The sequence below is a fragment of the Lathamus discolor genome, chromosome 9 (genome assembly GCF_037157495.1).
Source record: "Lathamus discolor isolate bLatDis1 chromosome 9, bLatDis1.hap1, whole genome shotgun sequence".
In the NCBI taxonomy this organism is placed as follows: domain Eukaryota; kingdom Metazoa; phylum Chordata; class Aves; order Psittaciformes; family Psittacidae; genus Lathamus; species Lathamus discolor.
The window spans coordinates 12,742,162-12,813,411 of record NC_088892.1 but is presented as its reverse complement, the minus strand read 5'-3'; the positions used below and the strand labels follow the sequence as shown (position 1 = coordinate 12,813,411).

The following is a 71,250-nucleotide window of genomic DNA, read 5'->3' as shown; positions in this document are numbered from 1 at the left end:
TCATCAATGTTATATTTCGCTAGCAGAGCATGCTTTTACCCGCATTTGATGTACAGAATGGGATCTGTATTATAAGTTTAAAGATGTCACGGTTGCTTGATTGGGCAGACAGATAGCTTAGTTTTGCCACTCATTATTGTTCTTGCCACCAAAAATTTTTTTTTGATCTACAGTAATAACAGTACACCTGGATTTTTCTCCCACACCAGTTGCTTAAAGCAAGTTTCACTCCCAAGCACAAGAAGAAATATGTCAGGCTTGAGTTCCAGTACAATCCTCCTGTTGGACAGGAGATTTTCTCTCCTTTTTATTTGCTTACCTCCTTTAATATCAGGAATAGAAGCAGAGAAGAGCAAGAATTCTGGTTCCTGCTTCAGCTGTGATTCAGTTCTGCACAGACGACTCTGCTATAAAAATAAAAAAAAAAATAAAAAATACAGTGATTTGTATATGCAACATGAGTGGATTGAGAGATATCATTAATGTTGTGGAAAAAACTTACAGAAATAGTAAGTATTGCTTTCTAGAACCAGCATGCTAAATCTTGTATCCATCCCCCTATATGTGAAAAGAACTGTAGGTGAGGTTTACTCTTCTGAGGTGACCCTTTATTGTTTCCTGACTGTAGGTGCGCGCTACCTTGCCAAAGGTTCCTACCATGTTGTTGTGGTTTAACCAGGACACCTGAACAGTGAGAAGTGCTGATCTTCTTAAGAATCTGGTTTCCTCTTACTTACAATATTGTCAGATTTTTCAGAGTGGGCTGTAGTCTCTATCTTCTGTATCAACTAACACCAGTTCATTTTTTTCCCTCCCTTAACTTTGGCCAAGATGGCTCTGTATTTCCCAGGAAAAATGCTGGGGACAGTACTTGTCTGTGTTTGGGCTTGCAGAGAGTCAGGAACAAACTTCTCCCATTACAAAAACAAACAAACCCGAACAAAGCAAACAACCCCCCCCTAAAACAAACAAGTTTCAGGAACCTGAACATAACTGTTCACATAGGCCCTATACAACCCCTTATGAAAGAAATGTCAGGCGCCCATTTTTAGCATTGCATAGGCTAGTAAGGACAACCTTCTTGCTTACCGGCACTGACTGACATGCAGGTAAGCAGCACACCCGCTTCATCAGTGGTATGCCAGCAATCAATACTGTCATCCTTTCCTTAGATACAGGAATATTCTGTGGCAAATACTGACCACACAAAAGGCAAGCTGGGCCCAACTACAGCACTTATTGTGTGACTACTAAGTAAAATTCAACTTACAACAAAATAAAGTTAGTCTTTCTCTGATCATGCTTGCTCATGATCCTCTCCTGCTCCCCATCGCAAGTTGTTCAGTTAAAATAGTATTAAAACAGAAGGTTGCAATTTGCTAAAACTGAACCTACATGGAGACACATGAGCATGCATCCATATACTGATTCAGCTGGTACAGCTTCTAGCATACAAGCAAATAATGGAGAAGGTGCATACCAGACTCCAGGACAACTCTGACATCAGCAGGTAAGATGAGGCCTCAATTTGGCCTTTCTTAAGGTAGCAGCCAGGATCAAGCTAATATAATACATCCTTTACTCAGTCACCTCCTCCACCACACACATTCTTCATTCCAGCCCTATATACTTCCAAGTTTACTTCTTTATATTCTCTGAGGTGTTTCACAAAATCAGCCTATTAGTGCCAAAAGGCAACAGTGAAACGGGCACTGAATTTTACTCAACATCAGAAAGCAATGATGTTCTCTTTAAAATCTGTAAAGAAGCCAAACAAAGCCAGGAAAAGAAGGCATGATTTAGCAGGGACTAATAAGGAACATGTGAATTCCGCTCTCCCTGGCAGAAACTGCCCCACCTAAAGAACCCCTCAAAGTTACTCTGACTTGACAGTAGAATTGCTCTGATAAAGTTGTATTATCCATGTTGCACCAGAAGATAAAACAGTGTCCTGGGTTCAGCGAGTGGCTGTGCGGTTCTGAGTTACCGGCTGGGCTTAAACCATGACAAATGGTTTACATCTCACCGTCGCAAAACACACTCTTACAAATAAAACAATGCCAGTTCAAAGTGAAAGGATTTGGAGTTCTATCTCATAATAGGAAAAGCTATCTAATTTACAACTATTTGCCAATCAGTAGAGCCAGGCAGTTAAGATACACCTACACACACAATTCAAGTTATATAATATAATCAAACTGTAAATACCTCTGATTATCTATTGCTATTGCAGCTCAAACAAAATGGCAGTTTAATTTTAGCTTTATGTCTAAAAGTAGTTTGTTTCATGGTACAAAATTGCTCTAGAATGAAATTGCTTCTCCAAAGACCCACATAAAAGTGAACAACTGTGGTTTACAGTAAGCTTTATAATCTTGCACAAGTTAGTTTTTAAATCTATAGCATCACCCTTTATTCTCTTGTGCCTTTAATTTCTCCAAGATACCTTCAATGTAAAGTTTAACAGAATGTAGTAACATTCCCCTGTTCAGCATAGCCCATTCCTCACTGACATTGCTAGAGAGGCTTACTGCCATTTTTCTTAAGGTGGTGTACATAAAACCTGAGATACTTGGCTGCTAATTATGTCTGAGAATTTGAAATTGTACTGATTCACCCAAGACTGATACTGGTATGGTTCAGCATGTTTAGTTGTAGGTATACAAAAAAATCATGTTGTCTTCAATGAGTTTCTTATGTGCCTGATGGAACAGGCTCAAAACAACACACTGAGCCCTCGGGTTTTGTAATTCTAATACAGCCATCTGCTGATGGCTCCTCACCACACATTACTGATTCTCCAAGTGTTTCTGAATTTGCAGTTTCTAATACAATCACATCTGTCCCACTGGTAAGGTATGGCAGGGAAACCACACCCAGAGCAACTTACAGACATCACCAGTCAGTAAAACATGTCTTGTCTTGCACCAGCAAAACATTCATGCCATTCGTTTTGAAATGGGTGTGTTAGCTAGACCTCTGCTGGTGAGAAAGAAGGTAACAGAAGCAAGTTCCTAAGAGAGGGAACTACCCCATATCTAAAACTGCAACTCATATACATTTAAGCAAAATTGTAAAGTATTTATTAATTCTATCAGTCCATTATCACACCACAAAAGCTACAGCTCCATGGTTTTCATGACTGAAACCACAGTGACCTACAATAATAAAAGCTCTTGGCAACAGATATACAAGTAACAATTACCTCTGCTATAAATAAAATATCTTTCTTCTGCAAGTCCTGTCACAAGCACAAGACAAAAGTGGGGAGAAGCTGACAATATTCCACTGATTTCCTCACTACACCTACAGATTCATTTAACAGCTGGAAAAAAGTCTACACCACATCTCCACATGAGGCTGGTATGTGATGGGAAATCACATCCTGTGCAACCTCAATAAAAAGGTGTTTGCGTCATGTCTGGGTTTTTAAATCGTAAATGCCATTTTATCGGTACAGACAACAGGTCATGTGTTTACAGGGAAGAAAAGACTCCACACTGAAATGTTATTCAATATCTTGGCTTCAACATAAACATCAAGAATGACTGATGTGTTTTAAATTTCCTCACTACGGAATGCACTGTTACACTCACCATTCCTAGGGCAATCTAAAGGCCAGAAAAGGCTTAGGTTTTATAACCCCTTGTCCAGCTTTTCAGTCTGATTTAATTGGTTCAAGCAACAGGTTTTCCAGGTTCCCCAAGAGAAATACTCCATAGTGGCAAAGGCAGTAGACTAAGAATGGTATCATCCTCAAGCTGTGAGCTTGGAGAACTGCTTTCTGCTGGCCCAGTGTGTGAAGCAGCTCTGCCTAAGCTTTGGTCTTCTGGCTTTCCAAAGGCTATCTGTACCCAGTGACACTATAAATACTGAAAATTACTTCTCTTCTTCCTCTTCCTGCCTCTTTATCTTCAGACCTCTCTCCTCACTCTGTCCTGTTAATTTATAGCCTAACATTTCCTCCAGTAGACAAAAATACAGGTTGGAAAGGACCTCAAGGATCATCTGCTGCAACCTTTCTTGGCAAAGCATGACCTAGATTAGGTGTCCCAGCAGCCTGTCCAGCCAAATCTTAAAAGTGCCCACTGTTGGGGAACCCACCACTTCCCCAGGAAGATTATTACAACGACTGATTGCTCTCATTGTGAAAAATCTTCCTCTTGTGTCCAGTCAGAATCTCCCCAGGAGTAACTTATGCCCTTTACCCTTGTCTTTTCCATGCAACAACTTGTAAAAAGGAAATCTTCTTCTTTAAAGCCACCCTTTAAATAGTGGAAAGATGGTAATTAGGTCTCCCCTGAGCCTTTTTTTCTCTAGGCTGAACAAGCCCAGCTCCCTCAGCCTTTCTTCTAATAGGAGGCTCCCTAGTCCTTTGATCATGCATTTAGTAAATGCTAATAAAGTATCAACTACAAAGTTCTCAATCCCCTGAAGTTTCACTAATATAGTAAGTGATCATCATATCATAAGAATAATTAGATGATCTTGCTGGTAGCAGTGGGACGAGAATCAATAATGAAATTTAAAAGCGAGGTCACACACTTAGGGACCACTTGTAATAATTTCTAATAGGCAGAAACGCAATCATTGCTGTTGGAAACAACAGAGAAAGACCCAGGAGATGTTTTCAATAGCAGGATGATTATGATTAACACCACCCTGCAAGCATAAAAGGGGTAAATACGATTTTAGGAGCTAGCGTGAGACACTTTTAGTGCAATCAGGAACGTGAGGTCAAAGCAATAATGCTCAATTATGAGTGTTATGCACCCGCTTAAAGCGGTACCAGGCACAGGTGCACACAAAGCCCGGCACGCATCGCAGCGCACGTACGAACAGCCCTCCCCTGCCGCGGCCCCGGCTCCGTTTCCAAGGACCGACGGGTGGCAGCCAACGGGAAGGAGCGGGGGCCGCCGCAGAATCCCCTTCTCGCTGCGGCGCCCGCGCAGCCACCGCCGGCTCCGCGCTTCCTCCCTCACACCCCCGCCCGGCCCGGGCCCGCTGGCTCCTCCCTTCCCCCCCCACGACCGTTGGGAGGTTTGAATGGCTCTCGGCGCGCGCGCGCGCACCAGCCCCACCCCGCGCGCACGATGGCGGCGCTCCGGCTGGGCCCGTGACGGCGGGAGGCTCAGGCCGCCGCCGCCGCCGCCCTCCCCAGCAGCGGGCCCGGGCCCCGGCCCCGGCTGTCGGTGGCGCGGCGCGGGGGAGGGGCTGCGCGAAGCTGTTATGCAGGACCCTACCCCGGAGAGCGGCGGGAGCGCCCGCCCTGGCGAGGAGAGGGCTGCGCCGGTGCCGGTGCCGGTGAGCGGCGGTGCCTCCTGGCTTCGGAGGCTCTTTGCGGAAGCGCGGGGCGACTCGCAGCTGAGCGCGGTCCCCGCTGCGCCGCCGCTCGTGGCGGTCGTGGCGGTGGAGCGGTACCTGGCCGAGGCGCAGCCCGCCGCGGCCGCGCGCTACTGGTACGACGTGACGGTGGCGGACGGCGCGAGCCAGGAGCGCTGCTACCTGGCGCCGCACCTCAACGGCCTGGTGCAGCGCGCGCACCTGCACGCCGGCGTGCGCCTGCGCCTCACGCGCTGCTCCTACCGGTACGAGGAGAGGCGCCTCAACTACGGGTTCCCCTGCTTGGAAGAGCTGGAGCTGGCCTGCGGCGCCGGGCCCACCCCCGCCGCCCTGCCCCGCGGCCGCCCGCCGCCCCTTCGCGGCGACAAGAAGCACTACCTGCCGCTATGGAACAACGAGGATCCGTACGGAGACGTGTGGGTGGCAGACAAGCCCCGGGCGCAGGTGGACGTCGACGGTAAGCGGCGAGGAGGCGGCTTCAGGGGAAGGGGGTGTAGGTGGGAACGCGAGGCAGCGCAGGGGTGAGGAGGTCCGGTCGTTGCCTTGCTTGTGCGCCGGGCTGAGCTTCCTGGTGAGAAGTGACCCTCTGGTTGCGATAGGCACCCATATGAATGGGATATGTGTCACAGCTTAGATGTTCATGTTACTTGGAGAGGGGTTTTTAAACTTTCCAAAACTTTGACTGAAAATACGGTGCTTGCACCCAGGCTCCTGAGGTGTCACAAACATCCTTTCCTGTAGTAATCTCTTGGCTAGTCAGTGGGACTGGTGCTTGTGCCTGCAAGCTACCACCCAAAATGTGGTCAATGTTAAGGGACTGAGGCCAGTCCATGAAGTGAAGTGAGGAGGGAGGTATACATGGGACTTTTGCATGAGTGTGATGCTCTTGTGGGCTAACGTCTATATAGAATCATAGAATAGTTAGGGTTGGAAAGGACGTTAAGATCATCTAGTTCCAACCCCCCTGCCATGGGCAGGGACACCTCACTAAACCATGCCACCCAAGGCTCTGCCCAGCCTGGCCTTGAGCACTGCCAGGGATGGAGCATTCACAACTTCCTTGGGCAACCCATTCCAGTGCCTCACCACCCTTACAGTAAAGAACTTCTTCCTTATATCCAGTCTAAACTTCCCCTGTTTCAGTTTGAACCCATTACCCCTTGTGCTATCACTACAGTCCCTCGTGAAGAGTCCCTCCCCAGCATCCTTGTAGGCCCCCTTCAGATACTGGAAGGCTGCTCTGAGGCCTCCATGCAGCCTTCTCCAGGCTGATCAACCCCAACTTTCTCAGCCTATCTTCATACTGGAGGTCTTTTGCATTAGCTCTTCTGCTCCTCTGATGACGCTTCCTTGTCATTTAAAATGTGTCACAGTGCTCTCTTTCAGTTAAAAACAAAACTGAAAAAAACCCAAGCCAAATCAAAATAATGCTGTTTGCAGCTAGCTCAGAACAGGATCTCATGGTGAGCAATATCAAAAAATAACCCTTTTTAAATGTTACAAACATTAAGAAAATACATGTGACGTCCTCATCTGTGCACTTTACTTCTGAAAACTTAAATGTTCAATCATAAATACTACTTTGGTCTTTTTCTCTTTCTTTCTTTCCCCCCGTTAACCTTAGTCTCCAAGCTGACTTCTCTTGGTCAGCTAGAAATGACCTGGAGAAGCAGAGTTCACTACCATCCACTTCTTGTGAGAATCCTGCACAAATCTAGACTAAGGTACTACGGGAAACCAGAGAAAAAAATGGATATGCCTTATCAGGTAAAGAGAGATAAATGCATCAGTTAACATTTGAACAAATAGCTGTAGGATACTTGGAAATCATTATTCCCATGTAGCAAGTACATAAAGTTAAGAATGATGTTGTAGCTACTTTATATTAAACTTGCTACCTTTATTAAAATGCTGAGCCCTTTCAAGTAGACCAATGCCCAGCCAGTCTCTGAACAATGTGTACTCTGGGAAGACTAGCAGCCTGTTTTATATCTGAGCGTAATGTTACATGGCATGGAATATCCCCTAGGTCAGTTCAGGTCACCTATCTCGGCTATGTCACCTCCCAGCGTCTTGCCCATCTATAGCTTACTTGTTGGGGTGGCAGTGAGAAACAAAGACTTTGACACTGTATAAGCACTGTTCAGCAACACGTATGACATTGGTGTGTTATCAACACTGTTATAGTCATGGATCTAAAACATGGCACCATGCAGGCTGATGCAAAGAAAGTCAACTCCATCCCAGCCAGTCCCTGTACAGGAGGGCAGCACATTACAAAGAGCTCCAGTAACTCATATGATTCTTCCATGGGGGGAGAGAGGTATGAAGCATCTTAAGGGCTGTGGTGTTCTGTTATTCCAAGTTTCCATTCCCTGTGCACTTGAAGGTAAATCTGGATCTTTTTATTGGATGTACTTTTCAGGAGAGTCCAGATGATACTCAAACTTCCTTGGCAGTTCATCAGTCATATTTACTGGTGTTAGGTGTAGAATCAACACCCAGAGCTGGGTTAGTTCAAGAACTTAGGAGACAGATTTTACATGCTCTTTGCTTTATGTATTCCTTCCTTAAATAGTGTTGTGTGCTGAATTATCATTGTTAGATAAAAAAAACAATAGGTAACAAAAGATTCAGTGTTATAATGGTTTACTTTCAAGGATGAATGGTTCATGACTAATCAGGAATATTAGAATGAACTAACAAGTGTTGATTTATATAGTCTCTGTATTGAACTTGGAATAAGGAAAAGAGGGCTTTGGAAGCAGCAAGGGGAAAAGACACATAAGGTGATAGATATGTTCAAGAATGGTGATATATTAAAGATGATTGAGGCTGATGGATGGATAAAATGAAGTATTTTTATAAGGCTGAGATCTTTTTTCAGTGGATTACTATCTTTTAAGTCCATTATAAAAGTATTTAAAAATCTTTTTTGCTGTTTAGTGAGCTACTCAGTTATGGATTCAAAGTTCACCCAGTAAAAAAAATAAAAAATAAAAAATAGCAACAACTGGTATAAATCTTTGTCATGAGAAACACTTCAATGAAAATGTAGTGGTTTACGATGCAGATTATTTTAGGAGCTTGTGTTTTGGTAGGTTGTGGGTTTTTTTGTCAAAGTCAGACTTGTATAGTGTTTTGATCAGGAATGCTTAGCAAATAATCCTGCAACATCTCAACTTCCTTCATGGATATTTTGAAATATTACTCCAAATACAGCATTCTCTTTGACAAAAAAGAATCTTTACAGTATTGTTTCTTGTATATGCTATTGCCGCAACCTTCTCCAAAAAACCACAAAGTGAAACTGGTGTCTCCTACCATTATTGAGCACTGGAAAGAGAAGAGTTTGGGCTGGAATAGTTGTAGAAGAATTCTTTTGTGGAAATTAGAGATTTCTTCAACTCTAGTATTCAATACAAGTTTTGGAACATACTCTGTATCCATCTGTAATCATCAGAGAAGTTGTTCATAAGTCAAGTAGCTGATGCATTATATAAAATAAATATGTACCAGAATGATATATAAGATATGAATGTATTTTTCTCTCTTTTCTTTAGGCTTACTTTGAAGTTGCTGATGGTTCAGGCATGATGTCAATGGTTTTGTGGAACTCACTGTGTCCTGAATGGTATAACAGTATGAAGGTTGGCACAGTATTACTTCTTGAGCAGTACGCTGTCAAAACCAGTTACCCATTTAAAACAAAGCCAACCCCAGGGGATTCACAGATGAAGAGATTTGCTACAATTGGTTAAGTATCAGAGAAACCTGTTTTGATTCAGTTAAGTATAGCAGTAAAAAGGTAGCTCTGCACAGAAATAAAAGTGATCCAAAGGTAGCTCTGCACAGAAATAAAGTGATCCATTGCTGAGATGAATTGATAAGGTATATATCCTTAAATATTAGCTCTGAAAGGTCTTTTGGTATCCAAGTTCTTATTGTTCCTTGGTTCATATTTGGATCATGTATACAAAGTTTATTGTCACAGTTAGTTAAAACTTCTATTTAAAAATAAATAAAAAACTAATCCCTGATGTCAGGTATTGGCATCATAAAGACAGGCCTCTGACACTGAGTTTTAATGTGATTCTACTTCCTGTTTAATAATGCAGATATTTGTGCATGGCTCACACATTCTTCCACATCACTGATCTGACTTTAGATTTTAGTGTATATGTTCAAGGCCCAGAGTGTCTGCTAAGCCCCACTAGATAAAAAGTTGCATTGATGACTGCTGTCTGTGCTGAACCAGCAGCGCCGTGGCAGTGCAATTATGACAAATATTCCTCAGCTATGAGAAGGTATTTTCTTGCTTGCAGTTGTTTAATGTGACAGATAACAAAGGAGCTATGCTACAGAAGTGAAATTGCTTCAATATAACAATATGCCATGATTTAAGCCCAGCCGGCAACCCAGAAACCACGCAACTGTTCACTCACTCGACCCCCTTCCTCCCCCTGCTTCTGGAGGGATGGGGAGGAGAACCGAAAGAGTGTAACTCTCACGGGCTGAGATAAGAACAGTCCAGTAACTAAGGTATAACACAAACCACTACTGCTACCACCAATAATAATAATGATAAGGGAAATAACAAGGGAAGAGAATACAACTGCTCACCACCCACCGACTGATACCCAGCTCAACCTGAGCAGTGATCTAGCCCGTCCGGGTAACTGCCCCCATATATGCATATACTGGGCATGATGTACTGTGGTATGGAATACCTCTCTGGCTAGTTTGGGTCAGGTGTCCTGTCTGCTTCCTCCCGGCTTCACCTCCTCCCTGGCAGAGCATGAGACTCAGAAAGACCTTGGTCAGACTAAACATTACTGAGCAGCAACTAAAAACATCAGTGTTATCAGCACTGTTCCCAGGCTGAAAGTCAAAAACACAGCACTGCACCAGCTACTAAGAAGGAGAAAAATGACTGCTACTTCCAAAACCAGGACACAATAATAGCCTTTTCAAAAGGGATTTGGTCAACTTTTTTGTTTTTTCCTTCAGCGAGCATGAGTTCTTCTACCTTTTTTGCTTTCAAACTTGGAAAAAAATGACAGGCAACATTCAGAAAATTCAGGCAACTTCTTTTAAATAAGCAAATATATATGCATGTTAGTGAAGTATATATATGTATACATAACTTATGAATAATGACAGTTTCCTAATGCAGTTGCTACAGTACACAAAACCAAACTATTTTCCCCTTTTAGAGGCACTGTATTCTCAATCTAATGTGTCTTTGCCTTAAAACCAGATCTTAATGTCTGAAGTGTTTATGATGAGTTGGCAGAAGAAAAATGTTTAGCCAGGAATGTAAGTTTGTGAGGGAAACTGTTGATGATTATAAACCATCCCTGAAAATAATTACAATTGCCACAAAACCTTTCTATGGAGAAAGGACAGAATAAAATGTTATGAGGTGACTTTCTGTATGGGCAAATACCACTTCGTTTTAATGGCTGGGATTTCTGCAAGCATTATTGGGGTAGAAATGCTAACAAGAGATCACAATGGAAAAGTAGGCCAGTGGGCTGTAAATGGTAACAGATGTGTAATGGAAGAACCGGAAGACTATAGTAAAGTGCCATGGTGTATTTTAAGACCATGAAGAAACTGTAAAATCACTAATCCTTGATTCATATCAATGTATGTACAGTATCTTATTTCTTTTCTCAGCACAAAGCTCAGAATTTTGTCTTATTGTAAGCTTAGAAAAGCACATAACATCATGCATTGATGGATCTTATGCCTTTATACTGTAAGAGGAGGATCTAAAGAGAACAGAATATCCATAAAAAACTTCTAGAGAAGTTCTAAAATTGATTTTAGGCAACTCCTGGTGGTGGGTTTGGGGTTTTTTTGTTCATGTGAAGTGCAATTTAATGCCTCGCTAATTACTCCATTAATAGAAGGATCTCTGTATATGCCCAATATGGGGCAATGTTTCAGGCTTTTTTAAACGTACACAATAAGTGCTCCTAAAGTTCTTCAGCTAGCTAGTTAAGGCAGTAAGTTACATAAGTAACATTTTTCATTATCTGTTTCCAATTTGTGATTCCACCATATTCCAGTATTCACCTGTAAATGTTGTAAAATATATCTGTAGGGTTGACAAGGCCACAACGGAAAGGACTTTCCAAATCAAGAGTTGTTGCAAGATTTCTTTGAATCAAATTCTGCATTGCTTGCTTCTGTTTGCAGCTGCAGCATTATATGACATGCTGAAAAGTGCTGTTTCAGGACCTAAAATATTTGGAGCTTAAATAGGTAGTCCCAACACCATGAATTTCACTGCTAGGCAATGTGTGCATTTCACAAATCACTGAATTCATGTGGTACTGATGAAAACTACTGTTTTGAATAGCCTGGGCTGACCTTAGCTTCTGAATCATCGCAGGGTATAGTCTTGAGTGTATGGCTTTTGTCTAATCTCAAAATGACAAAACAATTGGTAAATAGTTTTGATGCATGGGGAAGTTTTGTTTTCAGAAATAATCTCTAAGATACTGTCTTAAAACACCATATGCAAAACCACGATTGTTCTCCAAACACATTGCTAGAAAGCAATAGCCAAAAGAAAATTTTTAAGCAAAGGGTCTGATTTCAAGTCTGACGCCTTCCTAATATTGCATTGCTAGTGTGAAACATGGGTATAATTATATATTGTATGCATATTTTATACATATTTAATTACTTTTCCAGGTACATTATTTAAATAACCCTTTACCCAAACCAAATCACCTTGTAGAAGCTTCATCAGAATCTGTATTTTTCATACCAGCAATATTGTTATGAGAGAGACAGTAGAGAGCCACCTTGTGTATTCTAGATGCTGAAGCCATTCTTCCTGTATTTTTTATCTGGTTACAGAACCCCTTGCTTCATCCAGTGCTCCACCATTTTGTTATTAAATGTCTAAATAGTTTGCTTAATAAATCAAAATCTTCAGGTGCTGTAGAGAGACAGACCTTGAAAGACATGAAGGATTTTTTGTTCTCTATGGTCATGGTATATTTCTATCATATTAAGAACTACCTGAACTGGTGTCAGATGTGGAAGTTTGTATCTCCGAGTGCTATCTTCTGTTTTATTTCATTGTCTCCAAGTCAAGTTTAAATCTTGGTGATGTTTGAGAATGAAGCTTGCATAAAAAGTACTTCGTATCTAACAAGTATTGTAGTGTTAGTTTCTCTTGCTGGTCTTTTAAATATCTGACTGGATCAGACTCATGGGTTCATGTAGGGAATTGAAAAGTTTAATATTGCTCAGATTATAAAATTGCACTCTTGGATGCTGTACCTGAATGCCTTGCTTTATGTTGATGAAAACATAAAATTAGAGGAATTGATTCGTAATTTCACAAACAGTGAGACACAGTTGGAATACTTCATTTAAGAAACTTGAACCCTGTTTTTTTGCAGGTTTTGTTTGTTTGTTTTAATTTCCATTCATGCCTTGAATGTTACTGACTTTTTTTTTTTTTTAATTCTCAGAAATCAGCCTTAATGTTCGAGATCCTCCTACTAAAATAACTATTATTCCAGAAGAAATGGTTAAGCCAGAGTGGGGATTACCTGAAGTTAAATATCGTTTTATCACAAGGTAAAATACAGTTTTGTTGTCTGTCAAGCTGGAACTTTAGTTTTACTACATTACACTGAATGTTAGTTAGAAATGTTTTTTGATAAGTGCTTGAGAAAGCTTTATGGTTTGTTATTAACAAGTACATGTGGTTTTGTTCTATTTTGGTTTTAGGTCAGAACTGGATGGCTTACCAAACAATCATTCCTGTGATGTTATTGGTCTTGTGACATTCGTAGGAAGGGCTGAACGAGCAAGAAAGAAAGGTTTTTCTATGAATATAACTTCTGGAATTTATCAAACAATATTTAACTTCGTGAATAAATGTTTATGCAATTTTCTTAATATTTGTTTATATAGAACATGGCGAAGACTTCTGGCTCTATCGTTGGGCACATGCCATTGACGGGACCTCAGACCAACCGTTCATACTGGAATTATTTGCAACTTCTCAACCAGAAGTGTTTGAGCGTATTCATCCAAGTATTCATCTCTATAATGCTTATTAATAATTGTTTATAGTGTTTTTCTACTGGGTTGCTAATTTCATATTCTGAGTATAATTGCCACTGAATACAAAAATGCCATGGTTTAGCTCTTAAAGGGAAAATAGCTAATCAGAAATAAAAATTTAAAGATAAAGTAAGTATCTGAAACCCTTATCATATTGCAATCTGCCAGTTACTCTAAACAAATAGATGGCCAGCTGGGCTTGGGGTTCATATGATCTCATTAATTTCAAACAGAAACTTAAATGAACCACCTGGGGCAACATCTCTTGCATCAGAGGCAAATAAAGCAGGCAGATGGTCAAATCTTTGCTCCTTTTGCCCTGTAAATAAGTAATTTTTTAATAGACAGGAATAATTTAAGAGGTTTGGCAGAGAAGAGAGAGGGGAAGTGGAAAAGCTAAATTTCTTTGAATAAATACTTTTTTCCCAAAAAGCAGTCATTGCCCAGCTGTGTTAGTTATTACATGTGAGCTAATAATGATGTATTTCAAACTGGGGAATCCTTAAGTATCTTAAAGGAACCTTTAAGTATTTCTTCTTGCCATCTTTCTCTTCTTCTCCAAGTGCTCATCCTTCCATTGACACTGGTTGATGTCATGTGCATTTTTATGTCATATAATGCAGGACCAGCTGCAGGACCTTGTTAAGATTAGGGCTTTATTAATCTTGAGTGTTCTGGGGAAATGGCAAAGAATGACATTCCAGTGATAAAGTGAGTTATTAACAAAAGAGTGAGTTTGTACTCTATGCTGAAGTTTTGCAGTGGCATGTCATGATTTCTTGTGCTTTCCATGGTTTTATGCTTTTTATTATTAAGAAAAACAGCCATTTAATATCCATATTGACTACTTCTTTCATGGATATCCTACCTGATTGATGAAGTATCTCATGTTTTAGTCCTAATATGTATGCTGAAATTTCCTTACACAGTTATTAAACTGGCAATTTAATTACATCTGCATATTGTAATTCATAACAGAAGCTCAATTTGTGCTGAAGCATTTATTGGCTCAGAAAGTAAAATGTCTTGTTTAGAGCACTTAACAAAATTAATCTAGTGTGTATCAGTCTGAACGTTCTGAAATCAATGGAATACCAGGAAAAAAACTGAAAGGCTTTTTTGGTTTTCTTGTTTTTTTGTTCCAGTGACATATTTGGTGTGTACACAGATGAGAGTGGTACGGGACCTCACTGAGAATCTTTCCAGCACAGTTTACCTTACAACTTCAAATGAAAGTCAAATATTCATTACAGGTAATTTAAACTAGTTTTAGTTTGATGTAGTTCTCATCTTATTTCTTTGAAAAGGATATTTTAATTTTACAACAAAATAATCAATGCATAGCATTGGCTTCACTGTCAGCAATGATGAAATACCACTATAAACAGAAAAAAGAAAATTGCATTCTCGTGAGGCATTAATGGGTATATCTTATAAAAAGTACCAAAGTATTACTGGGTTAAGTCATATGTTTACTGATTCTTTCAGACAATTTTAATCCTTTGATAATGTAGCAATGCAGATTACCGCTTCCTTAAAAACATCAACACTTGCAGCTTTTCTGGCTTATACATTTCCTTACTAGAAAAATAAACAAACAAAAAAAGGATATAGTTGTCCTAAATTTATCTTAGCTAATCTTTTTCACCAAGTATTTGGAGGGCTATTATGTTTCGTCCTTCGCAGTGGAAAAATGATGTGGTGCTGGGTGGCACTGAAGGAGCATTCTTTCCGGCAGTCTGTTTTGAATACTGCTGTCTGCAGTTAATGTAGTCTTTATGGTATTGTGATACTGTATGCTAGATACTGCTTGTCAATGTCACAGGCAATGTCACAGACACCGTTAATTTGATACAACACTGTTAATTGGTAGAAAGATGTCTTTTGTATTCTGTAGTCCAGATTTTCTTAATCTGTTTTTTTTTTTCTACGTAGTGGTCAGGATAGTTTCAGGATGAGAAACAGATGACAATAACCTGCTTTGGTTTTGATACTGCATTATTTTTGTTTTAAAAGGGTGGCACAGGGGCCAGCCATACACCAAGGATACCAAAGTAAGAAACTTCATTCAGTGGATTAAAACACAAAACGAAGTTGATCAAATGGAGAAAGCTGTTATTGGTGGCTATTATCCTTTTCCACGACCTCCAAATAACTTTTTGAAATACTGTAAAAACAATAAAGGTATCATACCCTCAAATATCTTTAAAGATTTAAAATTATTAAGAAACATGAATTTTTAAAATCAATTTAGTATTTAGTAACAAATTTTCTTTTGAGTCTTGCATTCAGACATTTTGATACAGTATTTCTTCAAAAAAATTTTTTTTTCCAGTTGAATCTGTTTTGAAAGCTATAGGTGAAACAGGGAAAGAGATTGAAGACTTGCACTACAGAGAACACAAGCGCATCGCTGTTCAGGGAATAATTAGTGCCATAAGATACGTCAGCTGTATCAATGTGGCTGAAGAAGCCTCAGGAGTGGAACTTTCTCAGGTACAGTGTTTGGATTAATACTATAGCACTTAAGCAGCTATGATCATAACTAGAGTGGAGAATCTTGCATTTGAGTTTGGGAACCTCTTTACATTGTTTCTTGATTAGCATTATTTGCTATTTTGAGAGCAACATTCTCGAAAGTAATAACTTGGAACTTTATAAAAAGCAATGACTGGTGTTTTTCTGAAAGTGTTATGGCTTTCCTCCACAGTTCAGACTCAGAACTGTGTAACTAGAAGTTTCTAGTTTAACTGACTGGATAACCTAATGTAAATTAGAATGTGGAAGAGACAACAACTGTAACATGCTCACTATCAACTTTTTAGACAGAATTTATCTTATTAATATGATTAGAAGATAATTTCTGCTAGATATAACATGACTTTCACAAAGCAGAGTAAAATGTTCCTTTAAAAGTTATTTTGAAACATGCGGGTTTGTTAGTTAGAAGCAAAACTTTAAGTGCTTTGAAACCTGAACAGTTAACTGTTGTTGCAGAAAGATAATTCTCAGTCCCTTGAAAGTTCTGCTGCATCCAAAGAGGACTCTGTTCACAAGGAAAAAGGCACCAACCTTCAGAATAAAGAAGTTAAGTCTTTTCTGGAGTCACAGTACACTCCTGGTGAAAAACATCATCACCAATCTCTGTCACAAAAGAGTTCAGTCAAGAGAAAGATGCCGTGCAGGTTAAATACAGATGCACAACAGTAAGCTCTCTTCATAAATATCTAGTAATAATATCTTCTAAAAAGTGTTTACAGAAGTTAATTCAGAGCACAGGCCACAGAAAAATATATAAGAAAGCTCTGAAAGCATAAACAGTTCAAAGGGCAGTTAGGTACTTTTCCTAGCATCAGGTGATGGCAATTGCACTGTTAGGGCTATTGAAGGCTTGATTAAAGTAGGTGTTTGGGCTGCACAGCTCACTTCTGATTAACGTGTGCTACTTTGTTAATCTCACAGACTTGAAATAAAAGTAGTTAATACTTGAACCCTGTGTAGTTTAGTAACAGCCTTGGAGCAAGCGACAGTTTAAGTGGTGTGAGGAAGTAAGATTCCATCACTGATAAGGCAAAATCAGGATCCTTAGTTTCAGGCATAACTTACTCTTTTCTATGCTGCATGTAGCTGTTACTTGCTGTCAGAAAGGCAAATAGATGGTGGTCATGTGCTAAGGTACCTAACAGCTCAAAATAACTTGTAATACTATGGCTCTGCTTGTGATGGGATTTAATGAAACTGTATTCATTCTAGTCAGACATAGACAAAGGATACCATTCCAATATAAGGAAACAGAATAAGACAAAGTAATTTGCCTGATGCAACAATATTAGACTCAAGTAGAATACCTGCTTGTGTAAGATTGCTCTTTGTTGCAATGTTTGTGCAAAATCTGAGTATTAAAAGCCTGGTGTATCTTTGACAGATTTAATGCTGCAAAAATCTAGCCAGTCACATTTCAATTTTTATTTATTTTTATTGTAGTGGATTTCTTATGCTATAAAGGGGTATTTTTCTTGAATTTTCACATCCAACAGTCATAATGTGGGAAGATGGTGGGTGTTGAGAATATTTTGAGAGAAAAAGAGATGAATTATAAATAGGATTGAATGAAAACTTAAGGAAACCCTGATGAACGGAAGTCCTGTCTTGTCAGTGTTACAGCAAACTTGTTAGTCGATTTCCATTGTGTAAGAAAAATTCCAGTATTTGAGTGCCTTAGGTTAGTTCTGCCTGGACGAAGAACATACGTATTCTTTGTTTGGTGTATTTCCATTTAAATAAACACTGTAAAATAATGGTGGATTTCCTACTTTAAGGAGAAGTGCATCCGTTACTCCTGTATCATCTCACCACTATTTCACACGATCTGCAAGAAGAAAACTTGGGTAAGTCATATGAAATTAGTTATATTAAGTAATTGCAATGATGAACAGATACTTGAAGTCAAACTTTAACAGGTCAGGAACCGGTATGGAAGTGAAACGAAAGAACAGATATGGGGACTTTCATATTTTCTGTTCACTTCCTTTGCACTGATTCTCATTCAAATATATTGGATATTCTGAAATGCTGAGTTGTTTTTTTTTTTTTCTGAGTTTATTCAGACATCGTGGTGGGTTTATAACAACAGGAGTGCAGCAAAGAGAAAGGAATAGGTGGGTTTAAGAGCTTATTTTACCATGATCTGGCTGCAGAGTATCTCTTACATTTTTCTCCTGCATGATATCCTAGGTAATTAGTTAGAGATGGTTAGAGACAAATTGCTTACCATTAATTCAAAATTTTGTGATTCAAAAAACATACTATAACAAAAATCTAGTTTGCTTGATTTAACTGATTGTTGTTACAACAGGGTCATATGTCCAAAGGAAAATACATATTTGGAATTTCTATATCTTTTTGGATTCCAGAGTGGTGGCATGGCTCCATTCATGCTTTAGTTTTGACTACTGAAAGGTTCTATGAAAGTGCAGCAGTGTCCTGTGCGTCTGTGTTTTAGAATCAAATCATAAAGCTGTTGGCTATCTGTGATGCTCAGATTTTAGTGAAACATGCTCTTTCCAGGAGGTGCCCAGTAGAGGGCAACAAACACTGTTTTTTTTGAGTGTAAACGCTGGGTGTAAATCTGTGATGATTCATTGAATCATCATAGAATGATGTAAAATACATACTTATCTGCTTCATAAAGAAAAGAAATAAGTAGTTCTTGTCCTAAGCTCTTCCAAACTGGTTTACTGAGTGTGGTAGGTTTCATGTTAAGCTGCTGTATTACATGTCTCTTAATATGAAACCAGGTACTACTGCTCACTCATCCAAGCTTGTATCATTTATCACTAGAAATTTGCCAAGGTTTGAACTTATGCTGCATAGTGTTTGAGGTTAAATAGGTTTTAAATACATATGCTGTAACTTTCTTTTTATAGCTTGGATGAGTTTCAACATGAAGATATTGTGAAAGATAAAAGTAGCCAGACTCTGTCAGACAGTTCACAGCACTCCACAGGTATGTTGCAAATAGTTGTTATATTAACCTTAGGAGGTTTAAGCTTACTTCTTCTCTATAGGTCCAAAACAGGCAACAGAGATACCCATATAACTTTTGTTTGTCGAGACAGTTCTTCTGTACATCTGGCTGCATCAACCTCTAGGGAGCCACTATAGCAAAGTATTGTTAATGCTTTTCTGCTCAGTCATGTCCCTGATTTGTTCTAAAGGATGGCTGGAGGGACAGCATGGGCTTTATACAAGTTTCAAGTTAGTTTTATACCTTTGAAGCACTTGGTAGCATCAGACCTTATATTTTCTGTTCAGTTTTCTTGCTGTAGTGATCTACATACAATAAAATTGTCCCTCTTGGGGAAGGTAGCCCCAGAGCTTTGTGAGCACCTGATTTAAAAGGATAAATACAAGATGTGGGAAAGAAATAGATGAAACATTCTTACTACAAGCCAGTAATAAGAATGGCATTTGGTTTATGGAGTTTTCTAAGTTAATATTTTTAATTTTTTCTCTCTTCCTCTGCAGTTGAAAAATAAACTTGTGTTCTATGCAGTTAATTTCTTCATATCTATTTTGGATGAAGAAAAAGTCTTCATTTGTCAGTTGTCATTATGTGCAGCTTGGTCTGGTTTTTATTTCATGCAAATATTTTGACATGTTTTCCTCTTTTCAAAGCTGACTGAATATACTCTGAGTCATGTAATTTCATCTAAAAGTTTGTCTGCTCCTTGCATCTGTCCCAACATTAACATCTGCCAATTTATTTCTGTGTATCACTACATTATGTGTAATGTTGTCCATCCTTTTATTTTTGGCAAGGCAGAGTTCATTTATTAATGACCACAGTAGGTTGTCCTTGTAGCCTTTTGATGATGATCTACTCCATTGTGCTGGTTTAAAGCAGTAGAGATTAGTTAATTTTCCTAAATGTTTAATATATTCAGAGACTGAAGTGATGAGGAAACTTCCAAATTGGAGAAAAAATTGTACAAGTAACTGTTTAAAGTGAAGATTTATTCCAGAGAAAGAGCAGCCTCAGGTGTTATGTTGAGATCTGTTCTTCAGAATTAAGGGATCTGTAAGAAACTTTGATAATTAATTGTTTTATTAGTTGTTAGTATTCAGTGAAATTTCTTATTGCTTTTAAAACCATGAAATCAGATTGAGTGTTTTCACCTGAAAGGATTTTTAGAGGAATTTCTGGTACCTGTAGTGTTTATTTTAGTATGCTGTTACTCTCTCTAGAATTGTTGTGGTACCATCGAGATTTAATAAAATGAATGCATGTATACTGTTTATTTTAAAAGGCTGGTTTTCAACAACAATTATTACCAGTGAAATACATGCTTCATTTTTTATGTGTCGTAAAGAAATCTTGCATTAGATACTTACATTTAGATTCCTTTATTTAGATACCTGTATCTAAAATACAGATATCTTTAGATAGTTTTATTCTTAAACTTTTCCACTGATATTCCCTCACTGCATGTGAAACCCTATATAACTTCGGTTGGCTGATATTTTGAGTGTAGACCAAAATAAATTAATCAGTCTCTCATCTAATGTAAGTATGCAATAATTATATGAATATGTTAGTAAATGTGGCTGCTAAACATATGCACATATTTTTCTCACATAACGTCAGTCCTCCTGGCAGTATTTATTAGTCTTATAAAAAACTGTGTTTATCTGATGCTAGTTTTATCTAAATAACGGTATGTTTATATTTTGCTTAACAAGCCTATTAAGTATGGCATATGTATCAAAGTCAGCAGTTTTCTATGGAATCATAGAATTAACTGGGTTGGAAAAGACCTTTGTGATCATCAAGTCCAACCACTACCTCAGGACTGCCAAGATCATATCACCAAGGGCCTCATCTACACAATTTTTGAATGCTTCCATGCTGTGTTCTCTCAGATTTTGGAAGTTCAGGTCATAGGTGCTATATAAAATGGGGAAGTTTTACTTTGAGCTTCGTAGCATTGTTACCATGGTCCCAGGTAGAGCCCTGGTTTTTTTTAAATACCAGCAAAGGAAACTGCCTTTAGAAGCTATTTATGGGAACATGAAATTTCCCTCCTTCCTCCCTTTATAGCTATGTATCGCAGTGCTGATACTTTGCTCTCCATGTCATAGCAGCCTGCATCAGAGCAACACTTGTTTAGCAGTCATTGGATTGGGTAGATATGCAAAAGGAGCTAATGGAGATATCTGAAACAAATTACTAGTATCTTTTTAAACACTGAAATATCTTGAGGCAGGAAGCAGTATAGGAATATGGTTCATTCACTGGAATTCCGTTTACTCCAGGTGCTATTTTTTGCAAGAGGTACAAAAAAGAAGTAAGAGTGCAGTCTGTGCTGTAAGATAGCATGAGTAACTGAAGTAGAAATGCACTGACTCAGGTTTACTAGCAAAAGTGTTTGCAAGAAAGGAACTTTATAGTAATGGTGTAGGCTGACAACCAAATTAACTTCTAGTTTTTTATAAGAAGAAACATCTACTGTATACTATAAACATACAGTAGGTTTAAAAAAAATCCTTCTGCTAATTGAACTGAGATGAACATAGGGTTCATCTCAGTTGCTTTTTGTGGGAAATCATGTGTTTCAATGTTAACCATCGCCATTTTTATGTTTTTAATTGGTTTAAAGCAGAAAGTAGTCTTTGCTGCCAAGAGGCTAAACTGCAGTCAGCTTGCTAAAGATTTCAGCATCATATTGTTTCGATAACCAGTGGTGGGTTTTTTTATGGTGCTCTCCTAATTACACATGTTTATGCTAAGTTAATGAGTGTACAAGCAGGACACAGATTATGGTGCCAGTTATATATTGAGGGAGAAAAGTAAAGTTATGATTGAAGTTTTAGAAAGAGAAGGGTTTTTTTTTTAATCCTCCTAATTATATTCTGAAACTTTTTTTTGTATTTTATTTGCCTAATGTATAATATTACTTCTTCATGCTTGTAGAGAATACTGTAATTCTCCAAGTAAAATGGTGATTAAAATGTTTCTTCATGTAGCAGCTTTCACGTGCCACTCTATGTTATATGATGAATTCCAGTTTTGTGAAAAAAAAAAAAAAAAATACTGCTTTATGCAATCCGGAACACACTTTCCATTTCAGTAGCAGTGTCATTTTTCTTTAACTTCATGGTCCTTTGTTGTCTAATTGAATGCAGCAAGACTTGTTCGTTGTTGAATATTCTTGTGTATGTTGTATCAAGTTTGTGTACTACATTCTGGTTTCTTCCTTTTTGAACATCATAGCAATTATGACACTTAAAGGAAGTAAAAATGCCAATGTTCTTAGGAAAGGCTATGTGATGAGAAGTTGTTTCACAGAAGATGGAGGAGGTGCAAGGCTTTCTGATAAAAAGCGGGGTTTAACACTTGTCTTCAGACTGGAAGTGATGGTTATATTAACACAGTTGCCATTAACAATCCCCATGTTGCATGTAATAGGAAAAAAGAGTGAAGCTATTGTTGCCTGTATATATAGCAAGAAATTGTATAGCATAATCTCAATGTAAACATATAGTTACTGTGCAAGGGATGGAAAAGTTTACCTTCATTTGCACGCATTTTAAACTTGTTTTCATGGTGTTCATTAAACAAGTTTTGTGCTTGCCAAAAACAAGCCACGGTGATGCTCTTCATGTGATGAAATGCATTTTTGCTGCTGGTCTAGCCTCTAAGGTTACCAGTTTGTCCATGTTCCAAACCTAGTTTAATTCGTTGTGTTGTATGTTTTGAACATTCTGCCATGTCTTCATAATTGAAAACTTCTAATGAAAATATTTCACATCTAGCAGAGAAGCAATACGATTCTATGCACCTATAGGCAACTAAATATTTTCTCTGTTTTTAATAGACCAAGAAGGAATGAGTGATACACTTGAAACTGAAGAGACTGAAAGAGCTTGTGGTTTGTGGCAGAGTGACCTGTGGGCACAAGTGAAAGACAAGTTAATGAAGTATTTGCATCACAGCACAATTTTCCCAGAAAGCATCCCACGTAAATTTGATTATGTGCACAGAGACTTGCTTATGCAGCAGTACAACCTTCATGCAGCAGTGCACCAGCCAAAAGAAACCAGAACACATAAAAATATCAGTGACTTTCAAAGTGCTAGTGGCCTTGGCTATTATGAAGTGACAGTCCTGGGTAAGTATTTGGTAGGTCAGCCTCTAAAAATGGTTAGGCAAAAGTAGTATAAGCTCTTAACTCTTTGCTTCACTCATTTCAGAATGACTTGAAGGTTTGTCAGAAACCGAAAGGATTTCTCAAAATTAATCAGTTGATTCTGAGTATTTCTTGAAGTTTGAAAAGATGATTGACATTTTAGATTTCCATTAGAGTCATGACTTAGTATATTTTTTTACCAGAAAGCCGTAATTCTCATTAAAAATACCTTTAAATGAAATTACTGAATATCTTATTTCTAGTATCTGTTTTCATATAGTTTATATTTCTGATGGTTTATATGTATCACTTGAAGAATGTGTGTAGTCCTTAAACTATTATTACAGTTAGAGGTAGGTCCTGCTCACTAGTTCAACCAGTCTGATATAATCAGGTAAATTATTCAATTGTACTTGATTGTCAGCTGACTTTCCTGCTGGAGAGGTATTCAACAGAAGCAAGTTAGTGTTCTTAAAGGGAGAAGGACAACTGTGAATGCTTCTTTTGAGCCTTATTCTCATTGAGTTGTTTTTTGAGTTGGGTTTTTTTTGAGTACTGTTGCTCCTAAAGTGGCTTTATTTCATGCTAGGAAATAAATGGCTGTATTTCAGCTGTATTCACCAGCTGCTCTCAGGAGCTTCTGTTTAGCACAGTGTCAGTTGACTGATCTTTGTTTGTTAAAATATAAATATGCAAGTTGATGGGTAGCTGTTAACATTACTGTGGGATATTAATCTGTTTGATATTTTTTTCACATTAAGAGAAAGAAATTGCCTAGCATAACAATGCTCATGTGAAGTTCCCATAATTTAGAAGTTTCCATTATTTGCTAAGGGAGATTTGCAGAGAAGGTGTTTGAATATTTACAGTCATTAGAATCCTGAGGCTTGCAATTTGCAATATAATATTCAAGATGAAAGTAGCACAAGTACTGCCCCACATACTGCATAGATACACTGGTTGGAAAATTAATTTCCCTACCCTTGTAGCAGTGATAAAGTTAAAAGGGCGTGTGAAATGGCTTCCAGTGTTGGTTTAATGTCTTCTAAGCTAACAACAGTTAGCCTTAAATCACAGTAAGTTATAACATCATATCAATTTGAATGTGCTTCTGTATAAATATATATACGCATGTATTTTCAGATGTCAGTTATCACTTAATGGTAAAAGAACAAAGTGCATGAAGTTGCTAATGTGCTGAAGAACTCAATTTTTTTTTCAACAGGTATAAACCACGATGTAGCAATAGATGTTGCATTTCTTCCACTGTTTTGTCCTGATGATCCCCACTTATTTCAACTAGAAGACATTCAAAATGATACATTACTGTCTTGTATGAGCTGCATCTCTGCAAGTCAGCAGACAGCCAGTAGCAGTGGAAGACTTCCTGACGTGTTTCCACTTTCAGGTGAGTCTGGCTTTCACTGATGTTACTCGTGTTTCTTGGTTTATCTTTGAATACAAGAGTTAATCCGCTATAGAAATCTCTGCTGTAAGTCAGGCATGTTCATGTCTTCAGTGGAAGATGCATGAATTCTATGTGGCCACCTTCAGTAAATAGACGTAATACCGAACTTCCAAGGCAGTTTTTACCAGAGCTGTTCTCATACTCTGCAGATAGTATTTTACTACTCCTAAGTGACCTAGATAGTATTTGCAGTTACTTGTTGATGCAAAATTATACTGACATAAAAGCCAGGATGTGTGGCTGAGCATGTGAATATTTGGCTTGATCTGCTTTGAAATGGAGTGGAGTAACAGGCACTCAGCCAATCCATTTCACCGATGTCACTTTGAACAGTTGCTTTAACACAACCTAAAGCCACCTGTAAATGGAATTGTTTGCCTGCTATTGAATTATTTTCCTTCAGATTATGTTTCTCATTACTAGCACCTCACAACAAATATGGTGAATGCTGTTAATGTGTATCATACTGTAAAATGCTGTTTAATTATAATATTTTCCTGCATGGTTATATAGACAGACTTGATTTTATTTAAATGCATTTTTACCTTTCCTTGACTAATACCATGGGACCTGAGAATCACTAATGGTTAAGGAATGTATGTTTCAGCCTTTCTGTATCCAAGTTCTGGAGCCCTGTCATTTCTAGGAATTAAATTTACTAGTAAAATTCTACAAAAAACCAAAACCCAAACCCCACTAAGCCAGCATTTAATAGTTAGAGTGAGGTTTTTCACTGAAAGAAGGTTGAACATACACACATTACTGCATGGAAAACAATGTCAATCCACTATACCTTTTTACTGTATGTATATTAAAACACCTTTTCTTAACTTCTAGATGAAATTGTAAAAGCAGCGATGGATCTAGATGGCAAACATGTTGTCTGCATCCTGGACATCTGTCATTTGGGTGGTGATAAGGTGGAAGTCTTTCTAAGCAAAATCTACAAGACAGTGGAACCCAATGTGCTGGATGTAGTGTAATTTAATAACTTATTTTTCAAATTTATCTTGCTCAAAAAGAGGGAAATAAAATTGCTGTAACTTGAATACACCCTCTATATATTGCACTTTTCTAGAACTAGCAGACACAAAGTAAAATTATGTTTCTTACAGCAGTTGTAATGGACATCTGTGTAGCTGAGAAGGAGAGCTGTTGCTTTTATTTACAGTCTTGAAACAGACTACACAATGTCTTGGTCACTTATGTTCAAGAAGGGTGAATGGACAATACAGTGAACTTATCTTTTGATAGGATGCCATGATATGGTATGATTGCCATCTCTCTTTCTCTGCCTGTGCACATACATACACAGGAAATGTATGTATCAGGTTGAGAACTGAAAAGAGAGGCAGGCTTTCCCAATATTAAAGGCAATGTTTGCAAAAGAATTAGCAGGCTGTGATAAAAATTCAGGCTGGAAATTAGAATAATTTTGAGGATTAGAGCTGTTATGTTCTGTAGTGATCTTTTAGTGGCAGTGTTGAGGCTTACTGTGTTTTGAGAAAGCGATTAAATACCATGGTGCCTTCACTACTTGGCTCTGGGCTTTTGGTGATCCAAAAACCATTTTCAGTTCTTCTTACCTGAACAAGGTCAACTGCTGTTTTTTTTATATAGCTGCTTTTGTATATACCTTTTTGGGTAGTAAGTGTAAAAAACCAAAGTGTTCTAACATATTTTATTTATTAATTAAAAAATTATTAATTATTTAAAAAAAAAGAAACTTTATTAGTGGAAGTTGCTTCTAGCTTTGCAAGAACAAAACTGACTTTAAGGAGTGCTTAGCATGGCAGGATCCTGTTTGTCACACCATTAGGGATTTTTCTGGTGATCAGTACTATCATCTTTCTTTGTAGTAATAGCTGTATTCTGAACACATGAAGGAGCTCAGCAGCTGTGAGAAGCTGCTACTGCTGCAAAAGCAAAAGGCTGTAAAATTCTGACAACTTTCTGCCTGTATGCTAAGTAGCAGCTGGCTCCTGCTGAGTTCAAAACCCAGTCCCCCTTTTTCCTCCCATGTGAAACAGCCTCAAATCATTTATACAACTGAATCCCTAAGAACTTAAGCAGGAGCTAAAACACACTGCTATTTGACAACTTGTCCATGTGAAATGCTGGTCTCAGTTCCATTCTTTGAGAAGAAATGATTGCATTATGGAAGCTAGACAATTAAATTTTAGCATTATTGACCAAACCCCACAGTGTTGATTTATAGGAACAGATTTATTATTTTGTGGGAAACTTCTAGGCATATGTTAGCAGCCTGTTGGTAATTGAGGAATATCTCTTTCAAGTAGTTCACTTGTCTGCCCTGGGGACAGTGGACTTTGTCTTCAAGTACTTAAATTCTGTACCCTGACTTCTGTTAATGGTAATTGAAGGAGAAACATTTCTGCTTATTATAGTACAAGTTCGTATCTTCAGATAAGAAGGGAAAGTCGTAACATTCTAAAGAAATATATAAAGTTATCCTGTCTCTCTATTGTGGTTTACAGTTTAAAAATGTATTGATGGAAAAAGTTTAACTTGAGTTGTACAGGGTCTAAAAGTTAAATGTGACTATGTATTGTATGTTTATATTTTGTATGGATCATACAGTATTAGTTCTAGAGCAATGTTTGTCAACCCATGCCTTTCGGAGTACCTTGTAACCTTGCCACAGGAGGCAAAGTGAAAATATACCAACACAAGAAGAGCAGGATGGATGGTGCTTGCATCACGTTATTGTGTATTTTTGTGTCTTGGGGTATGTGACAGACGCCATTGCTCTAGAGTGAGAGGGATTAGCACCAGCACTTCGTGTACCAAACTGAGCCAAGCTGACTGTGTCAGCAAGTATTTTTTTATCTAGATATACTTCAGGTCGAAGTCTGATTTTAATGAAACCATTCTTTCTAGAAGCAATTTTTAAAATATTTATCTTTGTATGAAAGGACAGATGTGGCTGGCACTGTCACAGAGTGCCACTTTATTATCTTGTCTTAGCCACTCCACCACATGCGGTAGAAATGCATCAAAGGGTGTTTGCCACCTTGCACTGCTTACTACATTTTAAACGTATAGCATTAATCGTTTCATCCTACATGTTAGGACTTCCTAACTCTAAAAGAAATACCAGAATGGTGTGGAGTGTGTGTAATGCACACATAAATCTTTAAAGAATATAATTTTATTTTACGGAAGTGTTATTTGAAATTTTTCACAGCAAAAGCTGGGAAGGAGAGAGATTTAATCTTGCAGAATGAAGTGCAAATGTTAAATACACAGGCTCTCTGTGTCTAGCTAGAGAATATTCAATGCCTGTAATAGACCCAGAATTTCAATACTCTAGGTCATTCTACAGCAGCACTTCCCGCACCCCTTAAGTTACACCGAACTCACTATGCCGAGTTCAGTTTCTGAAGTCTTGTGTTTAATACATGGCTCCACCGCTCTCCCTCTTCCCTGCCACCAGCACTGTAGCACTGGGGCAAAGGTCCCATCTGCAAAGAAAGTACTTGCTGTTTTCTTTCAGGTGCTGTTTATTGACACAAGTACAAAACCAAAGTATTTTTCATGCTGGGTCTGTCAAAGCATGTTGGTTTTGCCGTGTTAAGCCAAAATACAGATTCTTACTCCTGCAGAATGCCATACAAATCATCCTTCTTGTTGTGTATTGCCACTGCTGAGGGTAAAATACAAGAGCACATTCCCTAACTGTAGAATTCATACCCAGCCGAAGAACTGTATTGTAAAATCTTAAATTAGCATGTTTCGTATGTTTCCAGCACTAATTTCAAGCAAAAACAGGGGAAGGTGAACTCTGTAGCTGATGGTACTTTTTGTGTGTATAAAACTTGCCAAGTCTTAGAGGTAAGATCATTTTTTAATTAATGTGATGTAGAACTAGTGCAACATTGAAAACTTGGAGAATATAAATAAATAAATATATGTAAACAACTTGGGTTATTTATTTTGATTTGTTTTCATTTTCTTTTCACTTCTGAAAGCTGTTTCAGTTTCCCAAAAATCCTTGCCACAATCATTCATGTTCACTCTTCTAAAGAATCTTTACAGGAGAACTAGGTTGAGCTTCCATCAAATTATCTGTCCCCAGTTGCAGCTTCTCTTGGCTTTCATCACTGCATGCAGCATGACTTTTGTATAAAAACAGAAAAAGTTCTCTAACATTATGATTTGTGGACTACAGAGTTCTGACATTAGTACAGTTTTCATTTTTCTATTCAAATGTAAGAAAACAATAGTTGATATTTGTAATTGTTACAGAATACAACAGTCTGAGTTCAGAGAAAGAATACTTCCAGAAAAGCCTACTTCCAGAAACTGAGAGTTATGTGATAATCATTTGAACATCTTGGTGTAAATTGTGAACTACAGTGTGAAAATGGGCTGGAAGTGGTAGTTTGTGATCAGTTTTGGTGATTTTACATCTCATGCTTTAATCAATATTAAAATCAGTTCATTATAAACACCAGAACAAGCTGGACCTGGCAGAATTGATGACTGAAAGAAGCTAAAAGGAGAAATGCAGAGAGCAACTTGGTTGTGTTAGCCTATAAGATGGGTAAAATTCTTTTTGTATTTCCCTCCCTCTGCTTTGGACCTTTCTAACAAGGCCATTTGCATAACAGATGCATTGTGAAGTGAGAGCCCTGAGCTTACGTCGTTGAATGAAAGATGACCTGCTCCTCCAAGGTGACGTTAGTGTTGAAACAGGAGCAGGGGGCTCAAGCTGTCGCTTAGGAAGCATCATCAGAGCTAGAATTTGTGCAGAGTGGCAGGGAAGGGTGTGGAGAATGATTCTTCATGAGAAAGGAGCAGGAAGTCAGAGCTGAACGTCCTTCAGCCTGTTTCTGGACTTCACAACACGCAGGTGTGTCACTTGTGTCTGCTCCCAGCCTCCACTCCAGATAAGTTCACTGACACCTTGAGGACTCACCTGGGTGGTGTCGAGTTCCTGTTGGAACAGAAACGTCAATCCCTTGGCAGACTGAGCCGGGGACGGTCGCCACCAGAAGCAAGTATCTGTAGACGTCTGCATTTTGTGAATCAGCAATGAAGCAAGTGGAGAAGTTCATTTTTTTCTGCCACCTGATGGTTGTCAGTATTCTATTCAAGACTACAGAAACGTTTTCTGTGCGTGCTTCTCTAAGTTTATTCTATTTTGACACCACTAGCAACAAGTCTGTGTCCGACCACTGCATATGTGGACTGTATGGATTAAATTCTCCTCTACTTAGTGCTCAGGGGCTTGTGGGCATTCCTGTGTCTGATAATCTTGAAGCCTGTGATGCAAATACCCGCTTCACCATCACAAAACCACCGTGGATAGCACTGATTGAAAGAGGCAATTGCAGTTTTGCTGAAAAAATTAAAGTGGCAACCAGAAGGGGTGCGGCAGCAGCTGTGATCTACAACAAGCTGGGCAAAGGCAACAGCACCGTCCTGATGTCGCATCCTGGTGAGTATCGCAGCATGAAGCGCTGAAGCATGATTATTTCTCCAAAGTTTGGTCCAGAACAGCACAGGCTATGAGGAAGCATTTGTGTTTGGGGATGATTGTTGCTTTAATCAAGGAATTCAAAGAGGGAGGGAAAGTATTGTGCAATTTGAGTCTTAAGTGCTTAGTAAGAAATATTCTGCTGATGTGTTCAGAGCTTGGTACAGTGTAGCCGAACTGGTGAGTCTTGGAGTTAGTACCAGTTTTTTACTTGTACAGCACATAAATTGTTTTATACGGTGATGTAGAGAGACCCACAGTGTCTGCTTTGAAGGCAGACAATGTTAGAGGACACAAATGAAGCTACAGGTGCCTGCAGCATAGGTATATGCTTTGCAGGTTGAAAGCCAGATCTTGAGGGGTTTGGGGTTTTTTTGATTGGCTGGAGGTTTTTCCTAAATTGTCCTAGTCCTTTCTGAATTGTGGCCGACCTCCACCTCTTACTGGGATCCTGAGTTCCTTCAATAAAAGGTTAGCCAAAATGATTGTAATTGGCTGTTTGGCCCTCAAAGCTATGGATCTGTCATTAGGGAAGAACCAAGAAGTAAAGTGTGGTACTGTATTGCTTGGCTTTTATTTCTGTTTGTGTTCCTCTAGGTCAACCCATCTAATAAGCATTTTAGTACCAAGCATACATGTATGTAGCTAATTCCTTGAAATATACTTTGGTGGAGCTGCACTAGAAATCCTTTGGCTTACGTCTTTCTTGTCTGATTCTGTGAGCAAACAGCGATTCCTCATGTGGTCATGAACCAGCGTTTTACTGGCCACAGCCCTACGCTGGTTTGGGTTCTCCCTTCAGGGGCTTTGTGGCTGTGTACCCCACACTGGGGCAGTGGACAGGAGTCTGCTGACACAGGGGCAGCCAGGCTCAGGGTCTCTGTTATGCATCTGTAGGAGCATCACAGGTGCTTTACAAAGTGTGAGGCTCAGCTCAAAACAAAAAGGCATTCTAAACAAGGTAAAGATCCTAAACACAATAAAAACTGCGCTGTACAGCACTGACAGTGCAGCAGCTTGTTGTACTACACAGCCAGCTTTGACTCTCCTGATAGTGGTAGTGTTTGCAAGTGTTTGCAAGGAGCTAGTGTTTGCAAATGGAGCTTACACACACTGAAAATGCGTGGCCAATAATCCAGAGCTTTTGTACTACCTCTTGAGTGGTGGTGGCCCCACATGGCTCAGGGAAGCCTGTTCCTCCAGAGGGCCACAGAATGGGATGGAACCTTGTTCAGATATGCCAGGTGACTGGAATGTCACTAACACAACACCTAGACTAGGGTCCAGAAACAAAGTGATAGTTTAGGATGAGCTCTGAAAGCAGACCCTAATTTTTCAGATACATTATTTTTCTAAAACTTAAAATATTTTTAAAATCTTGAAAGCAACAGACGCATCACCCAAGAGTGTATTTCATGAGACATGAAGCCCCATCTTTCTTAATTTAATTCATGGAATCATAGAATCATAGAATAGTTAGGGTTGGAAAGGACCTCAAGATCATCCAGTTCCAACCCCCCTGCCGTGGGCAGGGACACCTCACACTAAACCATCCCACACAAGGCTTCATCCAACCTGGCCTTGAACACCGCCAGGGATGGAGCACTCACAACCTCCCTGGGCAACCCATTCCAGTGTCTCACCACCCGAACAGGAAAGAATTTCCTCCTTATATCCAATCTAAACTTCCCCTGTTTAAGTTTTAACCCATTACCCCTTGTCCTGTCACTACAGTCCCTGACAAAGAGTCCCTCCCCAGCATCCCTATAGGCCCCCTTCAGGTACTGGAAGGCTGCTATGAGGTCCCCACGCAGCCTTCTCTTCTCCAGGCTGAACAGCCCCAACTTTCTCAGCCTATCTTCATACAGGAGGTGCTCCAGTCCCCTGATCATCCTCCTGGCCTCCTCTGGACTTGTTCCAGCAATTCCATGTCCTTTTTATGTTGAGGACACCAGAACTGCACACAATGCTCCAGGTGAGGTCTCACAAGAGCAGAGCAGAGGGGCAGGATCACCTCCTTGGACCTGCTGGTCATGCTCCTTTTGATGCAGCCCAGGATACGGTTGGTTTCTGGGCTGCAAGCGCACACTGCCGGCTCATGTTCATTTTCTCATCGACCAGCACCCCCAGGTCCTTCTCTGCAGGGCCGCTCTGAATCTCTTCTTTGCCCAGTCTGTAGCTGTGCCTGGGATTGCTCTGACCCAGGTGTTAATTCCTTTAGTTTACTCAAAATGAGTGATTTTTATAGGACTGCTTCCTTTAATCATCCTATCAGACTAAAGTAGCTATGACAATCTGTTTAGTTGCAAAGAGGGTTTGTAAATCAGTGCAGTAGTCGTGTGTCAAACACAGTGAGGGCAAAATACTTCATTGAGAGGAGCTCTTCATCTAACCAGTGCAGGAAATGCATCTTCTCCTTTTGTTTTCCTCAGCGCAAAGTGTGGAACTGTACGTTCCTTAGGTACAACAGAAGCACCCTGGGAGAGGGGTGGTCACTGCAGCAGCGCTCAGAGGAAGGTGGTGCTTGGAGATGACCTATGCTTTTACAGCAGAGCTGTTCACAGGGCTGGGGAAGGAAATCTGGTTGGAATCTGCCAACGGTGGCATCGCCCAGAGAGGTGTGAGGAGACGTGGTGATGAATCCTCTCTGACGTTTGGGTGCGGGACCTTTGGAGATGAGATGCCCTGTTGGCAGGGCAGTGAGGGAAAAATCTGCCCTGCTGCTGGCAGCAATCCGCCAGCTCCTGATTCAACAAGGGGCAGTGGTCTCCAGGCCTATCACCTGGCTCCCTGTTGGGGCCAGCCCTGGCATCTTCAGCCACCCGTCTGTATGGCTCTACTGTACAGGGCTATAGGAATCCCATCACCTTGGTTATTTATTAGGCCTTGGGGCCTTGGCTGCATTTCTCGCCATCCTCCTCGCTTCCTGCTGACTTTAACACAAAATCAATAGAGCTTTCCAGCCAACCTTATTTTCTGTTACAACAGTACAATATTATGTGCGTGTTTCACGTTGTAAAATGCCTGCTTAGTCTTACAGCAATGGGCAAAGTCCAGGTGTGCAGGAAACACTGGTGATTTAAAGTTGCTGGGAAGGAACAAAGAGAAAACAGGCCCCTCTTGGTGACTCCTTCCTCATCCTCTGCCACAGTTCCTTTTACCTATCACCTGTTTTATCTGTTACAGGGAATTAGTTTGTTGTTTCATACACAGACGTAAGATAAAGCTGATACATTGAAAGCTTTTACTATGGAAAATTCTAGAGGCCAAGTTACCAGTGACAACTTTCCCATTCCTTTCCGGTTACACACATCGCTGGGGGGAAAATGCTTTACTATAATCTGAAAGATTTTCTGTAGGTGTTTGTGTCTTATTTGCATGAAGTAAGACTGATCCAGTGGTTCAGGGACTAAGCTTTTACTACGAGAAAAAATGTCTCTTTTAGTAGTTCAGCACGCACTTGATCTTCTTTGGAAATGGCATCTGCTTCTGTAACAACAGATTGCCAGCACCCCTCCTTGAAACTTTAATGGAAATCCCAGGAATCACCAAGTTTTTGAAAACCAGACGAATTTCAACAAGTTATTTTGGGGCTCCTTGTTTAGTAACAAACACCTGACCACAGATGGTAGCAGAACAGTGGCGCTCTGTGGGGTCACAAAGCAGCTTGGTTTGGGCCCGTGCTTTGTAGATGGTTCCGGTGCAGGCTGGTAGAGGGCTGTATCCTCCTGTCACTGTGATTTCTTTCCCCTTATTTCCTGTTTGTTTACGAGAGAAAACAGGAGAGCGGAGATGGTGTATTAAAGTAAAAATCGACACGCCAGTATTGCTGCCATTTGGATACTGGCCCCATAGAACAGCTGAGCTAAAATACCAAAATATAAAATGTCTCCAAGGGATTTACTAAGACCCAGTGAAAGGAAACTAACTCTCTTACTGGTTAAAGCCTCCAAGAACAGTCCTCCGGCAGCAAGCAGGTATCTCAGTTTGTCTGTACAATAGAAATAATTGGCAATCCTGACAATAGTTGAAAAATGTTGTGGATTTGCATTTCCTTCCAACTTGCCTCCAGGATATTCTGTAGCCTCAAAGTCTAACTTTTGTTATCTCAGAAGTATTTTGAGACAGGATCTTCTTAGCTGTGGGTGCAATACCTGTTATAAACTAGTGAGCTAAATGCGTGACAGTGGAGTTTGGTTTTATCTTTTGATTTGAAAGCTGGTATAAAATCCTGCTTGGGTTCACCATCTTAACTCTCTACAATATCATTGCTTATTTATCTTCAGAGTCATTTCTGTTTTACAGCACATTTTGCATCATCACCTTTGTTTACTATAGAAAAAGGCAGGGTCTCTGTCTTAGCTTTGAACAGCCTCTAGGACCTGGACATAAAACCAAATGAGCTTCCAAGAACATCAATGCAAAGCCCATGCCATGAACTTTCCTCTTCACTTATTCCTCGTGAAGTCAGTGGCTCTGCTAACAGCAGTCCTGGTGCCTCCATGAAGTCCGTGGTCTCATAGCACAGACAAATTCCTCCATTTACTGGCTGAGAAGATTGTCCGAGAGGTTCCGTGTCTTTGATGCAGTGAGAGGTGCAGGCGCAGGGAGGGCAGCAGCAGGAAGGAAGCACATGGCCCTTCACCAGTGGGAGCCGTCACTGCAAGGAGAGGCTGGGAGAGCTGGGGCGGGTCCATCTGGAGAAGGCTCGAGGGGTTCTCATCCCTGTGTACAAATTCCTGGTGGGGCCAGGGATGGTAAACACGGAGGAGCCAGCCTGCCCTCAGTGGTGCCCAGTGAAAGAAACAGGCGCAATGGGCACAAACAAGAAATTACATGAGAAAAACTTCCGTGAGGGTGGCCCTTTGGAGCTCAGGCAGCCCTGTTAACCCCACCAGCTGCAGCTGGGTCCAAGCAGCAAACCCCTAAATCTCACACACCTTCCCAGAGAGGATTTTCTCCTTCCTGTTTTAGCATTTCAATGCTTTGCTCTGATGCTTGTTTCCCCCTTTCAGGGGCTGTCTCTACTGGGGTGGCAGGTGCCTCTTGCAGCTTGTCAGCAGTTCTTGGGGCTGGAAGAAGGAAGGAGTGAGCCTGGCAAGTCTTTGGCCTCCGGAGGCCGTTGGCAAAGCTCCCACTGACATTACTGGGGTCACTGAAGTTTGTCACAACTTACATCCTAATTGAGCTGTAAAAGCTGAGCTGTTACACTTGTGTGATTTTAAAGGTCCCTATTCAGTGTGTTTCTGCCTTTGGCTCTTGGCCCCATAAACAAGGTTTTCAGGACAAGCTGGAGACACTGCAAATCTTTCCCTCTTGGATGTAGTGAGCTTTTCACAGAGGTCTGTGCAGATTTGATGGAGATAAAGTCAGAACTGAAACTAGGCACACTTGTACCTTGGATGACAAAGCTCCTCAGGGGTATGCTACTGATTCCTGCGAGTAGCTGCAATGTGTGGTCCTTTAGTTTGTGGATATGCACAAACTCAGAAAGGGCAAGCATTTTGACTTGGACTCATTCCTTCCTCGAAGGGCTAAGTGTCAGTTCTGCTCTTGAGGATGTGTTCAGACTTCCAGCCACCCGATGCTCCTCAGTTGGTCAACTGCATTACATGCATTATATGGAAAATCTTGGTTCCCAGTCTGGATGGAGATTGCCCAACACTCTGCAGAGGACGAAACCACTGATTCAGTCCCCTGCTTGGAAACTCCACTGTCACTGAATAAAGACCACCACTGAATCAACATGCCTGAGTAGCATCACGCTTCAGCTCCATGTGAAACCAAAGCAGACCAAAAGTACATGTTGTCTGGCAAGTTCTGGCCTTTTCTTGTACTTTTTTTTTTTTTTTTTGTAGTTTCAATTTTACAGAGGAATTGTAGATGCTTTTTTTTTTTTTTTTGGATTTGCTCAAGGCTCCTTGAATCACCTGTGGAGAATGCTTTTATCTTCACTTTCATTTGCTTGCATCTCCCAGATATGGCTTATTTCTATTTATCAACCAGCTCCCTTTGAAATGAGAGCTGGAATAACTTAATGAAATTGCAAGTCTCTATGATGAGAGGAGGAGTGCATGCAAACCAGTGTATGAGCATCCATTCCTTTTGTCTCTTCTGCCTTTGCTGACAGTGTTTCGCCCATATTCTCTGAGCACAGAGGGCACATGTACTGCTGTCACATCAATTGGTCCCACTATGCCAGGAGCAGGAGGAACAGTGTTTGCTTCCCTGGCACTGGGGACTCTTGCACACATCTGGCTAGCTGAGGGAAAGCGTTCGGTGCCAGCACGCAGGGCAATCCGATGCACTGGGGTTTTTCCATGGTCAGTGAACACAGTCATAGGCTGGAGTTTCCACGTTGTGTTACAGCCAAACAAGCTCCCAGATTCATAGTGAAACTTAGCTGGAACTGGCAACCTCCGTGTGTCTTCTTCACCAAGCCACAGCGATCACCTCAGCTTCTCCTGGAAGCTCCTAAGCCCACAGGCAGGAGGTGGGCAGGTTTCCAGTCTCAACACCTCCTCCAGCGCGATCCTGTTGTCTTCGTAAAGCAGCAAAGGACCACAAGCTCTATTCTCACACCTTAATTCTTTTCCCAGCAAGCTTAAAAGCTTGGGACACTTTAGCCCACACTGTTACTTGCTCTGGAGCACCAAGACCTCTGCCCAAGCCCTTTCTATTGTTGGTCATGGACATGAGCTGGTTTGGGATAAGGAAATGCAACATCTGTTGTATTTAACTTGTGATTCAGGGTAACGTTTGTTCATGGATTTTTGCGTCCCATGACATTCAGTGCTGGGTTCCATTTTAGGGTGCTGCTTTTGATTGTTTTTTCCATTTTTATAAGTGCTTCTCCTTTCCACTTCACTGTTCAGTAGAGAAGGTCCAGAGACATGGTTCAGATCCATGTGCAGCACTTAGAGGGTTCAGTGCTGGCTCCTGTCATGTTTTGGCCTAACAGAGATTTCTTGTGTCCTTGTAAGCTTTCCTCCAAAGACAGAGATCCTGAGCTGGGTACTTGAATAAGAAACAGATGCAGTTTTGAAGGACATGAACATACAGGTGTCTCATCAGCAAGATGCCCTGAGTGACTTGGCTTGACATCAAAAAGCGATATTTAGCATACACATTTTTTTTATCTTGAAAAACAAAGATGTTTAAATATTTACTCAAGTAAGATAAAGCCCCAGATAATGATAGGGTCCATCCCTGCAGAAGGCAGTGACAGCATTCCCAAGATTTCACTTGGTTTATCTGAAAGGCATGCCCTACTTTCTGAACTTCTCCAAGTCTCCACCAGTAGCCACGGGGCAAAAATGGAAGCCAGAATTTTACAGCATAAATTTTTAAATAATAAAAATCTTTAAAGGTTAAAAAAAAATCGTCATCAGATCTGTGCCAGAAATGCTGCACCTACTTCAGATGTAATTCTGCTTCTGATTTTGTGGGCGTCCATTAAAGCTACTTACCCTGTCATTCTTGCATCTGACATGATAGTCATCATGCGCCACAGTGCTTTCAATTTCAGGAACTATTAGAAAGCTCTCATAAACAAATAAGCAGAAGTTGCACTACTGGTTAATAATATGTTGTGCTATGTGCCACAGCCCTGCAATGTCTGGCTTCTTTCTCCAAACTGAATGTGCTTTCTCCAAACTATGAAATCTCAGCTTTTTATGTAAAGGAAGGAAAAGAAACCCAAAACAAAACAGTAAAAAATCCCCTATCAGCGCTGCTCTTGCCTGACCCCTCCAAGCTTCCTGGCAGCAATGACTATTTTTAATTGCTGCTCAACATGCTTCTGCTGGGAGCTGCTTCTGCAGTTACAGGTAACTGAGCTGGAAACCATCAGACAAACCACATTTGCAAACACAAGGGAAGGATGTTCTTCAGTAAGGCTGCAGGTCTGTTTATTAATTATCACTATGGACGAAGATTTAATGAATGAGAGCCCAGAAAGCTCTCAGTGTCAGATAAGCAGTGCAAAATTGGTACGTTAGGAATGCTGTTTTCAAAACATACCGGTTTAACTCTGCTGGGGTTCCTGTGTGCTCTGACACTGTCCCAGCCACCTCACCTGGCTCCCCTTGGCTGGACTGGCCGCCACCAGCGCACGCATCCGCTTTTTCCCCCAGTACGAACACTTGACTTCCTTTGCTCTGCTAAACCTGAGCAATGCCTCAGCCAGGGTGAACAAGCTGTTTGTGCCTGTTGTTTGCTCGCTCCATTACTTGCAAGTGGGTGGAAACATTGCCTGAGCAAGGAGTCAGAAACCTGTTACCAGAATAATGCCAGGGCAGCAAAACGTCCACAGTCACATTTAGAGCAATTCTGTTTCTCGTTGCTGCGCTCTGTGCTGTAAGGTGTGAAGTTCAGGTTCAGGCTCTGTGTTTGCTTTGGTCAGATTGCCGTGGCCATTCTGCCACCAGGCAGGAGCCTGGGCAGCCTGCACCTTCCCCAGCAGTGGCTGAGGAGAGGTGTAGTTACTACACCCAGAGCTGATGAGCAGCCATGCTCATACACCGGGCACTGAGCCACCGCCGTGCCTTGTTGGTCCATACTCTGCAGCTGCACCAGCAGCATATGGAAGTGTGAGAGACCATGGCTAAGCCACATACCCCAAACCCCCAGGACTATAGGTAGTTTTGTATCCCGAGGGGCTTCCAGTCTTTGTCTTCAGTCCAATTTTATCTCAGTGAAAACAGAGCTAAACACGCCTAAAACTTGGGAGGCATCTGAAGCGCTTTGGCTACTGTTGATTGCATAAAGCTTGGATATATTCTCAGAGTGTTGTTAAGTCATTCCCTGCACCCATGTGGAACAGGTTTCAAAACAAAACCACATCTCTCTGATGGCTTACAGATAGACTTCTTATTATAGCTAGAGATCTTACTGTTGAAATAAGTTGTCTGCTTAGATGTGGAATGAGAAAATGAGAGGTTTGTTTAGGTTAGGACAAAAGGGTTCGCTTGGTAAGCTGTGTGTGTTTAGCAATATTGATCTTTGGTAAATTGCTTCACCTGCTCTTCATTATCTGTTCCACACGCTGCAAGAATGAACACTGATCTCCCTGTGCTACTGAGCCACAAAAACATGTGGATGCTCTGCTAACAGGGGTAGACACTAGTGGAGTGGGTTGGTTCTGGAGCCCCTGCTCCAGGCAGTCACTCAAACTGGAACTGGATTTGATATGTGCTTAGTACAGGCACAAGCAAAGGAAAATATGTGCCACAGATCAGCACTGAATTCCTGGTTATCAGCCCCATGGATTCAGAATCGGCCCAAAGCCTTCATTAAAAACTAAGTGGTGCCGACTCGTATCAGGGTTTAACTCTGTGTTTACACTAATTTTGTTGATGATTGCACAGGCAGATCCTATGACATGTAATCACTGCACAGGAATAATCCTTTCTGAATGATGGGCTCCTATCCAGAAACCCAGCCTATGCGTAGTGACACGTGGCTTTTGGGGGATGTGTTTGAGCAGCTCCTGGTGTGGGGGCAATTCCTGCAGAGCGACAGGTAGGAGCAGAGCCTCAGTCAGAGGAGCAGCTCTGCAGAGAAGAGGAGCTCAAAGTGTTCTTGTTTCTCCTGTTGTCCTTTCTTGCCGCATATTCCCTGGCAGGGCTCTACACCATGTCATGCTCATGTCTGCAGCCGTTCTGTTAACACAGCTAACCTAGTATTCTATAAACCAATTTTAGGCAGGACTGATACCGCACGTTGCTGAGTGTTCAGCAAATATTAACTCAGCGGTGTGGAGCAGGCTGGGTCATGCCTGGGCACCACCTGCTGCTGCTGCTGTGCTTGGGGGCTGCTGAGGGGGGCAGCCCCTTGAGCGCGTCCCCACAGGCCCACTGTTTCCCCGCTGGTGCTCTTCTCGCTGCTGGGTGCGAGGCAGGCAGCCTGGAGGGGTGTCACCCACCGTGCCGGGAGGTGATGGAGGGGAACGATCCGGGGGGACACTCATCGCCCCTGAGCGATGATGTTACGGGGAGCCATCACTTCCGAGACGTGACCTGGGTGGGGGACCCACCGCGTTCCCCCCGGGAGGCGACCCGGAGGGGGGACTCCGGTGCTCCGCATCCCCCGCCGCGGCTCACCCATGGCCGCCGCGCTCGGCACTGGCCGCGGGGGTGCGGCGGGGCCGGGAACTCCCGGTGGGGTTCCCGCAGCGGGCGGGAGGTGGGGGGGGCGTGCCGGGGGGGCGGCCCCGCTCCTCCCCCGTGAGCTGCCGCGGCGATTTTAGGAGGAGGCGGGCGCGGCGGCGCAGCTGGGCCGAGCCGAACCGTGCTGGGATGTGTCCGCGGGCCGCGCTGCTGGCGCTGGCAGCGCTGCTCTGCGCAGCCCCGCCGCCCGGTCCCCGCGGGGCAGCGGCGGTGGCGGCGTGGACCGCCTGGCTGAACGTGTCGTGGGAGGACGGCTCTGACCGCAACCGGAGCGGCTGGGAGGCGAGCGAGAGCGGCCTGTACGGGCAGGACTCGCCGCTGCAGGCGGCCGCGGGGCTGCTGGTGCTGCCCGACGGCCGCGACTCCTTCAACGCCTGCAACGCCCGCACCAACTTCAGCAGCGCCCCCGCGCCCGGCGGCAGCGGCTCCCCCCAGGGCTGGCTCGCCCTTATCCAGCGTGGCGGCGGCTGCTCTTTCGCCGACAAGATCCGTCTGGCCGCGGATCGCGGAGCCGCCGCCGCCGTCATCTACAACTACCGCGGCACCGGCAACGAGGTGCTGCCCATGTCCCACCACGGTGAGCAGCCGGGCCGCGGAGGGGAGGGGAGGACCAGGCTGGGGAAGAGTGGGGGGCCCTGCGCTGGGATCTGCCTCTCCCCTCTCCTCCGCGGGGTGCGAGGACAAGTCTCGGGTTCACCCCCAGCTGGCTCAGCCCTCGCTAAACGTGCCCAGCTGGGATGCTCGGTAAGAGCCTGGAATTTCCTCCTGGCGCTCCCGCACAAGGAGGAGTTTCTGCCTGGACTGGTCGGTGCCGTGCACGGCGCTGCTGTTGTTGAATTTGCTCTGATTAATGAGTAACGATGTCTGATAGTGCAGGCTGCTATTGTGGGCCGAGGGCGAGCAGAGCTCTCTGGCCCGGGTGGGCTGGGTGCTGGCTGCAGGTGTACCAGGTGAAGGTGGGACTCACCTCTCCACCTTGTTTGGGTTTCGAGTCTGGACAAGGAGCTGCTCGGAGCCGACAGATGCTGAGTTTTGTAAAGCCTGTTGTAGTTTAAGCCCAAGCGGCAACTAAGTACCACGGAGCTGCTTGGTCACCCACTCTACAGCGCAGAACTGGGGAGGAGAACTAGAAAAATGTAAGAAACAGTGGGTTGAGATAAGAACAGTTTAATAATTGAAATAAAAGTGAAATATTATAACTAAAAATAGGAAACAGAGAGAGGAAGGACTAATGCCAAAGCACAGCACTGTACCAGCTAGTAGAAGGAAAATTAACTCTATCCCAGCCTAAACCAGGACACCTGTAAAGTCTGTGGAGTAGATTTGGGCCCTGAAATAGGCTGGGTTTCCACACCCAGACACTGTTTACTTCCATGTCCTGCACACTAACCAGCTCAGAAATAGGCAGACTATGAGACTCCTTCATAGGCAACTTTTCATCAGCAAGTGGCTAAAACCCTTTAAAGCTTGTTTCCGTTTTGCAGTGGCTGATGACAGAGCCTCTCTTCTCTTGCTATGGAAAGCCTCCTACTTGCCAGCAGTGGGTTTTTGTGGTGGTATTTTATGTTCTGAACTGCCCATTTTTCTTATGAAGAATGAGATTTGTATTTCCTAAGAAGCAACCCTGGGCTGAAAGCTGTGCAAGTACCCTCTGGGAGCAGCCAGAGCAGGGGCCCTGCAGGCACAGGTGAGCTGGCTTTGGTGGCTCTGACCAGCCCCTAGCTCTTGCATTGATGCACACACACCTCACGGATGTGTTGGTATTCTGCTTTGAGAAGCCACGTTGTCTGGGGAGAAAAACAACAGTGAAAATGAATAGTGAGTCTTAAAGCTTTGACTGGTTTGCAAAATAATTGCATCCTTGCAGCACTCTTCTTAGAAGAGAATTTGTTAGTGGTGGACGTAGGTGTTCTGGTGGGACAAGGAAACAGAAGCTGCCTCTGGAAGTTAGTAGTGTGCCATTTTAATGAGCCACATGACTGTCTGTATTCTGGTTTAAGAATTCAAAACATACAATCTGGATGGGCTCTGTCCGTTCTGAGAAAGAGCTTTCTTGTGTAATCAAATTGTCTGCTGACAAATGCTATCAAGATCTGGCTGCTGCTGGGTCAGTTGCTCCTGCAGAACCGACAGCAGCATCCCTGCCCCGAGTACTGTTCACAGTGTGCCTGCCTAGTCCTGCTGCTCCTTTGGCACTGCTGACCCCGGGAGGTCACTGCTGAACCTTGAGGGGAAGGTACCTGTGCTCCTGCCCCCTCCTCCATGCTGGCTGCTGGCGATCTACAGCATCGTAATCTTAATGCTAGGAGCCATCTCTTGAAATGAGCCATCTGCTCTCTGCAGGGTCTGCTCCCGCTTTTCCCATGCTGTCTTAAGCTTTCTGCTGAGGGATTTATGTCAGAGTGGCTCTGACATAATCGGCTGTCCTGATTATCCTCTGTGCTGGGTTATGGGCTTGAGGGCATGTTGAAGCATCCCAGCAGAACCGTAGACAAATAGCACAGGGATTTTTTGGAGAAGACAGCTTCTGTCAAACTGCTTGTTTCATCTGCATGACTCCTTCTTGCTGTGTCCTAGCACAATTACTGAGCTAAGCTTGTTGCTGCTGTTGCTTTTAGTCTCTCGTTCCACCTTCTCTTGTCTTCCTCTCTGGACTTGACTTTTCCTATTGTCATGGTTGCCTGCAAGTCCCTGTTTTCACCTCTTCCCACAGCGATGCTCTTCCATCTGCTCTCTGGGCTTTGGTGGCACACTGTGCTTGGGCCACCATTGCCCTGTGCTGCTGCTGAGAGCCAATGTTCTCCAGTCAAATATGAGAAACATTTCAGGCTTTCAGCACAGCATGGCAAAGAGGAAGCAAGCTACAAGCAATCAACCTCATTCATCCTGCTAAGTCAGGATGTTCCTTCTACAAAGCCGATGTAGTGTAGTGCTGCAGGCTGAGCTCAAACTTAAGAGGTGAGAGCTGGTCATGTGGTCTTTGCTGAACTGCATTTTGGCTTGGGTTTTCCTGTTCTGGCCTCCAAAAGTGGCACTGGATGCTCCAGCTCTTCTGGAGGCAGTGGTGTAGGTAGCCCTGCTCGTTGGAGAACGTGTTTTGTGCAACTCCTGCCACTGCTGTAATGGCTGTGGCTGAGGGTGACTTCACAGTCTGGGTTTCCTAACTGGCTTTGTTTCTGCTTTAACTGGGCCATCATTTGCCATCAAGTGAAACCAAGCCAGGCTGAGCACTTCCTCCAGGCTGAGGCAGTGGGAAGCACCAGGAGGTGGCTTTACCATCTCCTGAGGTGTCCTGGTGGCATCTTCTCCTGTGTGCTCTGCAGTGGTGCCCAGGGCTCTCCTCCATGCCAGGCATGGAAGCTGTCATCTGCTTGGCAGAGAAGCAAGATCCCCCTGGGTGGGCTTTGACAAAGCATATGGTACAGCATGCGTTTTGCAGAACTTTGGTAGCAGCAGAACATGAAGTTATTAACAGAAACTTATATAAAAGTACAGTGTGCCTTTTTCTGGGGCTGTCAAGCTCGGCTTTTGAAGCAGTTTTCTGGTTTAGCGACTTAAATGTGCCTGTACTTGACAGCAGTGTTTTTTCTGGTCATCCTCCTTCCAGAGACAACTTGTCTTACAATCATCATGTTTAGTCTGAATCCTTTACTGCTTGTATCAGTGCTCTGTATGGAGACGTTTTGGTGCGCCAACTTTTAAAAAAGTTAAAAGAAACCCCACCAAACAAATCACCCAGGCAATAGAAACAACCGAATGCAATAAATAGCCAGATCAGATATGATAAAATCCTATCTAATCTTCTCTAACACATAGAATGTCAAGGATTTAATGGAGTCCAAAGTAATATTTACTTTGTACTTTTATAAGCACAAAACGTATCAACTGGCAAACTTCAGCTTGAATTGTGCTCTTTTTAAGAAGATGGTGCCGCTCTGTGGCAGGTTGAGCAGGGTTTCAAAGTACAGTTTTGTGTGCTTATAACTGCACCTTTCTGTAATCTATATTGACCTGCTGAAAAATGACATTTGATTCAAGGGAAAACGGTAGCATGTGGGGGAAAAGTGCACAAGAGGTGGTTTGTTTTAAAGGTGGACCTTGCTTTAAGGTAGAGCCAGGCTGTTAGATGGTGTCAGGGTATGGTGGTAACCGTAGGAAGTATTTTTTGGTGTCAGGTATTTCCCTAGTAAAGAAGGATTCTTCGCATGTCAGAAAGCAATTGTGATGATTCTCTTTGGTTCCTCTCTTCTCGCATAACTCTACCCTTGAGAAGCACATCACCTGATCTGCAGAGGGCTTATGCTGGGGGAGCAAGCTAAATAATTCTGGCTAAAGCAGTAACAACGTGTCTCGGGCTAACAAGATCTGGTTCAAGTATAAACTTGCATCAATAGGTGAAAGGAGAAGGAAAGGTTAAATATGTAGCACTGCTGCTTAACTTGTTCTGCAGGAATTTCACCGAGATGAAGGCTGATCTCCGTATGCTTAGAGGAAATAGAGTGTGGCAAAAGTGTATCACTGTGATTCTGCTCCAACTCTGTGTGAGGCACGATCTTTACAAACAAGCTAGAGCTTTGCCATGGTGTCAAAAAGCTGCTGTGCCCTGTGAAACTGTTCCTGTTAGCCTGAGGCAGACTGTCCCAAGGCAGGCTGTGCTGAGGCCTCATAAATGTTGGGTAAATAAATAGTGCACCTCTTCAGGGAGTGCGGACTTGGGCTGAGCACATCCAGGTGAGGAGTGAGGATGCAAGGTCTAATTAATGGCACTTGCTCTCCCATGTGCCCTGGCCACTGCCTGCAGATTACTTTGCCCTTCCTATCACCAGCTCCTTACGGAGGAGAAACTTGATGGATCCACCATGCCTAAATCATATTTGCAGCCCGTAGTTCCAGAAGTCTGTAGCTCTTTGAGTCCAAGAACAGCCATTTGATGCACATAAGCTGCAACTTTGTCTTTATGTGCTCAATTCAGCTCTGCTGGCTGCCTGGTGTGGAATAAACTCATTTCACAGCTATAGTGGCATTCAGATGACTGACCATGGTACACAGCGTCTGACCCTGATATCCCACCTGCAGGGGTGTTGAAGATGCAACTGTGAGCACAGAGGTCTGTGAGCAAGCATGACGGGCACCGAGAAGCAGGGTAGACTAACTGGTGCTACTAACAGCTTATGATCCCTACCCTTGCTCTTCTTGGTCTAATTTAGATACCTTGGTGCCACAGAAAACTGTAGGGTAGGCACCAACCCTGAGATAGGCTGGAACTGGTCTGTGAAGTGCCCTTGCTCTCTGGGTGTACTGGGCTGCTGAAATGTGAAAGGATGAATTAAAATCCTGAGTGACAGCTGTGGTAGGAGAGGCTTCATTGTGTGGGACATATGGCCCTAAAACAACGATTGTGCTTGTTTGCCTCCAGTCTTGAATGTGCCAGTGGGCAGACAGCGGTCAGGCTAAGCACTGCTCCCTGCTGCATCAAATGTGACCTGGCATCTTTCTGTAGACAGATGCCTTCTGGCTTATACTATGTTGACTTGCATTATTTCATCATTGGCTTTCTCAAACTTACTTTTTCCAGTGAGCACTTGGCTGCTACCAGTATGTTGGTGCCAGGTAATGTTTGGGGTGGAGAGCATGAAGAGCAGGAGGAGGGGGAGGGACAAACCTACCTACAGCTTATCCAGGTTTAAATTGCTGCTGGTACTATGAGTTCAGTCACCTTCCCCTCTTCAAAGTGGGGAGCTTATTGAAAGGCAATAAAGGTTTGAGGGTGGCTTCCGCTGACAGTGTTGAGGACGAGTGCTGCGTTCGGTGCTGCTCAGTCAGTTCTGCATTCCTGATAAAAGCTGGCCTTGTGCATGTGGATGAGAGCAATCTTTACTTTCTGTCAACATTGTACTCTTGATGAAAGCAGAGCTAGCTGTCCTGGTTTCATAGTACTTCTATGAGGCTGGTTATTTTCTTTGCACTCATGGTGTGGTATGATGCTGAGATGCAATGGCTTTGTGTGCAGCACTGGCCTTTCATCCAAGGTGAATGATGTCATGTCTGCAGTATCAGTTCAGTTTCTGTATGCTGTTAGCATATTTTCATAGAATCATAGCATGTTTTGCATTGGAAGGGGCCTTAAAGCTTACCCCCACCCCCCCAGTTCCAACCTCTGCCATGGGCAAGGGCACCTTCCACTAGACCACATTGCTCTGAGCCCCGTCCAACCTGGCCTTGAACACTGCCAGGGATGGGGCAGCCACAGCTTCTCTGGGCACCCTGTGCCAGCTCCTCAGCACCCTCACAGTGAAGAACTTCTTCCTAATATCTAAATCAACCCTCTTTTAGTTTAAAGTCACTCTCCCTTGTTCTGCCACTACAGGCCCTTGTAAAAAGTCCCCCTCTAGATCTCTTGTTTGCCCCTTTAGGCACTGGAAGCTGCTCTAAAGTCTCCCTGGATCCTTCTCTTACTGTAACAGATAACAGAAAACTTGTACCAGCCTGTTTGGTAACCACTAGAAATTCCCTGTTTCTTACTATTCTGATATGGTGAGATAAGCAGTATTCAAGATGTTATATCTTACATATTTTTAAACTTGAAAGACAGTATATCAAATATTCTCCTTACATGTCTGAAGAGCCAGATGTGCTAATCTGGTAGGAAATTGTTGGAGAGTCAGCTGTGTCTTTCATGTACAGGAGATGGCTTGATCTCTAAGTGCCTTTTTGTGGATGTTGGAGGGATGCCAGGGGAACACTACCAGCTCCTTTGACTAAGGCTGAGGGCATAGCTGGTGCTGAGGATCTGTGCCGCAAGCACCATATCATGTAGATAAAAGCAAAGATCTAGCTACCACATGGCAGAGGCCAGGGTTTGTATTTAATTCCCTGCAGAATCTTCAGATAGTGATTCTGCTGTAGTTAAGGAGACCCTTAAGGGAAGTATTTCCCTTGAGAATTCCAACTCTCAAGGCTGCTTTTTGCTGCTCTTCTTGTATGTGAAACAATCAAAAGTAATTTCTTTCATTCTGTTTTTTCTGACCATGTAGCATATGTGGTGGTCAGCTGGGGCTTTCTGTAGCTGTGGAAAAGGAAGTGTGATGGGTTATTGCTGTGCTACTTTGAACGGTTCTTGTGTGACTGCATTCTCTGAAGACTCCTCTGCAAGATCATGCAATCTCTTAAAAAATCCTTCATCCTGTGGTAGTTCTGTGGCAGAACTTACTGAGCTGTTGCAGTATCCTGCAGCCTTTTATCTGTTAATAATTGTATCCTTCATTTGTCAGTCCTCCTGAAGTGTTCAGAGAAAACAGTTCATTGGTTGTCTGCTGAAGGACCATTTAATTCCTGTGTAAAACAAAAGAGGTGATCTTGTTTTTAACAAAACTTGTAGTTTATCTGGACTTACTCTGCCACTGTAGTACTAAACAACTCCCAGTCAGCTAGCCATGGCTAGCCTATCTGAAAACCCCTTCTACACAGGGAAAGATACTGTTTAACTTTCAGACAGAATGACTGCTTCTTCTCCTTCCAGTGGCTTCTGAGAAACTGTTTCTCTCCAGTACTAAAAACCCAGTTGAGTTCTAAGGAAAACTTGGTGTTGGTTGGATACTAAAGTATTGTTGAAAGTGCTTGCTGATACTACCAAGACCAAGAACTGTTTATGCGTATACACGGGTGGGGTGTTAGGCAAGCCATGGGATGAGCTGGCTCCCAGAGAGAGGAAGCCACAGCAGATGCATTGGTTGCATAAGGCAACTAACTTATGGACTAAGTGAATAACACTGACCAAACTCTGGGTACTAAATTTCACTCTGCTTAAAGATGATGCAAAACTTTGGGCTTTCAGAAAGGGGGAAGGGGGAAATGCGGAATCTGAAATGTTGGAGCTTGTGTGTGACATGCTAGCTTTTTTCTTGTTATTTCAGATTAACAAGCCTGCTGCTCATGTTTTATACCTTCTTTCTTAAAAATGCCTGCAAAACTATTGCCTTCCTCAGATGTTTTCACCAAACTGTGTTGTAGCTTGGTCTGTTCCCAAGGGGAAAGATGTCCTATCACACTGTTTTATAGCCTGTTCTTGGAAAACAGTGATAGAGATGTTAGAGGGATTTGGCTTTTGATAACTTAAGAAAATAAAGATCTATAGAGTTTGTCACAGGTTACACTGAGGCTTTTAAACTGAAATGAAAGGGTCTTTCATGACTTGAAGCTGAATTTGGTTGGTTTAAAGCAAGTTTGAACAATGCAAAATGGTTACAGTGCCTGAACAAGCTGAGAAACCCATTCTAAGTGAGGCTAGAGGAGCTGACTTGGAGCTGGAGTTCTTGGGTTGGCTTCCATGACATGTGAAGCTGTCAAACAGCTGGAAGTTAATTATTCACTGCAAAAAGCTTTGCCAGGGCTTCACAAGACTCGGAAAAACATACACAGTGTTTGTCAGTGTCACCTCGGAGCACTGCACAGAGAACACATTAAATATTTCTCTTAGATTGGGTTAGTGTTCTCTGTGGTGTTGGGTGCGGTATTGAAGTCCGTGGCAGAGGAGGAGACAGTGCAGAGAAGTCAAGTTTCATAACTGATTTTTTTTTTTTTGCTGAAGTTTTGAAGGCACATGTTTTCTATTAGGTACTAGTATGTTAGACCTTAAAATGGGCTGCACCAGAAAGTAACCTGCAATTGTCAAGCTGGCTTTGTGGTCAGCAGTCTGAATCAGTTTGGTTTTCTTAGTTATGAAACTCAAGTGGTGAATAAGAAATGTGGTATTACAATAATGATTCCTTAAATTCAAACCCTGCAAAAGGTTTTCTTAAAACTTAACTTGTTTTCTGGCAATTACTCAGCTGGGGAACTTGAATATGGCTTTCGTAACTTGAAGGAATTTTGTTAACATGGCAGAGATTTAAATTACTCTCCTCCCCTTCCCTGGTTTATTAAATGCACAATGCAAAAGTTATTCACAGAGGGGCAAAGCTTTCTTCTTTTTCCTTTTCTGGAAAAAAAGGCAAAAATCTGGAAGTGCAACAACAGAGTTTGACTTCAAGCTGGCTGGAGTTTTGAGAGGAGCAGCATGCAAAACAAGGCCAAGGCCCCTTTCCTCCTCTATCTAGAGCTGGCTGCCATGCGTGGAGTATTTTCAACTTGTAGAAGCCTGCACCGGAGCATTCAGGAGGCAGGATTTTACCCTGGAAAACACACTGCTACAACAATGCCCTCCTCTCCTCAGGGAAGACTTGCTCACCGAAGCTCTCTGGGAAGGGATGGATGCTGTGAGAGCTGCAGTGGGTGAAGCTGAGGCAGTGGCCTGTGCTTGTCCTGATGTTCTTGTACAGTGAGTGGCTTGGCTGCAAGGCTGGAGATGCAAGACACTAGGGATAGGTTTTAGTTATGGTTAAGGTAGCATTCCACTTTCATCCCGGGTGAGGAAATCTGCCTGGTTCACTTACAGATATAGCTAGTAGCTGTGCCCTGTGAGGGCATGCCATGAGCCCTTCCCATGCTCGCCAGTAGCACAGACCTCAAGTCAAGACCACGGCTGAGCTCAGTGTCACTATTGCAGTCTCTTGTTGGCAGAGCTTCCCTGTAAGTCTGCATGCTGTGGCTGTAGTCTCTGGGTTTGAAGTCTTACTCTGCTGTATTTAATGCACTTGGAGTGCTGGTGTAGCTCCCTTCTAAAGTTTTGTTTTCCTTCTGTATTATAGAAAGCCTTTAACAGCAGTGAGTTTTGGGGGCTGGGCAGAAGCCTGCAGTTGTAGCCTCTAATTACTGCAAATCCCAGTGCTTTCCTTAATCTCTGAATCTCCTTGACACTTTGTGAACTCCAGACCACCTGAAGCTGTACTATAACTACCTGAGAGGGTGGACAACTTCAACAGATCTCAAGAGAGAAGTGAGGAAAAAAATGCTCGTTACTATATATTAGTAATCAATGTATATGGTAAACCAGCTCCCTTGTCATCAAGGAAAAACCAAACTTACTGTGACACCCTGAGAAACCTGCTTGTAGTGTTTCTAGAAGTTGTAATTGTTCTTGTAATGTGCCTGGGAAGGAGGTAGTTCCTCTAAGCTATTGGAGCTTCTCATCCCTTCACTTGCATGGGGGAGGAAGGAAAAAATAGGCAAGTCTGGAAATGGGGCAAGTGGAAACCAGGACAAAAATCCCACCTCCTGTGGGAATCAGCTTGCAGCTTTGTTCACCCTGAGCGCACCATGACAACTCTTCGTAGCCCTTCTGTGGGGAGAGGGTTTATGATGATAGCTATGCAAGAAACACTGTGGAGGCATCAATGCTGTGCTCCAGCATGGATCTGCAATGCAAGTGTTACCTAGAGGTGTGCCACGGAGTCCTGCCATACTTCACAGTGGCACATAGGTGCCTCCTCATCTGGAATTTAGTCATATGCAGCAGCGCAAAGAGCTAAAATTCTGGTAATCCTTTACATTGTGTATACTTGATTTGAATCAGGTATGCTTTGCCATACCTTATTTTAAAGTAGGAGATTTGGTTGACCCAAAGATCTAATCCTTGCCTCAATGTACTTTAATGCATGAAGAGATTGTGATTTTTAGCCAAAAGTCACATGCTATTAAGGCATTGATTAGGTTACTTTGCAGTCTGTGGGGTGACTGTTCTCCAGGACCTACAGTTTGGTTGGTTCAGAATAGATTGCTCTGTAACACACACAGGAGTAGCACTGGATTACAATAATCCCCTTAAATGAATGTGAAAAGGTAGGTGCTTACTGTGCGAAAGATGATGCTCCCCGTTCTGTGCACCTCTTGCATTTCTCTGCTGAACTGCCAAACCTGTAACTTCATGTTTACGGGGAGCGGAAGTGTAATGATAGAACAAGTAAAGTCTTTGCAGGACAGAATTTAATATAGGTACTTATACTGGTATAAATAGATGCAACTCCACTCTGCATCTAAGTAAACCTGATACAGGAAGGGAAAACTTTGATCCCAGTCATGCACTCTCCATGTGTGCCAAATGTGCTGGTGTCCCAGCTCTTCCCCATGCCAACAAACCAGTTCTTGCGCTTCATCTATGCCAGCCATATCTGCAAAACAGCATCCTTCAGACTTTGACTAGTGTGCTGCCTTATGATCTGGGAGATACCTTCTGCAAACTCCAAAACTGTATTTGAAGACTTGAATAACTTCCTCTTCCCCATTTTCACAGGAGATGGGTGAGGAGAGAGGCTTGGAAATGTTTAACTAAACAGGTCTTTCTTCTGTTTAGCAATGAGGTCATTATTAGCTAAACAGGCAGCAGCTTAACCTCGCCTTCTGATGTCCCTTAAAACTGTTACTTGAATCAGAAAAGCTGACACCTAGGTGAGAAACCTGTATGAAGTTTTTGCCATGCACAGATAATTGACTTTCTTCCTGCTTTGCTGGTGTCTGGAGGGGGAAGCTGACATTTCAGGGCAGTTGTTATGCTTGAGACACCTCTGCAGATCACAGAATGGTTGAGGCTGGAAGGGACTACTGGAGGTCATCTTGTCCAACCTCCTGCTCAAGCCATCACCTAGAGCACATTGCTCAGGACTGTGTCCAGACAGTACTAAACATGGATTCTGGGCTTCTGTCTTAGCTTCAGGCTAGTAGGGCATCATTGAATCTCCTCTTGGCAGGTGAAGGAGGCCTTGTTTTCTGCCAGGTAGGGGTGATGCCTTTATGACAGGCCTTGTGTGATGGTGCCAGAGACATGTTTAGTCCAAAAGGAGCTTCTGATGTGACTAAATTCCTGTGGCCAGAAATTAGGTGCAGTTTCTGGATTCCTTTCCCCTGCTGTTGGCACAAGGCATTTGGTTAACCTCATGTGATGCCAGGTTAGCTCCCCTGTAATTGCCTTTAGGAATTAATCACTGGTCCTAAGAGTTGGCATTACAAAATACTGAAGATGGATGCTGATGCCCATCACTGGGGCTGTGCTCCAAGGGGGAGAGAATACTTCAAGTGCTGATGGAAATGACCACTCTCTCACTCCTGCCCTTGTTGCTTCAGTGTCAAAGCTACCAGTGGACCACTCATGTGTTTAAAGCAGAGATGAAATTGTGAGAGAAGTCACTGGTGGAAAAAATGTCAGGAAAGGTTAAAACTGTCTAATGACAGCCTGATGAACTGATCAGCCTGAAACTTACATGGAAGATTTTTCTTTCTTTAAGGGTAAAATTTGTTCACAACTGATGGCTCAGTAGCTGAAATGGTTTTGCAGGCTGATGGTGACATTTTGTTAACAGGAATCCTTACGCTACATCTTGTGTTGCATGTAACCACAAGCTATATTTGACTGGTGAGACACAGAAGCGAAGGGGAATAAGGCAGAACAAGCTTTTTTGCTTATTTTGGCAGGCTTTTTATGTTGTTGTCACAGCCTGTTTTTCCACGCTTTATTTCATGCTTATGAAAGTAATTCTCACCTTTTGACTTGACCCATGTTTGCTTGCTCCTAACACCTGACTTCAGCTTATTTTAAAACTGATGTATAAGCCCTAGCTCATCATAAAGAACAGTAGTTGCAGTCTGGCTGTTATTTTTGTTTGTTTTATTTTTTCCCTTCTTCTCTGTATGATGTACTTCTCATTACAAGGAGCTTTCTGAATAAAAGATGAGTTTAGTCACACTGAGGAGAGTTGCTAGACACCCTGCTTAGCCATGTTGGATCAAAGGCATTATGTGAACAAGCTGGAAAACTATCGAGTGCTTCTGAAATGGCAGTGAAATGAGAACCTTTGTGGTTTTAACAGCAATTCTGGGTTTTCTTGATGGCTGAAAGTTGGATGAGATTTCTCCTTATGGAGGAAAAACAATTGTTCCGCCCATTGAGAAGTGTTTGGGTGGGAGGTTAGCTAAAAATAGCACTTCTGTAACAGCCTCTTTCCTTCACTGTGCCGTATCTATTATGAATGTTGTGGAGATGACGGTTTAATGCAGTGACATTCCTGACTGGCTAGTCTTTGAACCCATTTCTGGATTTAGTTTAGAGAGAGGCCAGTGACCATTTACTTGTTTCCTTTATGCCCCCTGACACCCCGCCCCTCACCCTTCTTTTTCCTCCACTTAAGAGCATTTCTTTTCTATTGGGGCTGCCCAAAGTTATTGCAAATAGTATCTATCAGGTGGCCTCAGTCCCTTCCTTGTCACTGGAAGCAGCTTTGCTCTGGTCTGTCCTTGGTGACCACAGTTGCTGGAAATTTCTTCCAACTGTATAACCCCTTGGTTCCTCTGGCGGTTTGTCATGATGTTCAACCGAGTAAATAAGATCTGTTGTTAAAATCTGGATGGAGTTTGCCAACCGCCGCTAAGCCAAGCACGCCTCCGTATTTGCTTCCCTCTGAGTTTGCATTAGAAATCCACAACATCATTTGCAGTTCACAAGGAAATTTTACTCAATTCCTCTGCAAATCCAAAGCAACGCCTGATCTATGGCTTCGATTGCTCGGTGGCTGGGGTAGTACTCAACAGCACTGCCAAATTTAGAAAAGAGGTGTTAAAAAAGTAGCAAGGGAGCAGGAAGGGTCCCTAAGCCACCAGTGGTGTAGCTGGCACCCCTGAGCTCCTGGAGTTGCCACAGTCCCTAGTGACTGTGTAGGATTCATTTTTAAATTCACACAGATCGAAGGTATGTTAAAATGTAAATCACGGAAGTGTTGAATCTGAAATAATGACAGTCTGTGTCCTGTATGGGAGTGAGAAATGCTGTGGAGAGGAATGAATCCTAAATATGGCTCACTTCTGCAGCTTATAGGTAATGGGACACAGCTTTCAGCTGAACGAGCACATGGAGATGACATTCTGTCAGCTCATGTTGAATCTGCAAGTGCTAGTTAGAAACTTTCCAGTCTTTTTTTAGCTCTTGAACTGGAACATCTAAGACAATAACTTGCAAACAACACTTGTGAACTGAGCATGGATTTCCCTTCTCCTTTGCAGGTGCTGAAAGCATCGTTGCAATCATGATTGGCAACATGAAAGGCATGGAGATCCTACACCGGATTGAGAGTGGCATGAAAGTGACTATGGTTATTGAAGTGGGGAAAAAGCACGGTCCTTGGATGAATCAGTACTCCATCTTCTTCACCTCAGTGTCATTTTTCATTGTCACAGCAGCAACCATGGGCTACTTTATTTTTTACTCTGCCCGGAGACTCAGGATTGCCAGGGCCCAGTCCAGGAACCAGGTGAGTTTGTGTGTGCCATTGTTGAGGATTTCTTTCATACCCCTGAGCCTCTGTGCTGTGGACATTGAGGAGGGCAAGATACTCACTGAACACCAAAATCACTGAATTTGTTCATTCCCCAGGAAGGAGTGTGACCTTTAAAATGCTAAGAGACAGATCTTGAAATAGCTTAGAAGTTTCCAAAGAGACCACAAAAAGTAAACTGTCTGAAGAAGGCAACTGATTGTGTTCAGCGAACTTTGTCTCCCACAACTGAATTGCAGTGCAGCCATAATGCTGATGTACTGGAGGCGGTGAGAGAGCTGAACTGCTTTTAGCTGACCCTCACACTTCCCACATAGCACTGCCTATGTGCTAGCTGCAAGGTGAGACACGACTGCAAATGTGTCTGTAAAACAGTACATGGCTTTGGCTGCCTTTCTGCAGACCACAAGTTGGGAAGCTGCTGCTTTTCTGACTGAAAGCTGCCCTGGAATTGCACTGACAGCCTTGATTAGGAGTTGATAAAAAGCACTGTTAAATTGTGTTCTTTTTAAACCCCAGGCAGGGAGTTGCTAATGAGTTAAGTTTCCAAGTAACTCCCTTCTGTGCAATAAGCTGATGGGATTAATGCTTCCAGCTTTGTCTTCAATCTGATCAGACCTGCCTTACACCTGCCACTTCAGGGCTTAAGCAAAAGCCTTAAAAGTGAGAATAAAGTCTTGGCATGACATCTGTCAAAAGTGATGGGCAGCAGCAGGAACAAGAAATCAGTGGCTTAGATATGAGTACTTCAGCTGCTCCCTTAAAGCTGTGTTGCAAGGGAGACCATTAGTGTCTGCAGTGCTTCTTGCAGGACCTGCCTGAACTCAGAAGTTCTTACAGAGTACTCTCCTACAGACAGCAATAGCACGAGCATCTTGCTCTAGCTGGGCTCAGAGTATGTGAATTATCTCTGGATAATGTCACTGTTAAAGTGACAGACTTCTTTGCCATTGCAGAAGACCTGCCCTACTGTTCTACAGCTTCTCTGCTGTCCTGGAGGTTTCGGGCCCCTTGAGCAAGATCCTTCTGAAATAAGCTGGTGAAACAAGAAGCTGGATACAGGTGTTGAAAATCTGGCCAGTTTCAGGCTTCTGTAACATTTTAGGACTGGCTTATTTGAAAGGTTAACATGCAGAACTGTTGTTGTTGGCAGGCAGATAGACTAGTGAAGGTGAATGACAGCAGTATTCCTGGAATTGAATGCTTGGGTCTGTAGTAACCACAGAACCTAACTCAGTGGAGTTTCTGTTTTGAAATCCTGTTGTCTAAGTGTAATCTCATGGATTATGGTCAGTTAGCTGTATCTTTACTGAACTAGAGATCTAACAGTGAGCTGAACTGTATCTATGCCTTGTCTAAGCTGCATTTGCTCCAGCTTCTGGAGTAGGCTTCCCCTAAGTGCTTTTTTTTAGCCTGATAGCATGTTCTAGTGTTACACCACACATGGAAGTGATGTGAGGCTACAATAAGGGAACAGATGGAAGAGCAGTATTGGAAGGTGAAATCTGCCCATAGGAGGTAGTGTTGCCACTCCTGGATGCCATATGGAGTTGCCTCTAGTACCTTTCATGAGGGATGGCATGGAACTTTAACTTAATGCTGTCCTCTTGCTGACATTTGTGAACTGAGATGAATGATGGATTCCCTCTTCATTCCCTGTAATCTACCCTAGTGTGGCAACTCTGTTTAATGCTAAACAGACCTGGGCAGGAAAAACTGGACACCCTAGAAGCTGGTCCACAGAAGACACAGTTTATCACATCACATGAAAATTTTTCTTCCTTTTGAAGGTATTTAACAGAGCAGTTGTGGAAGTCCAGCTCTATTCTGAGCTATCAGGCTTTCAGCAAGCTACAAATGTTATTAATGCGTCAGTGGCAGACGGTACTGGGAAAATCCAGTCTGCTTGGCTAGCACCTTCACAAACCATTTCTATCTTGGGCTCTGTGTGCACAAGGAGTTTACTGTAGATTGAAAAATAACGTTGACAAATGGCATGCCAGTTCCACATGATTTCAGCTGAACTTAAATTATGGAGCCTTATAAAGTGCTTTATAAAGTATAAGAATAGAAGAAAGCTTCTCTGCTATCGGGGGTAAAAATGTACTGTTTTGTAAAAGCAAAACTCAAGACAATCCAGAATTGTTTTTGATTGTTTTCATACCATGGCATATAAAAACTGACCTCACAATGATTAGATAAGCAAAGAATAACAAAAAGTTCTTGCTAGTGAAGGTCAACTTCCAAAAGGTGATGCTATCAGTGTTACCTGTTAGGCAGGTGGTTGGATCTTCAGTGTATATCCAAAATTTGAGACTTCTAACTGCTTCGAATTATTGAATATTAGTCAAACAACTTATCAGCTTGTATACTATGTGATGGGCTTTCCTGTCATTGTTCAGCCCTTTGGAAACTCAGATTGCCTGAACTTCAGTCTGTTATGTGGGGTAAAGGATTGTGTTTTGTCTTTTATTGCACAGATGTCAGAGGGTTATACATTTATATTTTTTGGGGAGAGATGCTTCCAGCATTAACTATTCTATGATTCTATGTCTTTAGGAAGCAGTCAAGTGTGTTGATAATTAGGTATTACACATTTGCCTTCTTTTTGAAGTGAACTGCTGTTCTGAATGCATCCCTTCACCCAGTGTTTCTGCTCTTCAAAGTATCTGTCTGCTCTTTGACCTTCCCTGTGGGATTACATCACTACTGTGTGAGGAGACTTTTGAAGTGTCAGTCTACCACTTGAACTGAACCAAACACTTTCGAATTGCTCTACATAGTGCTGTGATGAGCTAATTGTTATATGCGATAATCAAGTTCCACAGCTTGTCCCTTGTATGTCCAGGTTCCTGGATATTTGGTTCGTTCTTGTGGACTGAGGCAGAGTCCTGGGGAGCTCTCACCCCAGACTGCAAAGCGTAATGAAGCTTGAGTCCCACTTGCTCACTAAATGGTAGAAAAGGAAGAGTGGAGACCATCTTCTACATGCTTTGTCTCTTCTGCAAAGGCTCTTCAAAACAAGAGCTTGGCTGGATATGTGATTCATTCATGCATGGGACTAGTAGTAACCCCTGCTTGAATTGGATGCCTTCCAGGTATTACCATATTGGCAGTGTTTTTCCTTTTCTTTTGGTTTGAGAAGAATCTTCAGAAAGCACTAAAGTCAGAAGATTTTTTGGAGCGCTTTTCTCTTGTTTTATACAGCCAGGCTGCTGAGTACCTTTAAAATTTGTCAATACAGTTTCTATACTTCTTGGGATGACTCCTGGTGAAGGCGCTTTTTCTGGATGGCTTGATCATGTATAACTTGGGTTTTAAACATGCTCTCTGCTGCAGGCTTTTCTTGAAGGCAGCAGTTGTCTGTCACTCGGTTTCAGCACAAATTGCATTCAAGTCAGTAACATAAACCTGTGCAAAGGGCTTCTTTAAGAATTTGAGTGACTATTGGGAAGAGCTAGTCATGTTGCCTTGTGGTCCAAGTGCAAATGTAACTTCAGCAACACATCTGTCCTCAGTGAGTTAAGATAGAGTAGCTTTTCCCTCATGAGCCAGTTAGCTAAACTGTTTACAACCTGCTAGTTCTTATCTGAATGCATATTTTCATCTGGGCTTGAAATTCACATCCCCACCTCTGCGATCTCTTACTGCATCATGAGGTCCGTGGGCAAGAACGTGGAAAAACAAGGCAAGCGTGGTAGGAGGCTTGCTAACTTTCTAGTTAGCAGAGTACTGGCAAAGTCAGTTCCCTAATATATTAACCACTCTTAATAATGCAAAATGGCCAGTGATGTTATCTGTGGCCTGGTTTCTAACTTAAGCTCAAGTCTTCACTTCCATTGATTTCATAAAGATTAGATGTTACAGCTGAGAAATTACTTCATTAATGGCTTTGGAGGAGGCGAGTTGCTTAACTTCCCACAAGTCAAAGCTGCTTTCATGGCAGTAGTTACCTGTGGAGAAGAACTTTGTTAGCTCACAGGAGAAGAGCAGGAGTTCCTTAGGGCTTGTTGGTCTACATCACCAGGACTATGCTCACAGGATACCAGGAAGGCACTCTTAAAATCAGCAGTGTTGGACTAGAGAACTTTTAGGACTATGCAACAGAAAACTCAATTTTCCCAGTTAGACACCTCTCCACCTCCTTCAGCATGCCAGAGCCGGGACTGGAGCCAGGACTTGGCCAGTCTTGTAGTACCTTCTATTCCTCTTCTTTTCCCTGCCTCAACTTAGCTATTTTTTCCTATAGTTGCTAGGTTGGTGCTTTTAGAAGTGTAACATTTCATGTTTTGCTTGAAGAACTTGGCTTCACTAAATGCTTTGACATTCCAAGCTGGAGTATCCTGGATCTCCTGGTGGGCTATTCAATAGAAAGCTTCCTCTTGCAACCTTTTTCCATCCCCCCCGAGAGGTGTTCTCCTGTACTTACCAAAACTGATGTTAAAGGTGACACTGCCATTGGTGCATTTCATGCAGAGCAATTAAACTTGTGCCCCGGCAAAACTTAAAATATTGTTCCAGTAAATTATTAATGATACAGCCAGCTGGGTCCTGTCTAATATACTTGGCCTGACATGAGATGTGTAGATTAGATACTGCATGAGGGAGTACATTCCTAGAAAGTTTAGTTTTCAATTGCTAATGAGTAGTGATTACAGACAGCTCTGGCTGTGTATGAGAAGTACTACTGCTGCTGCACTCCTGTTCTGTTGACGTTACCACATTTGCTGCTGAAACTTTTGGGAACCTTAGTGTATACTGAGATGGGTGTATGCTGCTTCTTTGTGGCTTCAGTCCGAGACTGAAAAAGTGAACATCATTCTAAAGTCAACCTCAAGTGATGTACAGAACCACACATTGGTGTCTTCAACAGAAGAACTGTGCAAGCTTCAAAGAAAACTTGACTAGCTCTTTTTCCTAAAAAAAAACCCCACACAACAACACCACCAAAAACCTCAAAAAAACTCAAACAAAAACCCCAAACCTGGAAGATTGTTTGCATCCTTCACCTTTGGACTGCTTGTACCTCTTCCTTGATAGTTGCTAATAACTATCAACTATTAAAGTCCTCAAAGCATGCACACTGATACTGTATCTCGGGACCCCAAAATAACACTACATACAGATCATTTTGCACAAAAACTGTTTGATGGGGTCCCACAGACCATATAAATCAACTTGTTTGCCATTAACTGCTTCAGTGCAGGGAATCTTACACAGACTTGAATTACCAGTTCTGAGTTTGCTGGGTGTCAGCAGCAGCCCTCCATGCACTTCTGTGCTTGTGCCACCAGCACTGAACCTTCATCCCAGGAAAGATTCTTGTAACTTGGGCTGAAATGCATAAAGAACAGTGTTGGGTTCCTGCACTGAGCAGCTGAATTGGGAAGAGTATTTTTGGTGAGCTGCAAAGCTTGTGTCTGGTCTGTCCCTAAGGGAAGTGCTGTGTTGGGATGGCAGTGCCAGAGCTGCCCCATGTACCTCTATGTCCTGAGGCTATGCACCAGGTAGGGAGGGGATAGTTATATTCTTTGTGTTGGTAGAACATCACCAACCTGTGACCTTTAAACAGAGATGTTGGCTCCTGTGCTAATTAAATGTGTTTCAATGCAGCTAAACAGCAACAGTTGCCAGGCAAGCTGGGCTTTGCTGTCTGCTCATCTTTGCCCTGCTATCCCAACAGCAGTGAGCAAATTATCATGTGAAGGGGAATGCTGCATTCTCTGCTTTCATTGAAGCTGTCCTGTAATCCCTCTGGGGCTAGTAATTTCATTTGTTTCACACCTTGTGTCACAGGGAGGGTGACAAGTAGCCTAATTCATTTTTTCCCCTTTCCTTTGTGCATGTTATTTTGAACCAATAACCAGTATTGAGATAAAACTGCGTTCTTCCACTTGACTGGAGCGGTTGGTGTTAGGAGGCTCCTGACGTGTTTGTGTGCTCTGTCGTGGCAGAGGACTAGTTCAGGGTGTGTTGGTGGTAGCTGAGCCGATCTGTGAAGAAGCTCACCTTTCACCAGCGTGTGAATTTGTAGCAGGATGTTGTTATAAAGTGAGTAGTTTAAACTATTGATTGTCAGACTCAATGTTCAGTCTTCTGTACCACATCAATTTGAAGGCTTCTGTTCGTTTGGCCTAGGTCTAATGTTGTCAGGGTATCATCTTGTATCTTCTCAAAGAAGAAACTCTTGACATTCCCATGCTTTGTTAAAAGGTTAGGTGACAGCAAAGCATATGCAAATGTCCTGTTGGTGTGTCATCCAGAGTCAATAACCACATCGGTATGTTCCAAAGCTCTTTTGTGTTGTCCCTAAATAGTGTGGTCATGCTTACTTGCCTGGTTTTGGTACTCCTGGGCTATAAAACCTGTGCCTGCTTGCAGTAGACACCTTGGTAAGTATTAGTAATCACCACTTCAGAGAAAAACTACTGTGCTTAACCAGACCGCTTTCTTTTACAGCGACAACTAAAGGCCAAAGCCAAGAAGGCCATTGAACAGCTACAGCTGCGTACCCTGAAGCAAGGCGACAAGGTATTGACTGATCCTGTGATCTCTTGAGTGCTACAGCACACCCTTTGCACAGATCCCACAGAGTGGTCCTTAGCACTGGAGCAGGATGCATAAGTCTCTCTGAGCCTGTAACTGTCTGTTTCAGAGATGGTTCCTCTTTCAGACCAGGGCCTTTTATGGGGTGTAAGACTTTCCAATTTGCACATTCTTATAAATCAGATTACTGTTTTTTAGCTGCTCATTTGTGGTCTTGCTGAGGTGAGAGGTCCTAATTTGCTGGCATGGATGCTTAATGGTAAACTAATACAGCGAGTCAGCCTCCCTGGCTATTCTTTTTGTAATTAAAACTGGGGGTAGAGGTTTATAGACCTCTACAGTAGTGGCTCAAATAATTCAGTGATGGTTTGCAGCTGGACTTCTAAACCATGGGATCAGATTTTCAGTGCTTCTGTTAAAGTGTCAGCTTGACTATGCGTAATCTACACAATGTGTTTAATATAAGATTATATACAGGAGCTTTCTTAGATTACCTTAGACCCCTTTGCAGTAAACCTGTTGTTCAAAAGGAAGCTTTCAAAGTCTGTTAATGCTGGCAAGGAGGGCCAGGAGACCTCTGTGGATGGATAAGGAGCTCTTGAGGAAACTTAAAGGGGGAAAAAAGAAGCTTGTAAAAGGTGGATTTAAGGACAGGCAGCCTGGGAAGAATACACAGATATTTTCTGGGAAGCTAAGGACCAGGTCAGGAAAGCTAAGGCCCAGTTAGAATCAAGTCCAGCAAGGGGTGTGAAAGATAATAGGAAGGGCTTCTATAGGTATGTATTAAATAAAAGACAGACTATAGACAATGTGGGCCCTCTCCAGAAGCTATCAGGAGAACTGGCTACCCTGGATTTGGAGAAGGCTGAGGTTCTTAATGACTTCTTTCACTCAGTCTTCACTGCCGAATGTTCTGACCACACCACCCAAGTCTCAGAATGCAGATGCAGGGACTGTGAGAATGAAGACCTTGGGCCCACTGTAGGAGAGGATCTGGTTCAAGACCATCTTAAGAACCTGAACGTGCACAAGTCCATGGGACCTGATTAAATCCATCAACAGGTCCTGAAGGAGCTGGCAAATCAAGTTGCTAAGCCACTGGTCATCGTATTTGAAAAATCAGGGCAGTCAGGTGAGGCTCCTGATGACTGGAAAAAGGGAAATATAACCCCCATTTTCAAGAAGGGGAAAATGGAAGACCCGGGGAATTACAGACCAAGCAGTCTCACCTCTGTGCCTGGCAAAATCTTGGAGCACATTCTCCTGGAATGCATGCTAAGGCACATGAAAAACAACAAGGTGCTTGGTGACAGCCAGCATGGCTTCACTAAGGGGAAGCCCTGTCTAACCAATTTGGTGGCCTTCTATGATGGGGTTATGGAACTGAGGGACAGTGGTAGAGCAGCTGGTGTCATCTACCTGGACTTGTGCAAAGTGTTCAACACTGTCCCACACGACATCCTTGTCTCTAAACTGGAGAGATATCAATTTGATGGATGGACCACTCGGTGGATAAAGAACTGGCTGGATGGCTGCATGCAGAGAATTATGGTCAATGGCTTAGTGTCCTGTTGGAGGCCAGTAACGAGTGGTGTCCCTCAGGGATTGGTGTTGGGGCCAGTCTTGTTCAACATCTTTGTCGGTGACATGGACAGTGGGATTGAGTGCGCCCTCAGCAAGTTTGCCGATGACACCAAGCTGTGTGGTTCGGTTGATATGCTGGAGGGAAGGGATGCCATCCAGAGTGACCTCAACATGCTTGTGGGGTGGGCTGATGCCAACCTCATGAAGTTCAACCAAGACAAGTGCAAGGTCCTACACCTGGGTCGGGCAATCCCAGGCACAGCTACAGATTGGGCAAAGAAGAGATTCAGAGCAGCCCTGCAGAGAAGGACTTGGGGATGTTGGTTGATGAGAAAATGAACATGAGCCGGCAGTGTGTGCTCGCAGCCCAGGAGCCAGCTGTGTGAAGGGCTGCATCAAAAGGAGCGTGACCAACAGGTCGAAGGAGGTGATCGTGCCCCTCTACTCTGCTCTCGTGAGACCTCACCTGGAGTATTGTGTGCAGTTCTGGTGTCCTCAACATAAAAAGGACATGGAACTGTTGGAACAAGTCCAGAGGAGGGCCATGAGGATGGTCAGGGGACTGGAGCACCTCCCGTATGAAGACAGGCTGAGGAAGTTGGGGCTGTTCAGCCTGGAGAAGAGAAGGCTGTGTGGAGACCTCATAGCAGCCTTCCAGTATCTGAAGGGGGCCTACAAGGATGCAGGAGAGGGACTCTTCATTAGGGACTGTAGCGACAGGACAAGAGGTAATGGGTTCAAACTGAAACAGGAAACATTTAGGCTAAATATAAGGAAGAAGTTCTTTACTACGAGGGTGGTGAGGCACTGGAATGGGTTGCTCAAGGAAGTTGTGAATGCTCCATCCCTGGTGATGTTCAAGGCCAGGTTGGATGAAGCCTTGTGTGGGATGGTTTAGTGTGAGGTGTCCCTGCCAATCGCAGCAGGTTGGAACTAGATGATCTTAAGGTCCTTTCCAACCCTAACTATTCTACGATTCATTTCCCTTCACCATTTTAGGAAACCGGTCCTGATGGAGATAGCTGTGTGGTGTGCATTGAGCTGTACAAGCCGAATGAAGTAGTGCGTATTCTGACTTGCAAGTAAGTTCTTTTCCAAACTGCCCCTTAATCCAAAATTGGGAAGCATGTTTTTCCTTCTGCAATATTAACAAAGCTGATCAAACTTTAACTGAGCTGTTGCATGACAAGAATTATTGAATCTGACAGTGTTTTGAACAACCGGAACTGTGTAAATTCACACTTTGGAGTGTGCCCTAATGGCCTGTGTTCATAACTTTCCCTGTGAGTGGATTGACAAGAGAAACTTGGCAGACTACATCCCTCTCCAAGGGATGCCAGGGCTTTTTACAGATTTCTTCCTTTGCTTGTGTATAAGAATATTACCTATAAATTGCAGATAACTGGCAAAACTGTTTCTTGTCACTTAGCTTACTGGTTGCAAAGAGGGTAGAGCTCCCACTAAACTTGTTAAACCATGCCAAGTTTTGTAGTTCAGAAGAAAGCATTTCTATTCTTGTATGCATCATCTGAAATAGAGACCAAAATAGAGCTACAGCAGTCTATTTTTCTAGAACTCTAAGCTATTTTATCTCACTGTTGTGCTTCTGTGGAAGGCTGCTATTGTAGCACTAAGACTTCAATCTGATTGCTCCCAAGATGAGCAATGATGCTTTCTCAGGGCTTAAGGAAACTAGTTCTGTGGGATTTCCCACTGTGCCTGCTGATTGGGATTGCTCTGACAAAGCTTCTGAAATCAGAGAGCTGCAGTTTGAACTGCACATATTTTGTGTAGGAAGAGGTTTTGTAACCCTTGGAAAAGGTTACAATAAAGCGCTTGGAAAAATCTGACATGGGGAAAAATCAAGTTCGGAAGAATGGAAAAAACTGTAGTTGCTGTTGTGTGTTGAGTACTGTTATTTGTCAAACACTGTAAAATCTGGGGAGGGGTTACCTTTGTACCAGGTTACCGTTTTGCAAAGGCCTTTTCTGCTCCCAAGCAGTAGGACTTCTAAGCTGTTTTGATAACACCAGTTTGGCCTGCTAAGATGTTATGAACAAACTTCCTTGATCTAATAGCTTCTAGTTTAGAAAACACCAAAACTGAATAAGCTCTCAAGCATGTGTTAATGATTATTCAGTTGTCTTGTCAGGTTTATGCTCGTGGGTAGTTCTGTTAACAATGAAGCCAGTCCCATAAGTATAGAACCATTTAGACAGGCTCTAGATACCTTTGGCTGATAGGAGACATGACTTCTCTATAAACTGTCAATCTTTCTATGAACCTGCAAACAAAGCATGACTCCTTAGGTTAAGAGGAGAGTAACTTCTTTTGAATGTCTTCTTTATGCTTTGCTCCGAGACTGCCTTTACATACACTTGTGATAATTCATTCCTCTTTGGCCCAAATGTAGCTCTTAAGAGGCTTAAGATCACTGCATTTATTTGATAACCTTCAGCAGTGGTGATCTCTGCCAGTATCAACCATATTAGATTCTCTCACATTAATTAAACTGATATTGACCTCTACACTGAGACCCTATTTGTTGAAATCATTTAGCTCTATCCATGAAGGAAACAAGCAGTCAGCTGCTCCTGTGAGTCACATTGGTGCTATCTAAGTAGCTGGGGTGTGTGTATTTGTGGAAGGCATTCTTGTCCAGATAGTCAGACTGAGGCATTTATAGTAGCAGAGGTACACAAGACCAATATCAAGTCCGAGTACTTAAAATAGTGATGCATCAAGGAAGTTCCAGATTGTACTCTAGATGTTATATTGGTGCAGCTGGAAGGACATGCTGGCTATGTGAGCTGAATTGGAGAATGCTGGTATCAGTCTGGGGCATAGGATACTGAGCACTGGATGTGGTGATCTCTGCACTTGTCTCATAATAGAGTTCTGATTAATACTGAGCAGTGCCTGTCTGCCTTGCTGTTTCTATTCAGGCTGAGGGAACAAGCAGATTACAGGATTTCAAGTCATCCTCCAAAGTCTGTGGCATAATTCAGACCCATTGTGGAACTGTCTTCATAAAAGCACACATTTGCATCTGTAATGGCTGAACTACATTTACTTCCTTGAGTACACAGCTTGCTAAACATCCACTTAGAATACACAGTGACTGCATAGACAAAGTAAATGTTTGGGAGTACAGTTTATTTGATGGCATAACTCTGTGAGATGATTTTGTTCTATGTAGTTTTATAGAAACAAGTGCTATTTCATCATCTGCCTGACAGAATTTAACCTTAAAGCTAGCACTGAGATGTCACTATTTGTATTGGTTAAATTATCAACTGGGAATGTATTGTACACAGATTAAAACAAAAAATAAGAAAAATAAAAGCTTAAGGCTGATGTAGCAAAGACGGTAATGCTGAATTCCAGCAAGTTTAGCAAGTTGAGAGATAAAAATAATGTAATCCATTCTCAGATGGGTAATAGAATAAATAAATTCTTGGTGTTTCTAAACGGGCCTTCATAGCTGCCACGTAAGTAGTTTTCCTGGTGTGAAACCTAACTCGTGGTTGCCTTCTTCCACTAGCCATCTCTTCCACAAGAACTGTATTGATCCCTGGCTTCTGGAACACAGGACATGCCCGATGTGCAAGTGCGACATACTCAAAGTTTTGGGTGTTGAGGTAAGCCAGTAGTCTGTCTTAGTGGCAGATGCTGTTATTAAGCGAGAGTAATAACCACATATGAGCTACTTCATGCTGCCTCTAGAGCACAGGTGGTAAGCACAGGCATTGCCATGTCAGTGGAGAGACGCTTTACGAATAACTGCTGTGAAGCTTGCAGCTGACTTGGTCTGAGTTGGTATCATCTGAAGCCTTGGGCAGCATGTCAACCAAAATTGTTTATAACGCATGACTGAAGAATTGCAGCTAAGGATGTTTCTCAAAGCTTCAGGCAGACTTGACAACTCAGTCCCTGTAATCAGCCCTTATACAGTTTGTAAGTACCTGGAGTCCTTGAAAAGTGAATGTGTTGGCATGTATGGCATTCCTGGAGCCACACGATTTCCTAGGATACATAAGGAATTTCTGATGTATTCTGCAAATGCTAGTTGAGACAGATGCCAGGGGAAGATGTTGCCAATGCCTGGCACTGCCTGGACCAGCTAAATGCATGCCAGGGTTTGCCTGGGGAAGGGAGATCTGCACTGAGTGGAAGGAAGAATCAGTTTTCCTGGAACTGGCTGAAGAATTCAGAAGCTTCATCTAAATTTCCCACTCAAATAGGCAGTAACTCTTTTTCACCTATGATGCTGGAGGTTAACAGCAGAGCTTTCTTCCAGTGTTAGTATTTTTTTTCCCTGGGTGTAAGTTCACTAGGCTCCAGCCCTTGCAGGCATTGGTCTCCTGGAAAGATGCAGCCTCTTATAAAGTTGTAAATTAAATGTTTTCTCCTTTATTCCACATAGGAAGCTGTAGAAGAGGTTGAGTCTGTGCAAGTTACAGTATCCAGTGATGGATCAAATGTGTCTTCAGCTAATGAAGAGGATAATCGTAGTGAAACAGCATCATCTGGATATGCTTCTGTGCAAGGAGCAGATGGATCTGTTCTGGAGGAACATGCACCATCAGAAAGTGCGTCTACAGTTTCATCTCTCTTGCTAGATTGCATTGCACTTTGTTGCTTATGCCATGAGTTAGGGGTATTTACCTTAACAGCCTGCAGTGCTTGAATACCTTGTTTTTCAGTGTAATAATAATCTTGTCTTTTGTTTTAGCATTTGGCTCTTTGTTTTCACACCACCTAAATGTGAATTGAAATCTCAGTCTTTGAAAAGAGTAGTTGAAAATCAGAGGCTTACTACTTAAAAGCCAAAGAGATTTTTCTGAGGGTGTCCTTCATCTTGTCTCTTTGGAGATTTCATTGGGATGAGTGAGTGTTGCTTTGTCACCAGATCTGTCCACTTTAGTTAATTACATACAGGAAACTTCTGGGGAGTCAGTTCTGCTCTTGCAGATGATGCAAAAGAAAGATGAAAAATACTTCAATTGAATTTCAGTTTTTGCCAAGGCTTGAACATCTTTCAACATTTTTAGAGAATATTAACTGGAAAAGACTATCAGCTTTTCCACCTACCTCATATTTTTTAATAAGTGTAAACCAATTGAGAATCTTCTGAGTGCTTAACTTTGCCAACACACACTCAGTGTTGCTGTTGATTTTAAAAATGGAAAAGCTCCAGGTAAACAAATGTAAGTAACTATACCCTGGATTTTGGAATGGCCTTGGGAAGCAGAGTAAGGAATCTTTACAAGATGAAGGGGATGCTCTGATTGTGTCTACTTATATTTCCTGTGGGAAGGCTAGCTGATAGGAAAGCATGGGATTTGCTGCCTGCCTCTTTTGGGACACGTTGCTCCAGCAAGTGGTGTGTGTATGGGAATATTCCATTTAGGTACCCTGGTACAGCAGAAGGTATTTCTTATAATCTAAACATCAGAAGTTGAAATTGTATTCATATAAGCAACTTGAAGTGATGCTGGTTTAGTTATCCAGTTCAGGCCCTTGTGTATTCTCACAAGGCAAGGACACGCATGTAAATCAGCCTAACAGGTTTAGTCTGTAGGAAGAAGGCCTTCTTCTCTGAATCAGCCTGTGTTCCACAGCTTATCCTGAAACTTGTCTCCAGAAGTTGCTCCTGATGCCTGTCTTCAGCAGCCCTAATGTTGTATGAGAATTGTGGATCTCCTTATAGATGTATTTCATAGCCTCACGTGGCCTTCTGCCACTTGAGCACACAACCTAGGCTTGCTCAGCATTACTGAGAAGTGAAGAGCTGAGCAGATACCTCTAGAAATGACTGGTAATGTCACGAATGGACTTGCAAAGTAATGTGGGGTAGCAGAAGAGCAGTAGTTTGAGCGTGGCCTTGGATCTCCCACGCTGCAGGAAAAGTGCTGGGAAAAGACCACTGCAGTGGGCTTGTGGACATAAAGCAAGCATGGTGTGCTTTAAGGTAGTAAAGCTTGCTGGTATCACTTCTTGACTTGTCTTTTCTTGGTTTTATTCTGGACAGATGACAACATGCATCTTGTGAACAATGAATCCCAGCCCCCTGCTGTGAATACCCTTCCAGATGTTGACAACCCAAGCTTTGAGGCAGACGAAACACAAGTTCGTGAAGTCAGGTCCTAAGAACATGCCCAGTGACCTGGTGTAAGCCTTCTGCAAGGAGCTGCCGACTGCCATTGCATGTGTATTAAACATTGCAAGGCTGTAGCAGGAGAAATATTGCCTTGGCAATGCTGAGATAAAATGGACTTTTCAAATCATAATTGTATGGTTTGCTGTTCTTAAAACTGTGTCTCCCATGTGGAATTTAGTTTTAGCACTCTTCACATAAAGCCATCTTAAATATAAACATCAGATTTTAACACTAAACCAAAAGTTCTATCTTCAGCAAAGCTTCTCTTCAGTGTTTGAGTCATTTAAATATGGAAAAATATTCTTTGTCATGGCTGTCTCTCCTGGGAGTTGTTTTGACTTGGGTTTTTGTTGTTTATTGTTTTAATTCAAGTGGATTTTCATTGTAAACAAATTAATTTTGATCTGGTCTAATACTTACTTGCCAGACATGGTTCAGTTAAAACAACACTGTATTTAATATCTCAGTGCACTAATTTGATAGGAGAAAGTACAAACTAATGCCTGTCAAATGGGATTTTTCCCACAGTGTCTTTGGTTCTCTAGTAAGCCGATTGATTCTCTACCTCTAAACTCCAACCTGCCAACCACACATTCCTAAAGGGAAAACAGAGAGCTGCAAGCTGACAGGCCAAATCTGACTTGCACAATACTGTAAATGGAACAATTGCATGAGTTTTTTAAACCTGTTAATATTAGCCTGAAAGCTCCTCCCAGGCTTTTGGAGTTAGAGCCATCTCTAGCACCAGCAATATGCCAAAGTCCTGGCTTTGTCAGAGTCTGGGATGACTTCAGAAAGGCTAAACTAAGGATGAAAAGATAGATACTTCCCAAAGGATCTGCTGTGTTTTGTTCAGAAAGTGATCCAGCCTCTGAAAAAATGCTGGAGTGTTGCTCTGCATTGTCTTGCCTGTGTGCTAAAGCTGCAGGGAGAGCTGATGTCCTGTAAACATACTGGAGAAGTGGTCTGTCATCCGTGGGGAGTTGAACTGGGGTCAAGGAGGAACACTGGATGCCTCAGTAGTAAGTGCAGGGCCTTGCTCAGCGACGATAACTAAGGACATCTTGCGGATGCACTTTATTTTTTTATCTTTGTATCTATAGCTTATTTCTAATGTTAGCAGAACTTTGTCTTAAAGCCTGCAATGAAGTACTATTGAATCTGGAGGGGAAAAGCAATGCATTTTCTTAGCTGTAGTACAATTAAAATTGTTGTAAATATTTCATGATTTGTATTGAATTTGAATTTGAATATGAAAATGTAAATAAAACTATATTTTGATGATCCTAACTGCCCCTAAATGTTGATTATCAGCTCTTACTTGGCAATAGATGTTGAATCTGCTCTGTCTCACACCCCTGAAACTGAATGAGTCTTGGGAGGCCACAAGGCAGCAGTGCTTGCTTGAACTAATTGAAATAAGGAGTGCTAATTATGTGCAGGGTGGTACTGTTATATGGATTGAAATGGTATTGACAAGCTTAAGCCTAGTATCTGTACTCAAAACCCAAGCAGCACAGGGTGTGTGCAGTGAGCTGCCTGTACCTCTGAACAGTTCTTCAGAGCATGCTCAGCACAAGGTAGCCTTTCATGAACTCTGCAGATCAGGCAGGTTGCAGCTCACTCCTCTGCCAGTTTGCTCAGTGTCCCTCCCTTACTCAAAGGTTTATGCTTGTGTTGTAAGGCAATAAGTTTTAAAAACAAATGCCCTTTGTACTGAAATATACTATTAGATGCCGCAAAAACTTGTGACTCCCCTTGGCCAGTTTCATAGTAGTTATCTGGTGCTTCTTTTTAGCTAAATTCCAGGTCTAGTCTAGGAGACATTGGTTGTGGGATCAAATTCTAAAGCTGAGTGTAAATCAGACCACTTGAAACCATATTTTTGCTGTGATCACCCTTCTGTGTGCATCTGAAGTACAGAGCAGAGAAAGGAACCAGCCAAGCAGTAAACAGGCAGCACCTGAACACTTATTTTCATTCTCATTTCAAAATATCTTATGAACTTACTGCAGTGTGTAAGCTGTAATGTACTAGAATTTCATGCTGTTACACTGAAAATGAAATCATCTGCCAGTCTTCGGTTTAACAGCAACAAGATTTGACTTTCAGAAAAAGGAAGGGCACATGTGTGTGTGATTCAGATCAGTTCAATACTTTGAAAGGTGTTTTGGCTTTGTTTTGTTCCAATCTATACATTTAGGTTGCTTTGTTCATAAGATTCATGCATTTCTTCTTACTGTCCTTAAAGAGCAATAAATCTGCCTTTTTTCCAGTACTCATATTTCGAAGGGTAAGGTGGACACTCAGCATTTTCTCAAGGAATGCACTAGTTCAGCACTGGGGAATGCAGCAGTTGGTGTCAGTACTCATAGTGCTGTAGAACTAGATGTGTATGTGTTCTGTGAAGATGTGGACTTTCTTGGAGTCCAATGGACTTACGCTGAGCTTCAGAAAGATTTTAGGATTCTTGTATCAAATGTGAAGTAC

General features: G+C 42.4%; 2 protein-coding genes across 2 annotated transcripts; both read left to right on the top strand.

Moving 5' to 3' along the window:
- The first annotated feature begins 5,093 nt into the window (after positions 1 to 5,093).
- On the top strand, positions 5,094 to 28,542 carry RADX (RPA1 related single stranded DNA binding protein, X-linked). The gene is made up of 15 exons (XM_065689555.1): positions 5,094 to 5,800; positions 6,968 to 7,110; positions 8,907 to 9,099; positions 12,843 to 12,951; positions 13,105 to 13,196; positions 13,291 to 13,413; positions 14,589 to 14,696; positions 15,460 to 15,627; positions 15,779 to 15,939; positions 16,441 to 16,649; positions 17,763 to 17,831; positions 18,870 to 18,949; positions 22,821 to 23,114; positions 24,358 to 24,540; positions 25,438 to 28,542. The coding sequence occupies exons 1-15, from the start codon at positions 5,230 to 5,232 to the stop codon at positions 25,581 to 25,583; spliced, it is 2,649 nt and encodes an 882-aa protein (XP_065545627.1). The 5' UTR covers positions 5,094 to 5,229; the 3' UTR covers positions 25,584 to 28,542.
- An 11,816-nt stretch (positions 28,543 to 40,358) lies between these two features.
- Positions 40,359 to 70,050, top strand: RNF128 (ring finger protein 128). Its single transcript, XM_065689689.1, has 7 exons — positions 40,359 to 40,849; positions 54,196 to 54,443; positions 60,927 to 60,998; positions 63,597 to 63,679; positions 66,142 to 66,238; positions 67,024 to 67,189; positions 68,632 to 70,050. Exons 1-7 carry the CDS (start codon positions 40,402 to 40,404, stop codon positions 68,748 to 68,750), a joined length of 1,233 nt encoding a protein of 410 aa, XP_065545761.1. The 5' UTR covers positions 40,359 to 40,401; the 3' UTR covers positions 68,751 to 70,050.
- The last annotated feature ends 1,200 nt before the right edge of the window (positions 70,051 to 71,250 follow it).

Coding starts and splice junctions, on each gene's coding strand:
- RADX (XM_065689555.1), top strand. CDS start 5,230: ATGCAGGACCCTACCCCGGAGAGCGGCGGGAGCGCCCGCCCTGGCGAG. Junction 13,197..13,290: donor TGAACGAGCAAGAAAGAAAG/GTTTTTCTATGA, acceptor TTGTTTATATAG/AACATGGCGAAGACTTCTGG. Junction 15,940..16,440: donor CAGGAGTGGAACTTTCTCAG/GTACAGTGTTTG, acceptor CTGTTGTTGCAG/AAAGATAATTCTCAGTCCCT.
- RNF128 (XM_065689689.1), top strand. CDS start 40,402: ATGTGTCCGCGGGCCGCGCTGCTGGCGCTGGCAGCGCTGCTCTGCGCA. Junction 40,850..54,195: donor GCTGCCCATGTCCCACCACG/GTGAGCAGCCGG, acceptor TCTCCTTTGCAG/GTGCTGAAAGCATCGTTGCA. Junction 54,444..60,926: donor GGGCCCAGTCCAGGAACCAG/GTGAGTTTGTGT, acceptor TTTCTTTTACAG/CGACAACTAAAGGCCAAAGC.